This window comes from Miscanthus floridulus, unplaced genomic scaffold (genome assembly GCF_019320115.1).
Source record: "Miscanthus floridulus cultivar M001 unplaced genomic scaffold, ASM1932011v1 fs_518_1_2, whole genome shotgun sequence".
Lineage (NCBI taxonomy): Eukaryota > Viridiplantae > Streptophyta > Magnoliopsida > Poales > Poaceae > Miscanthus > Miscanthus floridulus.
Genome location: NW_027096866.1, coordinates 1 through 60,000, shown reverse-complemented (window position 1 = coordinate 60,000; position 60,000 = coordinate 1). Strand labels below are relative to the sequence as shown.

General features: G+C 45.6%; 1 protein-coding gene and 1 pseudogene across 1 annotated transcript; both read right to left on the bottom strand.

Moving 5' to 3' along the window:
* Positions 1-24,988: 24,988 nt before the first annotated feature.
* On the bottom strand, positions 24,989-26,275 carry LOC136532061 (uncharacterized). The gene is made up of 6 exons (XM_066524687.1): positions 26,203-26,275; positions 25,861-26,124; positions 25,662-25,772; positions 25,473-25,557; positions 25,298-25,390; positions 24,989-25,216 (listed from the first exon to the last, which is right to left on the bottom strand). The coding sequence occupies exons 1-6, from the start codon at positions 26,259-26,261 to the stop codon at positions 25,019-25,021; spliced, it is 810 nt and encodes a 269-aa protein (XP_066380784.1). The 5' UTR covers positions 26,262-26,275; the 3' UTR covers positions 24,989-25,018.
* Positions 26,276-45,848: 19,573 nt separating this feature from the next.
* On the bottom strand, positions 45,849-58,299 carry LOC136532060 (protein FAR1-RELATED SEQUENCE 5-like; annotated as a pseudogene).
* Between the last annotated feature and the right edge of the window lie 1,701 nt (positions 58,300-60,000).

The following is a 60,000-nucleotide window of genomic DNA, read 5'->3' as shown; positions in this document are numbered from 1 at the left end:
CTTCATAGTCATCGAAGCAGATCCAGGTAACCACCTATAGCTCGCAGGTGACAGGAAATCACCCGACTTCTACCGGTCTAAGCCAGCTAAGCATTGACTCGACTGCGGATACTAGGGTAACAAGGATATAGTATAACAAAGGTAAACAAGGTATAATGCAGCAACGGTTGCAAACAACTCCTGAACGTAATGCATCAATTAAAGTAAAGCATTGAATTAATAATTGCAAACCAGGAGAAAATGCTCCGGGGCTTGCCTCTCTCGAAGGAGCTCGGACGGTGATCTGGGCACTCCGGAAGTTCCTCAACGTCCTCCTCGTCGGCTTCTGGCACTTCCTGTGGCTACACCTCGAACTGCTCCTCGGGCTCCTCGGGTATGACAACTGGGTTCTCGGTTTGTGATCCTGTATGATGCAATGTGCGTAAGTGCTTATGCAATCGGTGCATCAGATGAGATGAATACAATGGATATGTTTGAATGCAAGGTAGTCAACATCATCCAAGAAAATATACTATAAACACATGTCATCTACTGCATTCTCTTCTACCACTAATATGTTAATTCAACACATTTTATTAAATGCTTCAAAGATACACCAAAGCTTTACTAATTTCTTAAATCCCACAAAAAGCAACACTTAATTAAAACCTAATTAATAATAGGTTTGAATAGCAACCTCTATTTTTCTTGCTTAGAAAAATCTTAGAAAATTACTACAGCATAGTACTACCCTAAGTAGTTTACTAACAGATTTTTATGATATTTGAATGAGTGGATTAGCCTACACAAAAATCACAAGCTATGGTAGGATTATGAACATAAAAATACTTTGAACTGTGAAAAGTGTCAAACAACAGAGTTAGTATTTTTCCTATGTTCTTCATAGCATACAATGACTGTACAAAATTTATCACATGCATGTTTTATACAAAGTTTGCTCTCTAGCTAAATTAACAAAATTCAGCCATTAAAGGTACTTGAACTACACCTCAAAATTTTCCCACAACACATGCATGAAACATATTTTTCCTAGGAAATACATGACATGAGAAGATTAACAAACTTGGAATCATATTTTTCTGAAGCCTATAGATTTTTCTACATATTTTCAAGTTATCAGCAATATACATGATTAAATAAAATTCTACAGAAAAATATTTCAAAAATGACATGCAATAATTTTCCCTAGTGGATCTGATGATAAGGAACCTAGACAAATTTATTTCAATAGATTTGGAGCAACTTTGAGTACCCAAACATTTTGCAAACCATTTCTATTTTCAAATCATAAAGAATAAATTAAAAATAATTCCTTCAATCGCTACTGGGCCGGCCAGGGAGGGGAGACAGCCCGGCAGGTGTCGGCCCATGGCCTAGCTCGGCCTGGCTGGCTGAGGCAGAGGCCATGCCGGTGCTTGCGCTGGCGTGGCGGCGCGGCTCGGCCACGAGGCCGGCGGCCATCTCCGGCCACGGCAGGGTGAGCTAGCGGGTGCACGTGATGCGCGAGAAGATGGCGAATGCGGTAGGGTAGCTAGGCGGGACTGGAGAAGAGAATGGAGGGGCCTTCCATGGCGACCTAGCACGGCGGCGCCATGCTCGGCGGTGGCAAGGCTGAGACGGCTCTACCTGAGCTCGGCAGGCGGCGCAAATGCGAGCACAACTTGAAGGAGGGCGAGGCGGAGCTACGAGCGCATGCTTGCTGGCCGAGGTGGAGGAGCCGCGGCGGATTTCGCCGGCGGGTGGGCGGCGCGGCGAGAGGCAGAGCTACGGGCGCTCGGCTCTGGCGGAGAGGAGAGGCAGCGCGGGAATGAGCCAGCGAGCGCACTGGCTTCGGTAGGTGAAGGCGGGCGCATGGGCGCGGGGTCAGGCCATGGCTGCCGCGCGGCGGGCGACGCCGACGCATGGTCGCCACGCGGTGAGCGAGCTCTGCCGCGGTCGGGACGCGCGGCGTGGCACGTCAGCGGGTAGGCGCGCGGAGGCAGGCTAGGCGCGGCGCTGCGCTGGGCTGGGCTGGGCCAAGCGAGGCAAGGCACGCGCGGGAGGCTGGCTGGGCCGACTTCGGTCGTGGGCCAGAAGTGAGGCGACGGCCCGCGAAGGAGGGAAAAGCCTTTTTCATTTGTATTTTCAAGGAATTTTTAAATGCCATCTTTCAAATATTATTTTGAGCAAGAAAATGACATCTTTTGAAAATGTACCAAAAATGAAAGTTGCTTAGAATTTAATTCTCTACAACTTTGCTTTTATGACCAAAGCCAAATTCTTTCTAGATTTTGAATTGTAAATTCAAAGTCCAAGTTTAACTCAAAATCCTAATTTTTGGGAATTTATTTTTGAAGCCAAATTTCGAATTAATTTGAATACAACCTTGCTCCAAAAATTTGAACTAAACAATCCTAGATGATTTACAATAGTAGCCAACCATGTTTTACTAACCTAGCAAGCAAAATCAGGGCAAAACAAGTCTAACAAAGGTATGCAACATTCAGGTTTCACAACGTGTTTCAAATGTTTCGAAGCAGTGTTTCAATTTTTATTTACATGATTAGGCATGTGTGATTAGAATGCTTGATGATGTATGATATGCATGATTTGCAGTGACTAAATGCAGGTATAACACCGGGGTGTTACATTTGGGACCAGTTTCAGATAGCTTTCTGGGGACACTTTATCCCTCCTGGTCTCATGGCCATTAAGCATACCGAGTTTATGAAGCTAACCCAAGGCAACAAGAGTCTTAATGAATACCTCCAGGCATTCAACAACCTAGCGAGGTATGCTCCCGAGTTCGTCGATACTGACGCCAAGAGAATAGCTAGCTTCAAGAGGGGACTTTCCCCTAAACTGATGAAGTCTATGGGCAACTGCAAGTGTGTCAACTTCAATGAGTTTATCAGTGACACCCTGACTCAGGAGAACAATGATAAGATATATGCTGCTTCCAAGACCTGTAAAAGAAACTTTGAGGCTGGTGCTTCTCAGTCTAAGGCACCAGTGGTATCCAAGACCCCGTATCGTCCACCCAATGCAAATGTCCGGTACCGCCCACCTTAGAAGAAGAACCAAGCTAAAACTGGTTTCCGCAAGGGGTACACAATTTCCTTGCCAAAGAATACCTCTGGGCAGGGCAGCTACAATGCCCCACCAGCAAACAGGCCGTGCTGGAACTGTAACCAGCCTGGTCACTGGGCAAATAAGTGCCCCTATCCTTCCAAGCAGAATGCTCAGGGAAACGTCCGTCAGGGGCGTGTTCACTACACTACTGTGGAGGAAATTCCTGCTAGTGAAGTGGTCATTGCTGGTAAGTTTCTTGTTAATGATCACCCTGCAGTTGTGCTCTTTGATTCGGGTGCTTCACATTCCTTTGTGAGTTCTACTTTTGCATCTAAGCATAAGATGAATGTGATTACAATTGTCAAGGGTGGTTATTGTATTAGTGCTGCTGGAAATAATATCATGACTAACCAAGTAGTTAAAGATGTAAAGATTGAGATTGGGGATCGAGAGTTCCTTATGGATCTTGTAGTTCTACCGGGGGTAGGAATCGATGTAATCCTAGGAATGAAGTGGATGAGCGGGAATGGAGTGTTGATCGATACATCAACCCATGTGGTAATGTTGAGGGATCCTGTGGATAAGAAGGGTTTTCTAGTGCAGTTACCTCGTGATATCTCTATCCACAATACAGCCAATGCTACCCTAGCCAAAGCCATTGAGGATCTATCGGTTGTCTGTGAGTTTCTAGATGTCTTCCCTGATGACTTGCCTGGATTACCTTCGGACCGTGATGTAGAATTCAAGATAGAACTCATTCCGGGTACGGCTCCTATTTCTCGAAGGCCCTATAGAATGCCGCCCAATAAGTTGGCTGAGCTGAAGAGTCAGTTGAATGAGCTATTGAAGAAAGGTTTGATTTGGCCTAGTTCTTCTCCTTGGGGTTGTCCGGCTATATTTGTGAAGAAGAAGGACGAGTCTCTGCGCATGTGCGTGGATTATCGCCCCCTTAATGCTGTTACTATCAAGAACAAATACCCTCTTCCTCGCATCGATATTCTGTTTGATCAGCTCTCCAAAGCTAAGGTATTCTCCAAGATCGATTTGAAGTCTGGCTACCATCAGATCAAAATTCGTCCTGAAGATATACCCAAGACAGCTTTCTCTACTCGTTACGGCTTGTTCGAATACCTCGTCATGTCCTTTGGGTTGACAAATGCTCCGGTACACTTTATGTACCTGATGAATTCTGTATTCATGCCGGAATTGGACAAGTTTGTCGTCGTGTTCATTGATGATATCCTTGTATATTCTCAGAATGAAGAAGAGCATGCTGAACATCTGAGAATTGTTCTAACTCGGTTACGCGACAACCAGCTTTATGCTAAGTTCATCAAGTGCGAATTCTGGTTGAACAAGATACCTTTTCTAGGTCATGTGTTATCTAGTGATGGGATTTTGGTTGACCCTACTAAGGTGCAAGAAGTCCTTGAGTGGAAGGCACCTACTATGGTCATGGAAGTCTGAAGTTTCCTGGGATTGGCTGGCTATTATCGTCGCTTTATCCCGAATTTCTCAAAAATCGCCAAGCCCATGACTCGACTACTTCAAAAAGATGAGAAGCTTGTGTGGACTCTGAAGTGTGATGAGGCTTTCCACACTTTACGGACCTTACTAACCTCTGCTCCTGTATTGGCACAACCTGACATCAAAAAGCCTTTTGATGTCTACTGTGATGCATGTGGCACCGGTTTGGGGTGTGTTCTTATGTAGGAGGGCCGGGTCATTGCATATGCTTCACGCCAGCTTTGAAAGCATGAAGTCAACTATCCTACCCATGACTTAGAGCTAGCCGTAGTTGTTCATGCCCTAAAGATTTGGAGACATTACTTGCTAGGTAATGTGTGCAACATCTATACGGACCATAAAAGTCTCAAGTACATCTTTACTCAACCTGAGTTGAACATACGTCAACATCGATGGTTAGAATTAATCAAAGACTACAACCTTCAAGTTCACTACCATCCTGGTAAGGCAAATGTGGTTGCTGATGCCTTAAGCAGAAAGGCCCATTGCAATTCCTTAGTTAGTGAAGACTTTCATCTGACACACCTCCTTCATCCTGTAGTACTCCACAATATCACTGTGGATTGCTCTCTTAGAAGTCGAATTATCAAACTCTAGAAGACGGATGTGGGTGTGTTTCACATCAAGCGGAAGATGAAAGAGAAAGAGACCAAGCACTTTAGGGTCGATGACAAAGGAATTCTCTAGTTTAATGATAGGCTTGTGGTACCCAAAGACAAAGAACTTAGAAATCAAATTATGGCTGAAGCCCATTCTTCTAAATTGTCCATCCATCCTGGTAGCAGTAAAATGTATCAAGATCTCAAGCTATACTATTGGTGGACCAAGATGAAGAAAGAAATCGTAGCCTACGTGGCAAGGTGCGATAACTGTTGCAGAGTCAAGGCTATTCACATAAGGCCCGGATTATTGCAGCCACTCTCTATTCCTGGCTGGAAGTGGGAAGAAATTAGCATGGATTTTATTGTTGGATTACCCACTACCAAAAAGGGTTGTGATTCCATCTGGGTTATCGTAGATCGTCTAACTAAATCCGCTCACTTTATTCCGGTCAAGTCTACCTATCACCCTCACAATTATGCTGAGATTTATTTTCAACAAGTGGTATGTCTCCATGGGGTACCCAAATCCATTGTTTCTGATAGAGGACCGCAATTCACGGCTCGCTTTTGGGAGTGCTTACATCAGAACCTTGGCACTCATCTAATCCGCAGTTCTACCTATCATCCGCAAACATCAGGACAGATGGAACGTGTTAATCAAATTCTTGAAGACATGCTTAGAGCTTGTCTTATCTCTTGCAAAGGCTCTTGGGAAGACTGGTTACCTCTCGCTGAATTCTCTTATAACAACAGTTATCAAGAGAGTATCAAAATGGCTCCTTTTGAAGCTCTTTATGGCCGCAAGTGTAGAACTCCTTTGAACTGGGTGGAACCCGGAGAAAGAAGATTCTATGGTATTGATTTTGTAAAAGAAGCCGAAGAGCAAGTCCGAACTATACAGAAAAATATGACTGCCGCTCAGGCTAGACAAAAGAGCTATGCTGACAAAAGAAGAAAATCTATTGAGTTTGAAGTAGGTGATCATGTTTATCTGAAGGTATCCCCTATGAAAGGAGTAAAACATTTTGGAATCAAAAGGAAGCTTGAGCCTCGATATGTTGGACCTTACCGCATTATCGAGAAAAGTGGAAGAGTAGCCTATAAACTTGATCTACCCTATGAAATGGGAGCTATATTCCTGGTATTCCATGTGTCCCAGCTGAAGAAGTGTCTTCGTATTCCCGAGGAAAGAATAGCAACAAGGAAAGTCAACTTAAAATCTGATCTTTCTTATGAGGAGAAGCCCGTGCAAGTTTTGGATACTCAAGAAAGAGTGACTCGTACATGAGTAGTTAAATTATACAAGGTAGTTTGGAGTAATCATAGTGAACGGGATGCAACCTGGGAGCGGGAAGATTATTTAAAGGAAAATCATCCAACTTTCTATACTAAATGGTATGCTTTCCAAATCTCGGGACGGAATTTTTCTAAGGGGGCAAGGCTATAACACCCTAGGTGTTTGGCTTCCACTAATTGCATTTCATGTCATAAACATGTGCATCATCTATCTCAGCATGTCATTGTTACTGAAACATGCATATGCAACATTTTCAATTGTGTGTGTTTCATGCTTGATTGCTTAGAATGGTAGTAGTGCAACATGTGAATGTAACATGAAATTCTCATACTTTGAAACATGGCAACATGGTAGTAATGTGACAAGTATAGGATAACAACAAAGTCATGCAACATGTGAAACGTTGCATTGCAACATATGAGTGAATTGCTTGTTTTAGTTGCTTTATCACATGTGATCATTAAAAGTTGGTATAACAATTTTGTAAAGTGGTTGATTATGGTCTATTACACCTTAACTACACTTAGGTTACTTGTTGGGACATTGTTCATGTAGATCAAAATGACCAAAATGCCCTCAAGTGAAGGTTTGACTTTTAATAACCCTTGGAGTGTCACTGTTTGACTGGTTCAAAAGACTAGCTTAGAGGCTTTGCATGGCTGTGCACTCTTTATCAAAGTTGTAGCTAATTTATTAAGGAACAAAAGTTGTTCTATGATCATTTCATGAAAATGGCTAGAACATGCTCAAACATGGCCCACAAGTCATATTTCCATGCTGAATTCACACTTAGAATTTTTTCTAAGTCTTTTTGGCGATTTTTAGTTTCAAGTATCCCTGTTTGGAGGCTTGTATCTCCCAATCCTAACTGAATTAGTCCAAGCTCCAATTAATAAAGTTGTTGTACTCACTTGGACCTTTAATTTTGTTAACTACACCATGAACCAGATCGCCACCGTTTGGGAGTTATAGGTCATCAAAAGTACGCTGTCAGTCGTGTCGTCGGGCGTCGATTTAGCCGTTTCAGAAATCGGACAGAACTCGCCGTGGCCGACCGGCGCAGGAGTGTCTCGCCGTGTGGCGCGCAGGCTCTGCCGAAGGCTCCACGTCGCGCGCCCGAGCTCCAGAAGAAGGCCAACTCCTCGCCACTCTCTCTACGTCTCGCCATTTCCCCTCACTGCCGTCCCCTTCCTCCGCGAGCACGGTGATCGGGACACCATGACACCGCCGAGCCAAATCCACCAACACCGAGCGCCATTAATCGATTCATCCAAGCCACAGCCCCGCCGTGAACTTCTCTACGTCTGCGACACCACCGCCATTCCATTTTCGCCTCAGGTAGACCTCCCCGTGAGCGCGGCTCCACCGGGTTGCCATGATCGCCGCCGGCCGAGCTCGCACGTGGCCGTGCTGCTCGAGCCCCTTATCGCCCCTTCTCTCCCTTGCGCTAGCTTCTGTGTGTGACGCTGAAGCTCGTTGAGTGAGCCACTAGGGCCATGACGCCGTAGCCTCACCGGAGCCGGCCATGCCGTGGCCGCGCGCCGCCGTGGCCATCACCACCCCCTCTAGCTGAGTCATTAGCTGCAATAAATGGTTTCCCTAGGTGCGCTTGGGTGAGGCGAACACGTTGGCACCGTTGCCTTCGCCGGAGAAGCCACCGGCGACGAACTACACCACCGTCCGTTCCTCCTCCCCTGTTTCTCTCACTGACGCGTGGGTCCCCATCGTCAGCCGCTGAAGCGCAGAGGCTGGAGCCTGATCTGGGCTGCGCTGCTTCTGGGCCGCGCTGGCATATGCGGGCGTGGGCTTCGCGGGCCGCCGGATCTGTTCGGGCCGGCCCAGTTGCGAAGTTGATTTTCTTGTTTTTGGTTTTGTTTATTTTGTTTTTCACAGAATTGTGTGCATGATTAAAAAATATGTATCTCCTAATTGGTAGCTCCAAATGCTATGGTTCCAATTTTGTTGAGTTCCTAGTAATGTCTAGTATTTAATAAAAATATTATATGAGCACATGTTTTAGAAATTTTGGATGAATGAAATAGGACTTTGAAATGTGTTTTTAGATGCATGCAAACTTGTTTGAATTTTATCTTGAGTTTCTGTGGTTCAAAAATTATGAAATTTTGTGGTTAATCTATTATTGCTTAGTAGAAGCTCTGGTTAAAATTTCAGAGCTAGTGCATGTATAGTTTTTGAGTTATAGAATTTCTTTTTATCAATGGATGGATCTTGTGTGAATTTTCATAATTTTTCTATAGATCCAGTATAGGTAAAATTTGGTGAGTAAGGTTCTTATGCTAGAATGATGCTAGTAAAAATGTGAAATCTATTTCTTGACACTTTTCATTAGGGTTTCCTAATTATGCTAAAAATAGGCATGCCACCTATTATTTTGGATACAGCAAGTTCTGCTTGCTCAATGGCTTTGAAATTTTTATGGTAGTCTATGTGAAGCATGAGATAGCTACTGTAAATTTTGTAGATTTTTATGAACAGTTTTACTATATATTGCTTTAATCACCTAATTAACTAAATAAATTGGAAAAGGATATTAAATAATTTATTTAGAAGTTGGCACTATACTTTCTGATGTTTCTTGGGTATGAAAAACATGTTGGTAAACTTGGGTTGGTCCAATTATGCTTTTGCATCATCATTAAATAATTAATTTAGTAACCCTGTCATTTCTGGACAGATTCTAGGTTTACTGGAATTCGATTTGGTTAACTTAAGAATCATGCTTTGATGTTTACAAATGATTTGTAGAGAATTTCATAAGCTTTCCAGAATGTCCTCATGCAAGTCATTTGGATTTGTATAACTCATGTTGTGATTGAATTAAGGGACTACTTGTGTGCATATGAAACTTTAAATGTTGATTTATGTATACCTTTACTATTTCTAAGTTTGTGGTAATGTTCCTAGGTGTTAGGCCTTTAACTGAAGATGAGCATCTTTATCTTAGGTTATGCAAGTTTGGTAAGTTGATCTTGTTCTTCAAGTTAAATTAGATACCTGTTTTAAAGTGATTTGAATAGGGCTAGTCTTACTCGGTAAACGAGTGTCCAGTGATGTTTTTGGTAAACACTTACTGTGATTCATTCATCATTGAGCATCATGTCATTCCTTATGCATCCATGATATTTATCTTGTGCATCGGCATGCAATAGGTGTACCAGAAGGAGTGACCCTACTGGAATTCGAGGAACCAAGCGAGCAGCAGCAGCCGACACCGGAGATTCAAGAGGAGCAGCCTTCAGGAGAAGTGCCAGACGAGGTCACCGTTGAGTGCCCGGATCACCGTCCTTGCAACTTTGTGAAAGGCAAGCCCCAGAGCATATTAAGCCTCCTAATTTCCGAAATGCAGTTACAGTATTATTGTTACATAGATATATTGTTGCATTAAGTTTAGGTGTTGGATGCAAACACTTGCTGCATTGGTTACCCAATCCTTGTCCAGATATTGTTACCCTGAATCCTATATAGCTCAGGCTCATGTAGTGCTTAGCCCTGCTTAAACACGGTAGAAGTCAGGTGATTTCCTGTCACCTGCGAGATATAGGAAGATACATGTGGCACGGTTGGCTATATTTGCTATCGTGGAAAAGAACCAGTCTTAATTTGAAATGAAGACCGGATGGAGGCTTGCTGGTTTGCAGTGACTCCGTCTGTGTCGATTAAGGACTGAATCTTGGAGCCTTTCCTGTTCATGTTGAACGCATGCCTCTCTCTTAGTTGGTCAGGTCTGGAGATCGACCATGAAGCTGAGTAGCTCACCTCAGGCCAGGCGTCGATAAGTATAAAGTGCGCCTCGGAAGGGAGCCGTAGGCATGAGTCCAAGCGTAGGTGATTTAAAAGTCCTGATCGTCCTAGCAGAAGGGTAATCCCTGAGAGTGCTAGCGCTGATCGAACCCACGAATTTGGTTCCTGAGATGTTCCAAAGGTAACCCACGGCTACCCTTGCTAAGTATGCCAGGGTGAGAGTTAGGAATACCCCCTCAGCTAAGTTGTAATTCGATTCGAGTCGCCGTCTCTCCCGATTAGTGAGAACTTGACGGGCTTATCTCCAAAGTAGATACACTTAATAACATAATGGTTCGGAAATGATGATATGATGATGACAGCCTTATTATACCTGCTATGGTTCATATTGTTTGCTCCTAATAAGTGAGTGCTCTAGTACAGGTGCAAATCTAGTGGACAGGTAAATGATGATAAGCTTGATGCTAAGTTTAAATTGATTACTATAATCATAAGCTCTTTTATGCAACTGTGTCAAGCTAGCCCACCTCAAAAGCCTTGCATGACCCTTGGTGTCTTTTATTTCTAGTTTTGATGGGTAAGTCTAGCTAAGTACCTTCTCGTACTCAGGGTTTATCTCCCACCTATTGTAGATGACCAGTTCTACTGTGGTTGCTGCAAGTACTGCCTTCTCCCAGCTGGGGATGAAGACTAGACCGTTGGGCACGGTCTCTACTAGTTCTCGTACCTGATAATGCTTTTGTGGGACATGACTCGGACTTGGCAATGTATTTGAAACTATGAAGTTATGTACCAAACTATGTTGCTTCTGTAAATTTGAACCTGGTTTGTAACATTTTATTCGCACTCTGATGGATGTAATCCGAATGCTACTTATGAAATGTTGTAACGGATGATGTGTTGTGTTGAATCACTACGATCTTGGTTTGTATGTCGAGAGTTGGTTGAAATCCTTCGTGATTTGTGGACTACCGGGATTATTGGAGCTTAAGTACAGGAATTTGATCGCTTCGGTGATTGTTTTTGTACTTACGTTCTTATGATTTGGTTGGTTCTGTTACAAGCGGCATGGGAGAACTTCAAGTGCTTCAACCACAACGCCACTGTCTCTATCATGACACATGCCCTAGCAGTCATTTGGTCTTACACCCTGCCATCAATCTTTGAGCGATAGGGATGGATTTGCCAGAGGGACGGGTGTGACAAAGCAGGAGCAGCTGAAGGATGAGGTGGAGGACACAGCGAAGAGTCTGGACAGTGATGTCAATCTGTTCGATGAGGCAGATAGTGAGGGCCAAACCTGAGTGGAGAGGAACCAGTATGGGACATATGGAGAGGAGAGTTAGATGCGCGAGGGCATAAGCAAACATTTATGTATTTGTATAAATGTTGTATGTAGATGACATGTGCATGTTTATGCGGCTTGCTAGCACTTTTGGTGAAAAAGAAACTTGTTGTTAACCCTAACGCGTTTATACGTGGTATAAGTAGCATCCAAGCAGTTAGTTCTTTATTGGGCTCTTGGCCTTGGCTAGCCCGTATTCCATAACATCGAGCGCTGGAGCCCGTGCACGTGTAGGAGGAACAGATGTGACCAAGGAACCATAGCCGACCACCCTTAACGCAGAGCGCGGAGCCCGTAGCACATGTAGGGAGAGATCGGAGACTGGGTTTTCTCCAAAGAACATAGAGCGGAACGTGTTCTGCTCGATGGTTGGTGAAATATCTTAAAGATATTTTATTATGGAGAAGCATGGCGGAGCATTTATGGAGATCACGTATAATTATCAAAGTTTGTTAAGGAGTAGCTTAGAGCTGGCGACTGCAAATGGAGATTAAACCGAAGTGGTGAAATAGTGGAGACAAACTATGGCAACAAAAACTTTATTCATCATGGAGTGGAGAGTACATATCTAGAGCGTTTCAAGGATAGAAACGTATAAGGTGCTCAATGTGCCACGAATTGGGGATATCGGTTCTGTCCATGTCACTTAGCCGGTAAGACCCTTGTCGGGTAACCTATTTGACCAAGTAAGGCCCTTCCTAGGGGGAGGAGAGCTTGTGCATCCCTTCGGTTTTCTGCTTTCTATAGAGAACGAGGTCGCCGACTGCAAATGAATGACCTTTGATATTGTGATTGTAGTATCTTTGTAGGCCTTCTAGGTATTTGGCCATGCTGATGCAAGTGATCAGGCATTCTTCTTCAGCCCTATCGACATCATCTGTCCAAACAGCTATGGCTTTCTCTTCATTATAATGCTCTACTCTAGGTGCTCGGAAGACAATGTCCACGGGAAGTACGACCTCTGAGCCGTAGACCAAAAAAATATGGAGACACACTAGTGTTGTGACTAGCTTGAGTGCATAGTCCCCAGACCACAACTGGGAGCTCTTTGAACCATCTGCCTGGATGCTTTTCCTCTTTCTGGTATAGTCTCTTTTTGAGGGCATCGAGGATCATGCCATTCGCCCGTTTGACCTGGCCGTTGGCTCTAGGATGAGCAATAGAGACGTATTTGATGGAGATGCATCGGTCTTCGCAGAAGTCCCAAAAATGGTGGCTAGTGAATGTAGTTTTGAGGTCGGTGATAATGCTGTTCGGGAGACTAAATCTATAGATGATGTCTTCAAAGAGCTCGACTGCTTTCTTTGCAGTAGCCGAAACAAGCGGCTTGTACTCGATCCACTTGGAGAACTTGTTGATGGTGACATACATGTACCAAAAACCACCTGGCGTGGGCTTAAAAGGCCCGATCATGTCAAGTCCCTAGCATGCAAAAGGCCAGGAAGTTAGGATGGTCTGCAATTCCTGCGCTGGCATGTGTATTTGCTTGGCAAAAAATTGACATCCTTCACAATGTCGGACGAGGTCTTCTGCGTCAGTGATGGCCGTGGGCCAGTAAAAACCAGCTTGGAAAGCTTTGCCGACCAAGCTTCTCAAGGCCGCATGATTGCCACAGGAGCCAGAGTGAATTTCAAGAAGTAGTTTCACTCCCTCTTCTTGGGTGATGCATTTCTACAATATCCCTTCCTTGGCACTTTTCCTCATCAAGTTCCCATCTACCAGCACATAATGCTTACTATGATGGATGAGGCATTCAGCTTCGGTCTTATCGGCGGGTACGTCGGCGCTGGTGAGGTACTTGATGAATTGTTCCCTCCAATCCATAGCCGACGAAGGTACTGCAAGTACCAGTTGCTTGGTGGGGGGATCTCTTGAACTTCCTTCTCTTCCTTAATAGATGGCATAAAGAGGTCTTGAATGAAGGCCCTAGGCGGAATCATGGCGTGAAAAGAGCCTATCTTAGATAGGTGGTTGATAAGCTGATTTTGATCTCGTACCACGTGGTTGTACTCGATACTATAGAACTTCCCTTCGAGTTTCCTAATCTCAGCACAGTCTGCGTCCATCTTCTCACTAGAACAAGACCAATCTTTGTTGACCTGGTTGATGACCAGTGCAGAGTCTCCATATACCATGAGGCATTTGACGCCGAGCTCGACAGCTAAACGGAGTCTATGGAGACATGCTTCATACTTCACGGTGTTGTTGGAGGCTAGAAAATAAATTCAGAGAACGTAATGGAGCTTGTCCTTAGTTGGAGTGAGGAACAAAATGCCAACACCAGCACCGTTGATGTTGAGGGCGCCATCGAAATACATTATCCAGTGCTCGGGGCAAGTAGCGGGGATGGGCTCCTGGATCTTGGTCCACTCAGCGATGACGTCAACCAGCGCCTATGACTTAATGGTAGGTCTGCTTATGAATTTGATGGAGTAAGTGCTGAGCTCGACTACCCACTTGACGATGCAGCCGTTGGCCTCTTTGTTACGAAGAATGTCCCCTAGAGGGAACTCGGTGACCATGGTGATCTTGTAGTACTCGAAGTAATGGCGGAGCTTGCGCGACATGACCAAGATGGCATATAACAGCTTCTAGACCTGAGGGTAACAAGTTTTGGACTCATTAAGAACCCCACTGATGAAGTAGACTAGACGTTGCACCTTATAGGCGTGCCCAACTTCCTCGCACTCAACGACGATAGCTGTGCTAATGGCGCGAGAGGTGGCGGTGATGTAGATCAATTAGGTTTCATCTGGTTGAGGTGCCGTCATGAGCGAAGGCTTTGTTAGGAACAACTTGAGCTGCTCGAAGGCCGTATCAGTCTCCTCCAACTAGGAGAAGCGCTCGGAGGCCTTGAGTAGTTTGAAGAACGGTAGTCCCTTTTCACCGAGGCGTGATATGAAGCGACTGAGAGCAGCCATGCACCCTATGAGCTTCTGTATATCCTTTATGTAGGTTGGCCGTTTCATATTGGTAATAGTAGAGACCTTGTTGGGATTGGGTTCAATACCGCAGGCGCTGACGATGTAGCCCAGGAGTATGCCGGATGAAACTCCAAAGATACACTTTGAGGGATTCAACTTCCATCTATATCTTTTTAGGTTGGCGAATGTTTCTTTGAGGTCAGCGATGAGATCGTCGGTGGTTTTGGACTTGACGACCACATCATCGATGTAAGCTTTGATGTTGCGGCATATCTGTTGGTCAAGGCACATCTAGATGGCCCCTTGGTAGGTTGCCCCAATGTTTTTGAGTCCAAAGGACATGGTGGTGTAGCAATACGCACCGAAAGGTGTGATGAATGACGTTTTGATCTGGTCATCCTCTTTGAGAGATATCTGGTGATAGCTGGAGTCACAGTCAAGGAAGGGAGAGGAGTTCATAGCTGGTGGTGGAGTCTACAACCTCGTCTATCCATGGTAGACCAAAGGGGTCTTTAGGGCAGTGTTTGTTGAGATCAGTGTAATCAACGCATGTTCTCCATCTTTATTCTTTTTTTGAACAAGAACTAGATTTGCTAACCACTCAGGATGATACATTTCTTTAATAAATCCGGCAGCTAGGAGCCATTTTATTTCTACCCTAATAGCCTCCCTCTTGTCTAGCATGAATCATCGGAGTTTCTGCTTGATCGGTTTGGCAGTCGGTGAGACATTCAAGGAGTGCTCGATCTTCTCCCGTGGTACCCCCGGCATGTCTGCAGGTTTCCAAGAAAACACATCGGCATAGGCACGTAGGAAGGAGATGAGCGTGCTTTCCTATTTTGGGTCAAGATGAGCCCCAATCTTGATGGTCTTGGTGGGGTCATCGAGGCCAAGGCCGTCCTCCTTTGTTTCCTTGGACTTTGCAGAGGCACGTGGAGGCTCCAACGCTGGGATCTCTAGGTCATCGGTGGGCACCATCTTAGCATTGATGACCATGCTAGCCATCTGGATGGAGAGGTTGGTGGCTTCGACGAGGGTGAGACTCTCTGTTTCATAGGCGTAGGCGATGGAGATGTTGGCCCGTAGAGCCAGAACTCCAGCAGGCGAAGGCATCTTCAGTACCAGATAGGCGTAGTGCGGTATGGCCATGAACTTGGCCAGAGCTGGTCGACCAAGTATGGCATGGTAGGCGGTGTTGAAGTCGGTGATGTAGAAGTTGATGTGCTCGACATGGAAGTTGCTAGCCGTGCTGAACTGTACTGGGAGGGTGATCTCTCCCAGCAGTTTGGATGCCCTACCGGGTACCACATCCGAGAAGGAGGAGTTGGAGGGAGCGAGGTCTTCTATTCTAAGGCCTAGCTCCTTTAGGGCTCCAGCGAAGAGGAGGTTCAGAGCGCTTCTATCGTCGATGAGTACTTTCCTAAAGAGTACTTTCTTAACGATGGCATCAAGGACAAGAGGGAAACACCTTGTGTAAGGGATGTTCACCCACTAGTCGGCCCTGCTAAAAGTAATGGGGACCTCAGACCAGGGGCGATAGCTAGGGTTTGTGATGGCGTCTTATGTATTGACGGCGAGCACCCAGCGGGCGGTGAGCTTTTGATCTCTTTTGCTCTCGACGATAGTGAGGCTCCTGAAGATAGTGGCAACCACCTTGTCATGATCCTGAAAGGCGTTATTGTTGTCCCTAGGTGGTCGGCGACCTCTAGCTTCATCGTCGTTGTCATCGTCCTTCTTTTTGGCTTAGAACTCCTTAGCCAAGCCAAGACAGTCCTTCATCTTGTGCTTGCTGTTCTTGTGGTGGGGGCATAGGCCTTCGAGGATCTTCTTATACTGCTCATCGTAGTTGCACTTGGTGCAAGGTTCATCGACGGTGGTGATGATGTGGTCTGGTCGGTGGCGGTGATATTGACTAGCTTTGGACCCTTTTGGTCGATCACGACCGCTGTCCTAATGGTCATGGTCGATGTAGCGGTGGTCACTATGACATCGTTCATCGGGGTGTTCGTCTCTGTGGCGAGCTGGGCAATGAGTGCCCACATCCTTGTTGAAGTGAACTTTGGCTTCTTCGGCGACGGCGTACTGATCGACGGTCGTGATCATCTCACCAATCCCCTTTGGTGGCTTGCGATTGAATTTGGAGAGGTCATGGTGATGGAGTCCTCAGATGAAGGCGGTGATGACTTCTGCTTCCGTGATGTTGGTAATAGAATTCCTCATCTTAGAAAATCGCCTAATGTAGCTACGGAGGAGCTCAGACGGTTTCTAGTAGATGCGATTCAGATCGTGGTGCCCGGCCGAGTACATGTAGCCATGTCGTTGTCGGTGAAGACTTTCTTCAACTATTCCCAAGATCTGATGGAATCCGGGGGTAAGGGTCGCAAGCCAGTTCATCGTGGTTGGCGTGAGCATGATGGGAAGATAGTTTGCCACGACACTGGTATCTCCCCCGGCGGAGCACACAGCGGTGGCATAAGCTTGAAGCCACTATGTGGGGTTCATCCGTCCTTCATAGGGCTCGACCCCGGTGATTTTGAAACCATAGGGCCACTGGAGTGTTCAAAGTGCTCTTGTGAATGCTCGGGGCCCTTTGGGATCATCACCATCGTGATCGGCGGCATTACCGACATTAAGCGCCTAGAGGGCTATGTCCAGATTACCGAACTCTTTCTCATATTCTTGGCGCCGGCGTACTTCCTCTTTATGGTGGGAGAAACGGCGCCCATCGATATGACGTTGCGTGTCCTGGCGATTGTTGATGTGCGCTTAGACATCTTGTTCCACTTCTTGATCGTGTTCTAGGTCGCCGCCATGCATCTTGCTTGTATATGCGCATGCAAGCCTCAATAATTGATTAGCTTATATGGAGTTAGCTTGCATTGCATGGCACTATAGACGTGGCCTTTGCTTGCTCATGATCATCTCGCATAGATGTGGACATGTGAACTTGACGCAAGGGCACGTACGTCGCCTCCAATGGTGATGTGTCGTCACTAGATGGCAGTGCCACTTTGCGTGCAGTCTTATTGAGATCCATTGGACGAAGACTCTGAGATTGGCCCCTGCAATGAGAAGCAGTAACCTACGGATGTCTTGAATTCCATGGAGAGCCATGCCACCGGCTTCAGATTGTAAAACACATGTGAACCTTGTGTAAGGCGGCGGCGTAGCAAATTGCTGCCAATCCCAATTTGGTCATGATAGGGTACAGAGTCATCCTATCCAACAAGGTGTTGTTTCTAACTCCGAACACCATCACTTGTCACCAACGTGTTGCCTCGGGGTTCATCACAAGTGTTCATGAAGGTCGCCGTGGAGTTGCCACAAACGACGTAGATCTTGAGGTACGCCATGGGATCAGCACGCACACCCCCTACCTAGCGCACCAACTGTCGACAAAAGATGCTTAACAGTCCTCCGAGGGGTATCCCATGAAGGTAGATTGATCGGCAGAGGTGCGCGTAATCAAGAACAAGAAGGCAACAGAGACACAAGAGTTAGACAGCTTCGGGCCGTCAGCGCGACATAATACCCTACTCCTGTGGTTTGTTGGTTTGTATTGGCGATCGTATGATATTGCATGTGTTTTGAGGGGGTCCCTACCCACCTTATATAGTTTGGGGGAAGGGTTACAAATCGGTTAGATCTAGGAGATAACCGGAAAGTAATAACAAATTACACGAATCATGGGATCGAACGTATCCTAACAGATCTCATAGTATCTTCAAGATATCTTTCTGGTGTCTTATGGGGCACACCGAGCAGCGCCGTGCTCCGCAAGGCTTTGTCTTATGGGCTGGACCACCCCTGGGGGCGTAGCCCATGTAGTCTGTCATGGGTATCCAGGGTCGTACCCCCACACTAGCCTCGTCCCAAACATTCTCGCACTTCAGATGAGACACTAACCTAAGTGGAAACACTCTTCTCTAGCATAATCTTTGTTAAACATGAAGCACTTGGCTAACCCTAAGGATATCAACATGGGGGTGGAAGAGATAGCTACCTTGGGCTGCCACTTCTGTTATTTATAGGGCTATTACACATTTCCAAGAATGCCCCTAGGTTTAGACTTGAACCACTCAACCACTAGGGGCAAAATGGTGTGCAATTTGTCTTTCGTGCATTGGAGGGCCAAAAGCCCTTCATGAAATTGTTTCGCTCATCGCAAGCACTCCAATAACGCCACATGTCGCCTCAAGATCCTCCCATAAATTTTGAGGCCCAAATCTAGAAACCACACCACCTACAGTTTTGAGGCCAAAATCGTCAAACCCTCTGGGCCTCATAGCTGCTATGCAAAGCCTCATATGTTTGACATGTGCCCTCTATGCATGTATTAGATCGAGCTCAGGGTGCTCACATGCATGGTATGCTCACAATTCATAGACCATCAACATGCACTTCTCATTAGATGTGTGAAAATTTAAATAAATATAGTCTCGCTGGGCGACGCATTGGGTATAGATATACTACTACTCCATCTGGGTAGAGATCTGGCTTGATTAGATGATTAGATCTGAAATATCATTGTGGCTACACTCCTAATTAATCAGCTAGGACAAATACTAAATAGTGAAAAGCAGCATGCAACATGCTATCAATTATTAATTGCATCAGCTGATGAGCACTTCCTGATAGTATTGTAGTACCTCTAGGATTGTATTAGATCAGGGGATAAACTTGACTTAGATGAGAGATTTGGTGATGTACCTCACCATGCGCAGTCACAGCCATAGCACCACCACGACATGGCCACTGGAGTCATAGTAGGGGAAGCCGTGTAGGCGCCCGCTAAGTCGTCGAATGCAGCAGCAGTGCAGGTGCGGTGCTATGGTGGCGGTGAAGGCGATGGTGCTTCCCGTCGCTCACAGCGCCCCTCTCGATCGGTCTAGGGTTAGGAACTTTGGGGTGGGGTTGGCGGCTACCAGTGACCTCATGTCATGTGCCTTCAGCCCCCACCGTCCTTTTATGGCGCTGCGCGACTGGGGCCCATCAGCTAGGAGAACCGGCTGAGTGCCCCTGATCAGGGCATGGATCAAGGGCCTAATTGGTCATTGGGCCAACTGGTGTAGATCAATCTAACATTCTCCCCTTTGATCTCACCTTATAACTTAAACTTAACTTACTTTATCTTTTCCCATTCCATCACAGATCAATCCATAGAGCGTGCCTCATCGTCACAGTCAATTGCCATTAGATTTGATAGCTACAATGTACCTCTCTGTTTTGAAATATATTCTCAACTAGGCCCTCAGTATCCAGAAATCATAGGCTTTCTCGTAAACCCGTGCCAACTGTGTGTTCTCTGAACGCACTGGGTGGTTAGCCTTTGGTAAGCGGATCCACAAGTACTTGCTTGGTACTCATATGCTCAATGCTTTGAAAATGATTCTGGATTTTCTCCTTTACAACATATAACTCAATGTCAATGTGTTTGGCAGCACACTTGACCTGTTGTCTTTGGAGTTAACTACTTTAAATAGTTATTGCTATTGACTACCATTGTTAAATCCGGGTACTAATTCTCTTAACCTCCTTTTGCCTGTTCCTTAAGCCTCATGTCAAGCTATACTATGGTATGCATCACTGATGACACCACAACCGTTTCTTTGGAGATTTTCCACAATAATACTCCAACTGCGAGCATTAGCAACTACTGTGGATTTCACTACATATCTCGTCAAGACTTAACATTTGTACCCACAACTATTTGAGAGTACTTGTTCTTTCTTACTCAGCATGAGGCCTACGATACTTTGCAAAATTACAAGACATCCTTAATTCCATTCTAGTGATCTATATCTGAACTGGACTTCTTCCAAAATATCCCGGATACGTAAACTACATCAGGGTAAGTTCTTACTTGTACTTGTACACTCATCAAGCTTCCAACAGCTAAAGCATATGGAACCATGTTCATTTGATCGATCTCATATCAGTTCCTGAAACACTGAAAGTTCCCAAAACTATTACCCTTCACTATAGGAGTAGGCATAGGTTTACTCACATGCATACTTTATTTCTTTAGAATCTTTTCTAAGCATGCCTTTGTGATAGTCCTAATACCCCTTTTCATCTATCTCGGTGAATTTCAATTCCTAGAACCAATGAGGCTTCATCAAGATCATTCACATTAAAACTTGAGGACAAAGACTTCTTCTTCTCCAATGGCAGATTAACATTACTACTAGTGAGTAGGATGTCATCTATACACAGGATATGGAAAAAGAATTTTCCATTCTTAAACTTTGCATAAACGCTATTGTCCTTCTCATTTTCTTTAAAACCCAAACTTTCTCATTATTTCAACAACTTCAAACATTACTGTCTAGAGACTTGTTTTAACCCATAAATGGATTTCTACAGGCGGCATCCCATACGTTCTTTTTTTCCACAATAAAACCTTTGGGTTGTGCTATGTAAACGTTTTCATACAAATCTCTGTTGAGGAATGCCATCTTTACATCCATCTGATCTAACTCTAAATCGTAATGCGCCATGAACACCATTATGATTCTAAAAAAAATCCTTGCATAAGACTAGAGAGAAAACTCTCATTGTAATCTATTCATTCTCTTTGCGTAAAGCCTTTTCCTACAAGTTGTACTTTATATCTTTCTATATTCCCTTTGGAGTCATATTTTGTGTTGTAGACCCTTTTACAATCTACTGTTTTGGCTCCATTAGGAATTTCTTCTAAGTCCCAAACAACGTTGGTATTTATCGAATTTATTTTAACTTCCATAGCTTCTTGCCATTTAGACGAGTAAACGGTTCTCATGGCTTTTTCAAATGAGGTGGGATCACCCTCCATTTGAATTTCTTCACTAACATAGACTTCATAGTCATCAGAAAAAACTGGTTTACTAATTCTTTGAGACCTTGTGAGGCCTTAGCTACTAGCACTTTCATATGGGGCTATTGTTGCTCTTCATTGCTAAGAGGCAATTGATTCTACAGGCTTCTGTATTATAAGATCCTTGTTTGTATTATTCATCTTCTTCAAAGAGCCAACAACAGGTGTTGTATAAGTTATACAACATCAACAGGTATTGAGAAAATCATTGTTTTTTAATTACTAAAGTGGGCACGCAATTCCGCTTCTCTTCAAGTCATAGATCTCTACATACCATGCTCCCCCAGATCATCCCATCTTCTAAAAAAGATAGTGTACCTTCAAATTTCTTATTTGGGTTTAATCTATTAAAATCTCATATGGTGCTTTAAGCACCGCCTTTATATCTTTGAGGCTGACTATGCTATCTTCCTATCGAAACTTTAAAAAAGTATAGGAATTTAGCTATTTTTCTGCTGAGGGGTATCGTTATTATGATTGTTGTACTCCTCCGACGGTCATATTCATCTTAATTAATTTTTTTATCTCACTCTTAATGAAGTGTATCTTTCTTAATTGATCTTTATCTCACTCTTAACGAAGAGTATCCTTCTTAATTGATCTTACTGTTCTCCTCCTCGAAATATAGCATAAACTTTACTACCATAATTTCGAGAACTATTTAGGAAAACTGTGACCGAGGAGACACTTATTACTTACTTCATTCATATGATTACGTCATGCAAATAAAGTTATTTCTTGATTTGTATGGGAGTACAGTTTCTTTATTCCACTTCAAGAACTCATCGAGGTCTTTTATTAACTGTACTTTTGCAAGTCACGCTTGCATCTTTTTTTGTCTTTTGATTAGTATTGACCATGATGGTGTATTTCTATTGTTCCATGGTTAATACTAGGATAGTATAAGAGCTACCCAAACTTCTCTCTCTATGCGGGATACTCTCCTTTACGAAAACTTAGTCATAACGACTAAAACATTCACTTATACTTTATTTTCCAATTAAATCTTCTCGTTGGTTCCAATTTAATCAGAAAATTAGTAAGCCAACAAAAAGTTGTCCCGAACTGGCTTGACTCAAGCCTTTTTATTCACATACCCCAGCATTGCAGCCCGTTGGCATGCGCCCAAGTGATCTCGTCGGTTAAAAAATAAAACATAGAAGATGCTTCTGCATCAATTCTACATTATCGTTGGGCAGAAAATAGAATTAATACATAAAACTGATAAATTAACTTGAAAGACATATAACTACTCTTCAAAATTAAATTCTCCCATTGGTTCAAATTTAATTAGAAGATAATCAACATCATTACAGCAGAAACACGATAATAAAATACATTCTATTAGTTCAAGAGCATTTCTTGGTCTTTATCTACTCTCTGAAAAATTGACCACGTTGGTGTAAATTTTTTTCAGAGATTTAAACTTCAAACTTAAAATCATTATAATATTGTTATCATCAACGTTGGTCAGAAGATAACAATACCATAATTTAACATAAACAAATCTAACTACTCGTCTAATTTAAAAATTTTCGTTGGTTCTAATTTAATTAGAGGATAAACATAATCATAATTTACTAAAAGTAATTGCTCTTCAAATTAAATTCTTCCGTTGGTTCGAATTTAATTAGAAGATAATTAGCATTAAACTTTGCAGCGGAAACCTGAAAAAATAATGTATCTACTTTTCAGAAGCATTTTACTATGTACTTATCTACTCTCTGAGAAAATTATCCCATTGGTTTCAATTTTGACAGAGATTTAAACTAGACAGAATCATCAAAATTTGCTTCTGAAAATAATAAAACAAAAACTCAGTGTTTACTGTTCATTTGGCCCAGCCAAGTGAAATAGTCCGCTGTCGATCTCTGTTGCATGTCCGCGTGCACGGCCCAGTGGCGGCTTAACATGGCGCGCGCCCGTTCCCCCGCGCCTAGGCCACAACTTAGGCCTGGGCCAGGAATCTCCAATCCCACCTGGGCCACTCTCGGCCTGATTCGCTCTGAGCCATCCATCTTGATCCGACGGCCAGGCGTCATTTGCGCGAGATCAAAACCCTCTTGCGGTCAGCTCTCCCCTGAACCCTAACTCCATTTCCTCCTCCCCTTTCTCTCTCTACGCCATAGCGCACCAGACACAGAAGCGACGGCGACTCAAGGCTGCCGGAGAAGAGGAAGTGCGGCACCACTGTGGGCCCCCTTGCCGAAGCACGCGCTCCCCAGTGGGTGAGCGCGCCGCCGTCGAGTGGCCTCGCATCGGCGCCCTGAGCCTACGCGCCGGCAACCCAACGTCGAGCGGCTGCTCGTCCCGTTCTGCCCTCGCGACGGCAGGTTTCTTCTCGCGCGACAGCGGTGGTGATGGCAGCGAGAAAACTGAGCAGGTCCCTCCCCTCTCCATCCATCTTTCTAGGGTTAGGTTTAGGTTTAGGTTTAGGTTTAGGGTTGGGGTTCAATCTGATTCATCTCCTTCTTGATTTCTTTTCACTTTTCTACCCCAGTCTAGATCTACATACTAGAAAGCCCTTGCTCTGGTACCATTGATAGTATTGTAGTACCTCTAGGATCATATTAGATCAGGGGATAAACTTAACTTAGATGGAAGATTTGGCGATGTGCCTCGCCATGCGCAGTCACGGCCACGGCGCGCACCGCGACATGGCCACTGGAGTCGTAGTACGGGAAGCCGTGCAGGTGCCCGCTAAGTCGTCGAACGCAACAACAGTGTAGGTGCGTTGCTGTGACGGCGGCGAAGGCGATGGTGCTTCCCATCGCTCACAGTGCCCCTCTCGATTGGTCTAGGGTTAGAAACTTCGGGGTGAGATTGGCGGCTACATCTCATGTCATGTGTCTTTAGCCTCAACCATCCTTTTATGATGTTGCGCGATGAGGACCCATCAGCCAGGAGAACCAGCTGAGCGCCATCGATCAAGACGAGGATCAAGAACCTAATTGACCGTTGGACCAACTGCCAACTGATGGAGATCCATCTGACACTTCCATTTTCACAACGTGCTCGCACTACTAATAAAACCATTTTTAGGGGCGGCTGGTAACCCTTTGTAGGGGTGGTTTGGCCAGCCGCCCCTACCGAACCGTCTCTACAAATCGTGCATTTGTAGGGGCGGTTCCCAGGCCGCCCCTACAAATAGATTTGTAGGGGCGGTTGGTTATTGAGCCGCCCCTAAAAATAGATTTATAGGGGCGGCTGGTATTACGAACCGCCCCTACAAATCTATTTGTAGGGGCGGTTGGTTATTGAGCCGCCCCTAAAAATAGATTTGTAGGGGCGGCTGGTATTACGAACCGCCCCTACAAATCTATTTGTAGGGGCGGCTGTAGTGCCAGCCGCCTCTATAATACCTGTTTGTAGGGGCGGTTCAATCTAGAACCGCCCCTACAGTACATTTTCCCGCCAAAAAAAATTCAAATTTACAATTCAAATTCGACCAGAACTGTTTATTTCTGCGTATTCCATCCAGCATCCGCATTGCCGAACGGCCCGCGACCAACGTTCCAAACCGCGTTTGCGTTGCCGAACGCCACGCGACCAACGTTCCGAACGCGACTATATAAAGTACAATTACAAGTCCAATTCGTAATGATATATATATACAATCCATCATTAAATATACAAATTTCATACACATTGTTATCAACGTCCTAGAGCTAGCCTTTCAGTCTCACGAAGGTGTTGGTACTGAGGATTTGTACCTAAGTCAGACTCTCGATCATGGTAGGCGCCTCTGACGTGTACAATCTGGTCCAATATGAAGTTGCAAAGGTCGCCGACGAGCTCTAAGAGTTGGTCATCCTTGTATGGGTCTCTTTTCATTCCTTTCTCTTCTCTCCACTACAAGAAAACAAGTTTCAGTTTAGTATTTCATACCATTTATAAAGTTTTTATACTACGGGTGAAGAGGTTCAAACTTACCCTTAAGGGGTGTCTCCTGTAGGCACCGGTGTTACTCATCATAGAACATATATAGTATCCACAATGTACACTCCCAGGCCTCTGCTTGGGGCACTGTGTGTTTTGCATATGAAAATATTAGGTAATGCTTTTGATAGCCATGTAACGGAGTACTGAAGAAGTAAGTTACACTTACCGCACATAGTGTTTTTATAGCCAGCTTTTCCTTCCTCGCTGGATCATGCCTTCCGTGATGATGCGAGACATAGAACCTAAATGCCCTGTTCGAATTATTTTAGCAAATACAACTTGTTAGTATGCATAAGTGAACGTTACAAGTATGTATACAGACATATAAGCTAATGAGGATTGTCGATATGTATACGTCTTGAGAATCGATATGAAGTCTTTGTATGTCGCCGGGTCCTTATCTATTGAATCAAAGACCCATGCCATGCTCTTCCCGACATCGACGGCTATACAAATCCAGTGGTTGCTGCATGAATTTAATCATAGAACTAGATAAGCTCTTTTACATCGAATAAAATATATCGAACATAGCTTTAAGTTATAGTTGAACTTACTCGAAGTTGTATGGTAGCCATATAGTAGAGTGTTGTTGGAGATTTTTGAAAGCCAGAGCAATGTATGCCGCAACCTTAAGGGACTCTTCCCTTAGCTTCGCACTACGGATGCGCTCTTTCTCCCGAAGAGTCTTTGCAGCTGCTAGCTCTTTGGCATCCAGTGTCCACCGTTTAGGGTAATTAAAATTTGTTTGGGCTATAGCTTGAGGGTCTACATACCCGGCTTTCACACTTGGCATTTGTTTGACAATGTGCACTTGCATTCTACAAATCACGGCGTGGGTTAGTTACAACAAAATTCAAAGATTACATTCATATCATATCGGAAGGACAAGGACTTACAGGCACCACGTGCGAATTAGATTCATCTCCATTTCTCCCAGGTGAAAGCATGTGTGCATGTCATTGAAGTCAAAGACAATTTTCCCGGCTAGGCTTCCAAATGTGCCGGTGGGAAAGCATGCTTGTATGATATCTATGCTCGTTGGGAGAACACGCAAGTACCAATCATGAAACCTTCTCATTCCAAGTGGTAGGCGCTGGATGTCCCGGTTTGGTAGGAAGGGCTTGCCTCTTTCATATTTTTTTGGGCAATCCTTTGACCATTCGATGGCATCAACATTTGGATACTGCTTTGCAATTTGGTGAAGTTTGCTACTGACGGCCTCCTCAGAACCCCGTGATGGGACATTTTTAACTTGGTTTTCAGGCTTGAACTGATCATGGGAATACCACTTGGACACCGACGAGACGTCTTTGATCGGAACATAAACTGGCCTTATGTGGATTGGAATCTTCTTTCGGAGTTCCCATTCAGGCACGTCCTCATCTTCTTGTGCATCACCTTCTTCAGGAGGCACTCGTTGTTCATGTATCGGTTGTGCTTATTGACAAGACTGTGGCATCTCATGATGCACTTGCCCGATACGAGCTGGAGAAGGTTGTGGCATCTCATCAGGCACATGCTCGATAGGAGGCGGGAAGAATGTGGCATCTCAGGAATGTGGGGGTCACGAGACGGTGAAAATATCTCCCTGGCCTCAACAACTCGCTCCAAATTTGGGAGAGGGGGAGGCGGCGAAGAAGCAGTCAATATAATGTCCCGTTTGTGCCAGAGGATGAACTGCCCCATAACGTCTCCGAGTAACACCAGCCCCTCGGGAGTTGCGTAGTCTATCCTCCACTGCATGAACTCGGGCTTCACTGTATGCACCTCGACCCTAGTGTAGTCCGGCGGTATGTTATTATTGTGGTGTAAGCCACCGGGAGGATGTGCAACACCCGTTGCCACCTCCATCATAGTGTTCTGCCGGCCGCTGAGAAACACCAAGGTGCAACTAGTAGGTTCCCGTATGAGATCGACTGAGGTTGTGGCTGCAGTGGAACCTTGGCTGCTAGGAACTTTCGGAGGGCTGCCAACTAATGCCAGTTCTCCCGGTGGCGTCACTAATATACGTGGCTCCATAGACATTCCTTGCTCCTCCAGTGCCTTTGCAACTAGAGCCTTCACTTGGAGCTCAAGACTAGTCTCCAGGTCTCGGCCATGTTTCTTGTACATGTGCTTGTCCTCTTCGAATCCTTGCTTCCAAGTCATCCTTTTCCCTAGCCCCCTGGTGCGGCCTGTGTGCTCCTTGTTTCCCAAGCCAAGGCTAAGCTCGTCCCTCTCTCTGGAAGGATTGAATGAGCCCTTCTCTTTGTCTTCAGCATATTTCAGTATCCTTGATACCGCCTCTTGGGTCTCCGGCTTATCAAACTTAAGATTACTGCCGGATGGTTCTATACTCCTCGCATATATCCAGTTCCTTGAGCGTACCTTCAACTTCGTCACATCGATATTCCCAGCAGTTGCGGCCTCTTCATCCATCTTTCTAAACTGCTCTTCCTTGGCATAGTAGCCACCGGGGCCTAGATGATGGTGGTGTTTGTTCCTCTTCGCTAGCTCGGTGTTACGAGCACTGAGCTCCAATGCCTCCGCTGAAGTCTTCTGAGCCACGAGCTCCTCCCATTGACTAGGAGTTATTTTGCCGAACTCGTTGAAGGGAGTTAACCCCTTTTGGATATACTTCGTGTTAAGCTCCGACCTCCAACGTCGCAATGACTCTCCCATCATCCTGATAGCATTTTTTTTACCAATTCGTGCTTACCCTCTGGAAATCTAAAATTGACCTTCAGCTACCTATCCCATAGTGCATTCTTTATGTTCTCTGGTACCTCTTTCCAGTTAGGGATTGCTGGGTTCAATTTATCTCTTACTAGGGCCCCGATCGCATTACGGAATCGTCCTCTTAATTCCTTCGGCTCAAGGATCTCCCCTGCTGGCCCAACCTCCGTTATCACATAGCAAGCCTTATCTGGATATAGATTTCCTTTTCTATCCCCTCGTTTCCTCTTAGGCTTGGTAGTCGTGGTTGTGTCTTGAGTTTGTGGAGCAGAGGCATCGTGATCCGTCTCTGTGGTTGTTGCCTCTGCTCTCCTTTCCTCTACTCCGTCTTGTCCAGCGAGATGTCGCGGACGTCGACGTCGTCTTTTCTGAGTTTCAGGAGGGACCTGTATATAGGACAGGTCAAAGTGTTAGCAGAGGTAACACAGCCAAAGCTTTAGCAAAATTTACAAGCTAAGGCTTCTTCCCTACCTCCTCGTTCGGGTCAAAATCCTTGTCCAAATCTTCCTCCGTTGGCCTCCTTCTTGCTTCAGGTGGGAAAGGATCCTCGGGACTTTCATATCCCTCTTCTGACTCATCATCCTCTTCTTCTTCGCCTTCAGCAGCCTCTCCTTCAGGGCCTTCCTCCTCGTCACACTCCTCCTGAGTAAGCATCACTTCTAGATCTTTTTCTACCTCGTTATCGAACTGTTCCTGAGTAAGCTGGTCCTCTAGTGCTTGCTCCTCAAGGGTTGGCTGCTCATCATGCTCGGGGCATCGAGCTGCACGGTCTGTTGTCCGCGACATTATTTCGCGCTTTGTTCTAAAAGATGCAAGAAAGTGTGCTTTAGGTACGCGAGAAGGTATAAGAAATCAAAAAGGTCTATAAACCAAAGTAGTCCTATAAAACAACAATATAAAAAAAACGAGAAGTAGCAGTGGTAGAGGCCTCAGAAACATGTCAATCATCATCTGATCTTGAACTTGGAGCATCAAGGCATCATAACAGAGAAGAGAGGAGAAGGTAATGTAGGGGCGGCTGCTAATGATGCCAAGTTCCTCACAAGTTCTTGATCATCAGCTCATATTCCATATAATGTATGGACTTGGACAATTTCATCATCGGCAAAACAAAGGAGAGGAGAGGAGAGGGGAGATTTGGCAAAAAAAAAAGCAACTGCTGCTTAACAAACATAGAGAGGAAAAGGTATAAAAAAAGCAGCTGCTGCTTCCCAAACATAGAGGATAGGAAAGGTGGCAAAAATAGAGGAGAGGGGAGATTTGGCAAAAAAAAAGCAGGTGCTGCTTCCCAAAAAAAGCAACAACTGCCAGACAGAAGTAGAAGTAGTAAACAGTAGTAGTAGGGAAGTCGTAGAGTAGTAGTAGAAGTAGCAAAAGCTGCTTAGGAGAGAAGAGTAGAGTGGAGTAGAGGAGAGGAGAGGAGTAGAGTGCAGTAGAGGAGAGTAGTAGTAGAAGAGGAGTGGTAGAGTAGTAGGAGAAGAGCAGGAGTAGTAGTAGGAGTAGCAAGTAGTAGTAATAGGAGTTGTAGGAGACCAACCAGCAGCCACTAGTAGTAAGAGTTGATAGAAGACAGAAGATAATAAGTAGCAATAGTAGTAAGTAGAGAGAGGAGTAGTAGGAGTAGCAAGTAGTAGTAGGAGCAGCTGGCCAGCAGCCACCAAGTAGTAGTAATAAGAGTTGTAGGAGACCAACCAGCAGCCAGCAGCCAGCAGCCACTGGTACATGGGCAAATCAATGATTTCGCTCATGCTAACCACATTTCTAATACTCAAAATCACCAAACAGGAAACCAAGACATCATGATAAAACAAAGAAAACGTAATACTACGTTTTTGCTGAAATTGATGCCACTTGCACCTAATAATAGTAGACAAATAGGATGCAAGCTGCAGACAAATAGATTGCAGGTCGGATGAAGAATAGGATGTAGTAGCTGCAACATCCAAATATTATATGAAATAGAGATAACTGGTAAGTGCATAGGCAAAAAAGTCATGAAATATAAATAACTGGTAATATTATATGAAATAAAAAGTTTCTAGCAGATCCTAAACAAGGTCACAACAGAAATTAGCATTTTAGTTTTCACCCATATAGAGCTACAGTTAGTTTTCACCCATATAAAATTAGAGTAGAGTGGAGTAGAGGAGAGGAGAGGAGTAGAGTGCAGTAGAGGAGAGTAGTAGTAGAAGAGGAGTGGTAGAGTAGTAGGAGAAGAGCAGGAGTAGTAGTAGGAGTAGCAAGTAGTAGTAATAGGAGTTGTAGGAGACCAACCAGCAGCCACTAGTAGTAAGAGTTGATAGAAGACAGAAGATAATAAGTAGCAATAGTAGTAAGTAGAGAGAGGAGTAGTAGGAGTAGCAAGTAGTAGTAGGAGCAGCTGGCCAGCAGCCACCAAGTAGTAGTAATAAGAGTTGTAGGAGACCAACCAGCAGCCAGCAGCTAGCAGCCACTGGTACATGGGCAAATCAATGATTTCGCTCATGCTAACCACATTTCTAATACTCAAAATCACCAAACAGGAAACCAAGACATCATGATAAAACAAAGAAAACGTAATACTATGTTTTTGCTGAAATTGATGCCACTTGCACCTAATAATAGTAGACAAATAGGATGCAAGCTGCAGACAAATAGATTGCAGGTCGGATGAAGAATAGGATTTAGTAGCTGCAACATCCAAATATTATATGAAATAGAGATAACTGGTAAGTGCATAGGCAAAAAAGTCATGATGCCCTTTTCATTTTCAGGACAAAAAATGGTTGTACAAACAAGAAAAAATAATTATGGCTTCCTCACTGAGTATGAGAAGCAAAGGTTGCTGGCATTGCAAGGAATAAAAGGGTTCTGGAATCCTATGATGGCCTTGACATGAGCAGCAGCAACACCCATCCAAGAGGAAAAAAAGGTGATTTGTCTTATAAATGTGCACAACTACTAATATTCTAAATTGTTCTAATACACAAACAGAGCTAGCAGGAAAGCCTTTTCTAGCAGCTAGTGAACACAAGCAGTAGAGACGAATCCCAAAAATACCAAAATGATGTCAATATTTTCTAGTTCACTCTAAGTGTGTGTTCTAATAGCAAACCCGAATAACTTCTTAAATAGTTAAATTACGATAATAGAAACCATTGACAAAACAAACAGATAAGCAATACTACATTTAGCTCGATTCTATGTGGCAGCAATCCTTACGCCTAAAAGTAGAAAAAGGATGCCACTTGCTATTTTGATGAAAGGAAGAGTATTCCAACACCTAAACTGAGCACCTCCACCCTAAACTGAGTATTCCATCCTTGCAGCCAAATCAAATTGTTGTGAAACAAATTGAGAGCAAAGCACATGAGATAAGGTACCACCGATCAGTTCCTGCTAAAACAATTCGTATTCTAAACACATTTCTAACCCAATCACCACTATAGCAAGAGGATGCCACTTGCTATTTCACAGAAAGGAAGCGTGTTCTAACAGCTAAAATGAGAACCTCCCAATCTCAGCTCTCATATTCAAAATCATGAAATCGACTTCTAAAATTGGTTGAATCTGTTGGAATACTTTGATTTCCTACTGTTTCAAGGGAGTGATTAAATATCTAGGCTGCAGTCAGCCCCATGGGGGCAAACAGTCAAACCACACTGGAAACATATAACTTTCAGAAATAAAGCATGAAAATTGATAAATTTTGATTCCAAGTAGATATAGTTTCAGAGAGTTTACTATAGAAAAAAACATATTTCAGTTCAATTGGTTGCCTGGGTAAAAACAAAAGTAGGTGTGAAGAAAAAACAAAAGTGGTGTGAAGAAAATTGTATGTGCACCTAGAAGTAAATCAGCCAAGTCATATAAAAAGTCTATCTATCTATATGAATGGTAAAGTACCTATATGAGCATCGGTGGCTCATTTGCAGAGCTCTCGACCAACGACCAACAGCAAGATAAATAAAACCCTAGATAGAACCAACACACAATTCGTCTAAATGCATCTCCCAGCAAAGGATTCAAGCTATTCGTCTAAATGCATTTTAGTTTCTAGCAGATCCTAAAGAAGGAGCGTACCGGCACAGGTGTTCAGAAGACGATGGTGAGCCGGAGTGGCGGGTGATGAGGTCGTCGAAGGGGTCCTGACGGCCGGTGGCCTGGCGAGTTGAAGCGGTCGAAGGTCCAGAAGCCGTAGGGGCGCGGCCGCGCTCACCCACCGCCGAGGAGCTCGCCCGTCGTCGGCGTGCGGGGGCAGGACGTCGGGGGCCGGGCGCGGGGCGCCGGGAGCCTGCGTCGTCGGCGCGTGGGGGCGGGCTCCAGGGGCCGGGGGCGGGACGCCGAGCGCCGAGGGCTGGTGTGGGCGGGCGCGGGACCGGCGGCGGGGCCGGCAGCGTGGGCAGCGGTGGAAACCCTAGCAGCCTGACGGCGTCGGAGGGAGAAGACAGCGCCCAGACGATGACTCCCGTGCGCTACCCTCCAATTTATACTAGGTATCATTTGTAGGGGCGGTTCCTGATCCAGCCGCCCCTACAAATAGATTTTTAGGGGCGGTTCCGGATCCAACCGCCCCTACAAATATTTTTTTAAATTATAAATTCTATATTTTTATATCATAAAAACACAATTATAAATTCTACATTTTGTTCAAACTTTCTCAAATGAAAAAATGGACTATATAAGGATTGTAGATCTTGATGAGATGAACAACCTTGTTATTCAGAGTTTTTCCATCTGAGGTCATTTAGTGTCTCATTTGAGCAAGTTTGACCAAGTCAAATTTGGTCAAATGAAAAAACAACACTTTGACTCTAGTATTATGAACTCTGAATAACTTCAAATTGAAAAGTTTTGAATACCAAGTTTGATCATCTCAGCAAGATCTACAATTGTTGTTTTGGTCAACTTTCCATTTGAGAAAGTTTGGACGGTTCAAATTTGTGATTTTTAAATTTCGACGCCTACAAACTAGTTTTCGGAACCCTAGGTTATCTCAAATTGAAAAGTTTTGAATACCAAGTTTGTTCATCTCATCAAGATATACAATCCTTATATAGTACATTTTTTCATTTGAGAAAGTTTGAACAAAATGTAGATCAAATTTGACAAGTGTGTGACATAGTTTCAGATAGTCTATATGAGATTCAAGAATTTGTGACTAGTGTTTGATAAAACTTTCTCAAATGGGAAAATAAGCTATGTAAGGATTGTAGATCTCGATGAGATGAACAACCTTGTTATTCAGAGTTTTTCCATCTGAGGTCATTTAGTGTCTCATTTGAGCAAGTTTGACCAAGTCAAATTTGGTCAAATGAAAAAACAACACTTTGACTCTAGTATTATGAACTCTGAATAACTTCAAATTGAAAAGTTTTGAATACCAAGTTTGATCATCTCAGCAAGATCTACAATTGTTGTTTTGGTCAACTTTCCATTTGAGAAAGTTTGGACGGTTCAAATTTGTGATTTTTAAATTTCGACGCCTACAAACTAGTTTTCGGAACCCTAGGTTATCTCAAATTGAAAAGTTTTGAATACCAAGTTTGTTCATCTCATCAAGATATACAATCCTTATATAGTACATTTTTTCATTTGAGAAAGTTTGAACAAAATGTAGATTAAATTTGACAAGTGTGTGACATAGTTTCAGACAGTCTATATGAGATTCAAGAATTTGTGACTAGTGTTTGATAATACTTTCTCAAATGGGAAAATAAGCTATGTAAGGATTGTAGATCTCGATGAGATGAACAACCTTGTTATTCAGAGTTTTTCCATCTGAGGTCATTTAGTGTCTCATTTGAGCAAGTTTGACCAAGTCAAATTTGGTCAAATGAAAAAAACAACACTTTGACTCTAGTATTATGAACTCTGAATAACTTCAAATTGAAAAGTTTTGAATACCAAGTTTGATCATCTCAGCAAGATCTACAATTGTTGTTTTGGTCAACTTTCCATTTGAGAAAGTTTGGACGGTTCAAATTTGTGATTTTTAAATTTCGACGCCTACAAACTAGTTTTCGGAACCCTAGGTTATCTCAAATTGAAAAGTTTTGAATACCAAGTTTGTTCATATCATCAAGATATACAATCCTTATATAGTACATTTTTTCATTTGAGAAAGTTTGAACAAAATGTAGATCAAATTTGACAAGTGTGTGACATAGTTTCAGACAGTCTATATGAGATTCAAGAATTTGTGACTAGTGTTTGATAAAACTTTCTCAAATGGGAAAATAAGCTATGTAAGGATTGTAGATCTCGATGAGATGAAGAACCTTGTTATTCAGAGTTTTTCCATCTGAGGTCATTTAGTGTCTCATTTGAGCAAGTTTGACCAAGTCAAATTTGGTCAAATGAAAAAAACAACACTTTGACTCTAGTATTATGAACTCTGAATAACTTCAAATTGAAAAGTTTTGAATACCAAGTTTGATCATCTCAGCAAGATCTACAATTGTTGTTTTGGTCAACTTTCCATTTGAGAAAGTTTGGATGGTTCAAATTTGTGATTTTTAAATTTCGACGCCTACAAACTAGTTTTCGGAACCCTAGGTTATCTCAAATTGAAAAGTTTTGAATACCAAGTTTGTTCATCTCATCAAGATATACAATCCTTATATAGTACATTTTTTCATTTGAGAAAGTTTGAACAAAATGTAGATCAAATTTGACAAGTGTGTGACATAGTTTCAGACAGTCTATATGAGATTCAAGAATTTGTGACTAGTGTTTGATAAAACTTTCTCAAATGGGAAAATAATCTATGTAAGGATTGTAGATCTCGATGAGATGAACAACCTTGTTATTCAGAGTTTTTCCATCTGAGGTCATTTAGTGTCTCATTTGAGCAAGTTTGACCAAGTCAAATTTGGTCAAATGAAAAAACAACACTTTGACTCTAGTATTATGAACTCTGAATAACTTCAAATTGAAAAGTTTTGAATACCAAGTTTGATCATCTCAGCAAGATCTACAATTGTTGTTTTGGTCAACTTTCCATTTGAGAAAGTTTGGATGGTTCAAATTTGTGATTTTTAAATTTTGACGCCTACAAACTAGTTTTCGGAACCCTAGGTTATCTCAAATTGAAAAGTTTTGAATACCAAGTTTGTTCATCTCATCAAGATATACAATCCTTATATAGTACATTTTTTCATTTGAGAAAGTTTGAACAAAATGTAGATCAAATTTGACAAGTGTGTGACATAGTTTCAGACAGTCTATATGAGATTCAAGAATTTGTGACTAGTGTTTGATAAAACTTTCTCAAATGGGAAAATAAGCTATGTAAGGATTGTAGATCTCGATGAGATGAACAACCTTGTTATTCAGAGTTTTTCCATCTGAGGTCATTTAGTGTCTCATTTGAGCAAGTTTGACCAAGTCAAATTTGGTCAAATGAAAAAACAACACTTTGACTCTAGTATTATGAACTCTGAATAACTTCAAATTGAAAAGTTTTGAATACCAAGTTTGATCATCTCAGCAAGATCTACAATTGTTGTTTTGGTCAACTTTCCATTTGAGAAAGTTTGGACGGTTCAAATTTGTGATTTTTAAATTTCGACGCCTACAAACTAGTTTTCGGAACCCTAGGTTATCTCAAATTGAAAAGTTTTGAATACCAAGTTTGTTCATCTCATCAAGATATACAATCCTTATATAGTACATTTTTTCATTTGAGAAAGTTTGAACAAAATGTAGATCAAATTTGACAAGTGTGTGACATAGTTTCAGACAGTCTATATGAGATTCAAGAATTTGTGACTAGTGTTTGATAAAACTTTCTCAAATGGGAAAATAAGCTATGTAAGGATTGTATATCTCGATGAGATGAACAACCTTGTTATTCAGAGTTTTTCCATCTGAGGTCATTTAGTGTCTCATTTGAGCAAGTTTGACCAAGTCAAATTTGGTCAAATGAAAAAACAACACTTTGACTCTAGTATTATGAACTCTGAATAACTTCAAATTGAAAAGTTTTGAATACCAAGTTTGATCATCTCAGCAAGATCTACAATTGTTGTTTTGGTCAACTTTCCATTTGAGAAAGTTTGGACGGTTCAAATTTGTGATTTTTAAATTTCGACGCCTACAAACTAGTTTTCGGAACCCTAGGTTATCTCAAATTGAAAAGTTTTGAATACCAAGTTTGTTCATCTCATCAAGATATACAATCCTTATATAGTACATTTTTTCATTTGAGAAAGTTTGAACAAAATGTAGATCAAATTTGACAAGTGTGTGACATAGTTTCAGACAGTCTATATGAGATTCAAGAATTTGTGACTAGTGTTTGATAAAACTTTCTCAAATGGGAAAATAAGCTATGTAAGGATTGTAGATCTCGATGAGATGAACAACCTTGTTATTCAGAGTTTTTCCATTTGATCTAGTATTATGAACTCTAAATAACTAGCTAGCCCGCTGTAACGACAAATATATGTAGTCTTACACACGTACACAAATATATAGTCTCACACGCATACACAAATATGTAGTCTTACACACGTACACAAATATATAGTCTCACACGCATGCATAAATGAAGCCTTACAAACACACACAACTAGCTAGCCCGCTGTAACGACTTTCCCATTAACACCTTTTCGTTCCCATGGCATTATATCTTTGGGGATGTTCTTTTCCACAACACTGATCTTCTTAGGAAAGTCTATGAATAACGGCATCTCATCATAGTTATTGTAAGCTTCAACATCGTCCACGCCATCAACTCCAATAATGTGTTGTTTCCCGGAGGCAACCACGTGCTTTGTCTTCTTCTTCGGGGGGAGGTTACTTTGTGGGTCAGACATATAGAAAACTTGTGCGACACGTGAAGCGAGCACCCAAGGGTCATCTTGGTAGCCTAGATTCTCGAGGTCCAGGACTCTTAATCCGATCTCGTTCAGTTGGTGTTGTTTGATCCAGCGGCATCGAAACAGGGCCACCGTTATATCCCTTCCATAGTCAAGTTCCCATATCTCTTCAATGATGCCAAAGTATTGGATCTTTCGCCCTAATCCATCGAGAGCCTCTATTCGAACGCCGCTGTTTTGGTTCACATATTTACTATCCTTTACGTGGGTATAGTACGTGTACCCATTGATATCATAAGTATTCCAAGATGTAACTTGTCTCGATGGCCCCTCCGCCAACCTACTGATGGTAATAGAGTCTATGGTTTCTCCAGGCGGTATGTTTGGGTCCTTCAACCATATAGTTAGTCGTTGCTTGTGCTGTTTCATGACCCAATCATCCGAACGGCCATTTCTCTCTGCCATAATGATAGCCAAGTGTTCATCAATATACGGTTGCATCAGTTGTGTACTCTGCAAGACACTGTAATGCGCCCGACTCACCTCTTTGTAATCATGGTCGATGAACACTTTTCTACCACTAGTGCCCTTCCCAGCCAGACTACCCTTGTGACGAGAATCGGGTTTACCAATCCCTTTCTATACTTTTAGGTACTCTTGACAGCACTCGACGACTTCTTCAGTACTGTAACCCTCTATCATGGAGCCCTCTGGGTATGCTCGATTATGCACGTATCGACTTAAAACGGACATGAACCGCTCATAGGACCACATTTCATGCAAGTAGCAAGGGCCAAGCGCCTGTATCTGATGAACCATGTGAATCATGAGATGTGGCATTATATCAAAAAAAGCAGGAGGTAAACACATCTCCAGTTGGTTTTGTGTCTCCACCACAAATTCATGTAGGTCACTCAGCTCTTCCTTGCCAATCGTCTTCTGTGAGATCTTCGAAAAGAAGTAGCACATGCGGGTAATGGCCATTTTCAAGAACTCTGGCTTTATAGCCCTGATTGCAATAGGTAGAAACACTGTCAGCATCACATGGCAATCGTGAGCCTTGCAGTGTGTTATTGACAAGTCCTTCATTGACACTAGCTTCTTCACATTTGCTGAAAACCCAGTCGGGACTTTGATCCCCCTCAGGAAAGTGCATATAGCTCTCTTCTCATCTGGTGTTAGGTTGAAGCACGCCGCGGGCAAAGTGTATTTTCCATTAGCCTCAGGTACCGGGTGAAGCTGTGGCATCATGTTTAGCTGCACCATGTCTTTCCGTGCTTTCAGACCATCCTTTGACTTGCCTGTGTCCATCAAGGTAGCAATGAGACTCTCAAAGATATTCTTCTGTACGTGCATAGCATCAATGGCATGGGGGACCTCCAAGTCTGGCCAATAAGGCAGATACTGAAAGAAGATCGATTGTTTCTTGAAAGGTACGCCTTCGATAGGAGGTGTGCTTCTATCTCTGTTTGTCCCATCTGGATTCTTCTTTCCATAGACGACGCGTATATTTTTCACCATTCTGTACACATGTTCTCCGTTATGACGTCTCTCCGGAGGGGGTTCAATCTCCAGGGCGTTGTCATAAAATCTAAAGAACAATTTGCTGCGGTACTTGTGACTTGTCTTTAAGAAGCGTCGGTTCCTTAGGTAAACTATCTTCTTGGATGCATCTAGGTACACCCATGTAGTACCATCCAAGCAAACTAAGCATCCCGTCTTCCCTTTGATCTGTCCAGACAAAGCAAACAACGCGGGGTAATCATTGGTAGTAACAAATATTATTGCTCTACATATGAAGTCCTCCTTTCGGAACGCATCGTACATCTGCTCCCCATGCCTCCATAGTCTCTCCATTTCTTGCATCAAGGGCTCGAGGAACACGTCTATATCAATACCTGGTTGTTTAGGGCCAGAAATAAGAATAGTGAGGAGAAGGTACTTTCTCTTCTGACACAACCATGTTGGGATGTTGTACATGGTCAAGATCACTGGCCATGTGCTGTGGTTGCTCATCCTCTCATTGAAGGGATTCATTCCATCGGTGCTCAGGCCAAACCGTACATTCCTTGGGTCATCGCTGAATTCTTTGTGCTTCTCATCAAACCTTTGCCACTGACTACAATCAGCCGGGTGTGCAATCTTATCATCATCTACCTTGCGCTCATCATCCCACCATGTCATGAGTGCGGCTTCTTTAGGGTTTAGGAACATACGTCTCAAGCGGTCGGTCACTGGCAGGTACCACATTACCAGGGCAGGAATTCTTCTCTGCTTTGCATCGTTGCCTAATGGAGTGTCCTCTGGGGGCTGAGATTCTTGTACCACCTTTTTTGTACCCTTCTTATTCCTTTTTTTCCCCGTGGATGGTTCGTCCCCACCGTAAAGGTCATTGTTCTTGTACCGGCTGGCCCCACACCGGGGACATTTATCCAATGATTTGAACGTTTCACCACGAAAAAGTATACAGTGGTTGGGGCATGCATGTATTTTTTCAACCCCCATTGTCAATGGACTTATGATCTTCTTCGCTTGGTATGTGTTGGCGGAAACTGAGTTTGGTTGTGGCAGCACCCATGACAGGAGATGCAATAGATCATTGAAACTACAGTCTGACTAGCCGTACTTAGCCTTCAGGATGAGCAGCTCAAGCACGAAACGTAGCAATGTCCAATGTGTCGGACAACCCTTTTCAACACCATACACAGTCTCCTTCGATGCTTTTGTCACTCTTTCCAAATTTTCTAGACCTTTTGGGCTATTTAGTAAAATCTCTGGTCCAAGGGTTCGAATCATGTCATCTAAATCATCTTCAACTCCGACACGTGCTCCACCATTATTATTGGCACCACCTTCGTCGTTACCATCCCAACCACCAGCATCACCACCTTGTTCATTGCCAAACTTGAAATCCATTTGTGCATCAAGCTCGGCTGAATATTGGGACATGGATTCTATGGTTTCATCGTCGTATTCCTCCTCATCCTCGTCGTTAACAATAACCATTTCACCATGATGAATCCACACTGTGTAGTCCTCAACAAATCCTCGTATAATCAAATGTGATCTGATGATAGTCACATCTGTCCATGCCATACGGTTCTTGCAATCTTTACAGGGGCAAATAATTGTATCCTTATTCTCTTTCAATGTCGTTGCATGCTTCGTTGCGGCTTCAATAAATTTATCCACCTCTTCACGGAAACCTGCCTTGAACCTTAACGAACCATACATCCAAGAGTTCCTGTACTCCATCTTTTACAACAACAATAAAATAAACATTAAAGGACTACTTATTCAGATATATATAAAAATTAATCAAAGTAATAATTATTTGAGAATAATTGTATATACCTCAGATATATATGAATATAAATCTAATATAATTACACGAAGCATACAAACACACCATGGTAGAGGAAAATTAATTAATGGCCCATTTATCCATAAATAATTAAAATACATATTTATTGATTACAATAAACAATTTCAAAGACAACAATTAGCAATAATTATACTTTACACAATATCTTTCGTATAAACCCTAGTCCAATTTTATCAAACATAAATTTACAAAAACGAAATTAATAAAAAAACCAAACCCTAGATCTAGATCACATGCACATGAAACATCCATAAAACTAACTAATGGTTCACTAAAATCAAGAAACATGGACCAAATAAGGGTATGATCTTGTTCCCCTCCCTAATTTACCCTAGTACATTTAAAAGTTGGGTCTAATTTGCTCATAAATAGCTCAAGCACCATAGAAGAGAGAGAAAAACAAAACTCTAATTATTCACTAATCAACCATTAAAACTTCAAAAAAAAGTGTGGAATAGTATTTTCTTACCTTCTACAACCTCTCCACCAAAGGATTTGAGACCAAAACCTTCCCCCCTTAGTAGAGCAATTTTTGGGAGGTGCCCAAGCCCTCCCCAACTTTCTTTCACGGGTTGGAGTGAATGACCCGAGGAGGAAGAAGGTGCTGCTTCACTTTTATATGGGGTCATTTGTAGGGGCGGCTGGTGATTGAGCCGCCCCTACAAATAGAAGCTATAAATACGGGCCATTTTTAGGGGCGGCTCAATCACCAGCCGCCCCTAAAAATACCATTTCTAGAGGCGGCTGGTGATTGAGCCGCCCCTAAAAATCATACTCCATTTGTAGGGGCGGCTCGTATCACCAGCCGCCCCTGCTGTTCCATTTGTAGGGGCGGCTGGTGTCTGGGCACCCGAGCACGCCACTGTAGGGGCGGCTCCATCTCAAGCCGTCCCTACAAAAAAAATTGAACCGTTGCTAAAAATCGTTTTCTACGTAGTGCACTAGCAGCAGTAACACCGACGACGACGACGACCTTGTTATCCCCGTCCCCGTCCAAGCAGCCGCGTCCATGGCTGACTATTGCTCGATGGCCGGCGGCCGGCAACACTGGCGCGCCCGGCCGGGGCTCGCGGGCACACGGCAATACTGCACTAGCTAGCTCGTTTGCTTGCTAGCTTTGTTTGAGGGAGCTGTGGCCGCGCCTGAGCTGACTATATATACGCACGAGCTGACGAACACGAAGCCGGCAGCCACGATCGAACCGATCGGATCGGCCGGCCGGTGGCCAAGCAAGGTGTGTACTACGGCGGTTCGTTAGGCGCGCGGCGGCGGCGCAAGTTGCTGAGCGAGCAGAGAGGTCGAGAGAAGGAAGGATGGAGAGCTGGTTTGTTCAGGGCCTGTATGGGCAGCTGCTAGCGATGGCCGCAATGCCTTTTTATAAAGGCCGGCGCGCGGCGCACGGCACGGCTCATCACTCTATCAGATGAGCCGGCCGGTAGTTACCTCGCCGTTGCAACAAGCTAGCTGAAGCTGCTTTGCATGCCGGCGGCGCTGCCTCGATCAATGCTCCCGTACCCGATCCGGTTGCAACCGTATCTTTCTCTCTGCTTCTGCCAGCGCTATAGGATGTGAGAATGCAACTATATATGCAAAGCAGTCATACGTCACCTTCTTTAACTCCCAAAACGGACTCTACTGCTACATAGGGATGAAAACGGATCGGATACGGACGGATATTACCAATATTACATTTGTTTTCATATTTTTGTCCGGATTCGGATTCGAATACGGATAGTGTCAACTATGTCGGATATGATACGATTGGATATCGACATCATAAATATGTGATTTGAGTATTCGGATACGGATACGGATACGGTATCGGATGTTGGATATCCGGACTCGGATACGGACAGATCTCAACCCCTCTAAACGGATTCGGTTTCGAATACGGTCGGAAAATATCCGTACCATTTTCATCCCTACTGCTACAGCAGTTCAATGGTTTGCATGCTCATCCAGTCATCCTCAGAAGGGGGGACATGCACATGCCGGTGGGCTAGTTGTGTACATATTACAAAATCATCCTTCCGCGTTTTTTTACCAATTTCTCCAAATAAATAAAAATCTTGAGATGGACTCAAGTACCCAACCCCAGGTTAAACTCAGTGGTTGAACCCATCCTCAACAATAGGGTTAGGTTTATTGCATCCCTTCTTATCTCCAAAATAAACACATTACCGGAATCCTGCTCTTTGCCAAGTGTTTTTATCTTTGCCGAGTGTATTCCCTCGGGCACTCGGCGAATAAGTGATTTGCCGAGTGCTGCGCTAAAAACATTCGGCAAAAAAATAAACACTCGGCAAAATAGGAGGTTTGCCGAGTGTAAACAGAAAAACACTCGGCAAAGAGCAGGTTTGCCGAGTGTCAAAAAAACACTCGACAAAGAAATAAAATATTTTTTCTGAAAAAGAAGGAGAAGAAAAAAAATAAAAAAAATCGTTGCCGAGTGCTAAATCTACGACACTCGGCAAAGAAATATAAAATATTTTTTCTAGAAAAGGAGAAGAAAAAAAATAAAAAAAATCTTTGCCGAGTGCTAGATCTGCAACACTCGGCAAAGAAATATAAAATCTTTTTTCTGAAAAAAGGAGAAAAAAATAAAAAAAACCCTTTGCCGAGTGCCGCACTCGGCAAACAACCAAAATATCTACTTCTAACCGCGTCCAACGCTCCTCTCCCACCCCTTCTCTCTCCTCCCGCCCCCAACGCTCCTCTCCCACACCAAACGGCGCCTCCCTCTCTCTCTCACACACCGGCAGCTCCTCTCCCTCTCCCCTTCCCCTCCCGGCGACGCCCCCTCCCCATCGTGCTGCACTCTCCCTTTCCCCTCCCGGCGGCGCCCCCTCCCCTCTAGATCCGGCGCGAACCTGAGGCGGGGATCCGGTGGAAGCGGCGGCCCTCTTCCCTCTAGATCCGGTGGAACCCGAGGTGGCTCGTGGTGGCGGCGGCGGCGCGCCCTCCTCCCTCCGAATTCGGTGGCTCATGGCGGCGCCCCCCTCCTCCCTCCGGATTCGGTGGCGGCGCGGCCCTCTTTCCCGGAGCAACAATGGCGGAGGATCCGACGAGCCCGAGGCAGAGCGGATTCGGCGAGCTCGAGGCGCAGTGAGCTCCTCTGGCGGTGGATCGAGGTCGGCTGCGTCCCCCCAGCGGCGGATCCAGTGCGGACTCTTCCTCTGGCGGCAGATCCAGGCGGTGGCGTCCCCCGGCGGTGGATCGAGGTCGAGCGTGACCGGATCTAGCGACGGCGACGGTCGCGGATGACGACGTCGCTGTGGCGAGCGGCTTGTGGAGGCGGCTTTGCTGGTGGCGCGGTGGTGGTGCGGCGTGGTGGGGCCCTTCCCTTCTTCCCCGGCGTGGTGGCGGCGGCGTGGATGGTGGTGCGGCGTGGTGGGGCCCTCCCTTCTTCCCCGACATTCTTTTTTTTATTTTTATTTTTTGAAAAAAATAGTTTGCCGAGTGTTTTTTGGGCACTCGGCAACGTCTTTGCCGAGTGCCCGATAGAAAACACTCGGCAAACTGCGTTTGCCGATACAAGGTTTGCCGAGTGTTATTTGCCGAGTATAACACTCGGCAAACCCTTTGCCGAGTGTTTTTTGGGCTTCGCCGAGTGCTCCTGGCACTCGACAAAGCTCCTGAATCCGGTAGTGATGCTTAGAGAATCCTAGCTATGACTTGATTTTTTTTTTTGTGTTCAATTTTTTTATAAAGATCTATGTTTTTTTGAATGCGTGGTGGATAGAATAAATGGGAGAAGGAAAAATTCTATGCTTTATTTATTGACTTCTAAGATACTCCATCTATCCAGTTAGTTATGTTTTCCAATTGCACAACTTCCTTCTAATCCAGCACTTTGAAACCTATAGTATCCTAAATAAACCATTGTTGAATGCTATCTTCCCGTTTATCTCCATCTACAGGGGTATGACTAGTTCCTTATAACTAGTAGTGTGGGAAAAATGACCCAAGCTTTCGGGTAAGAAGCAAAAGTGTAACGGCTTTCGGGTAATAATGAACCCACTTTGCCAGCCTTGAGAAAGGGGAACAGTGACTCTAAAGCCCAGGCAAACCATCTACACAAGAGTGATAAAAAAAAACCGCCAATCAAACCACTAAAGTAATCACAAATAAGTGACATTTTAGAATTGTTCAAGTCAATCATTCTAAACCTTACCTAGGAAATACTTTTCATGTGCTGAGTTTTAATGTTTGGAAATGGTACACGTAGATCTTCCTTGAAATATACTTCAACAAAAGTATATATTTGCTATATTTACTAGCTAGCAAATAAGTAGTGGTCAAAACTTGAGAACAACTAAGTACATACAATCATCAAACGTTCTTATTTGTGACAAGAGTGAGTGTATATATTTTTATGCCTAGTTACAATTAGGGCACATTTGGTTGTTCAACTACCACTCGCCTCTCCTTAGTAAGTGAGAAATCACATGAGAAGGGGTGTTTGGTTCACTGGCGAGGTTTAGTAGGAGAGTCATTTTAATTCGCCTAGCCTGGCAAGGAAAGGCTCACTCGCACGGGCGAGGCGAGGCGACCTAGCCCCTGGAACTAAATTCTACCCTTAGTTTATCTTAGAACACAAGTAGTCATGTTGTACACTAGATTGTACCACATGAGCAGGTCAAACCAAAATTTGGTAACAATAAATGCTTGCCAAACATACCAGGTTATTAGTCTTGCCACACTTTAATGGCAACAAAATCCATCCCCTATAACCTTAGAGATTAGAAAAAGTTAGGTAAACAAAAGTTGAGTGTGGACCAAGTGACTAAGAAGTTAGGCAGACTAAGTTGTGGCAGCAATCAAAAAATGGCTAAAACAGTTGTGTCTACCTAAGGTTAAATGTGGCAACCATAGATTGCAATCCAAACATACCAAGAAATGCCAAAATGTGGCAAAAAAGAAGATGGCTGGATCATAGCCGAACCAATCTTGGTAATGACAGAATCTAGGCGATTAGTAAACGGTGTTTGGATTACTCCCAAACTTTACCAAAAATAATGAATGACATAGATCCATGTGTCACTATTTTTTTTAAAAAATCTAGATATATCTAACATGGATCTTCCGGGCCAATAAAATATAAAACATGCATGACGGAGGAAGTATAAATAATCATTTGAAATTGCACTATGTGCAGCCATTAGCAATCTGCCACGTCACCCTCATCTTATTTGGCCAGCCAAACCAAAGCCAGGCCACCAAAACGTTCACTCATGAGTTGCCCTTCCTCTGGTCACTGGCCAGGGCCAATTTTTAGAACGAGACAAAACTTGCAGAGAACTAAATGGTGGCCAAATTTTGTAGACACCTCAAAATTTGGTCAGGCCTTCACCGGCACCAAACCAAACAGCCCGTTTGCGATGAAGATGACAAAGCCCAAATGAATGTCTCACTGTCCCGAGGAGCCCGAAGTGGAAGAGCATCACACAAGTGGTAGACGGTGCTCAATTTGGGACCACAATATACAGACAGCCGAATCTGAGACAATGTACAGAATTCAGTATTTAGTGTTCCAGCATTCCAGATGAAGAAAAGACGTGTTTTTTACTTTCTATAAGCTCTGTTATATGTTGTTGTCACGCCACGCACACAGATAAAGAAATTGGGATGCATGTATTTGTGATCTTTTCAGCAGACTTCTTCCACGCAAACGCAGTGGAGAAACTATGTGATGTTATTTTTTTTTCCTCATCGGCAACTGTCGGGGAATATTTCTACAGTTTCTTGTTTGCTTACAAACACCACCAGATGTCACCATGCCGTTCTCAAAGACTGCAAAGAAATCTCCACAATCTCATTTCGCCAGTAACATCCACACATGCATTTTGCCTGGGTTTGCTTGCTGCTGCAATGGTATGGGCTGCTATCACCATAGCTGTCGGCTGCTGGCCTCCACTAAAACTCGGTTTCCATAGCCATGCCATCTAAGGTCCTGGACGGCTGGACGTGTCAATTCAAGTAGCACAGAAACCTAATCAAAACTCAGTTTCTATACGTCCTGGAGTTCATTCAAGTTGCACTGAACTCATCAGACCCAGCAATTCTTCATCGAGTGGAGGTCTGGGGGAAGAAAGTTTGGGATTCGGATGCTTTTCTGCTATCAACTTTACCAAACCCCAGTTGCTTGCGAGTTGCGATGTTCTGACACCACATTGTTGCCATGTCAGAGTTTATCCTGTAAAACATATATACAAGATACTTAATTGACTTTAATTTAATGGAACAGGCATTCAGGCTCCAACATAGACCCAGCAAAACTGATGCAAATTTTTAGAAACCATTCACCAGAAAAATAAATATCCAGCAACTCTTACTTTGCTGAAAAATAGTTTTGACAACATGATTAGAGTAGAAAGGTAACAAACATTCATTAAGACTGACTAAGCGAGTGCCAAGTGGTACAAGTGTTTAAAGCCTTGAGTGGACCGCTAAATACTTATACTACATGAATGCTTCTTAGTTACAGTTTCTTTCCGTTCTCCATATATTCAAGCACAAAGGCAACATCGTTGTGCCTTCATATGTTGGACAAATAGACAGTCTGATTATCATTCAGATTGCAGGCGGGGCGGGTTCTTCTACGAGCCCGCATAGCCACCCCTCGAGAATGCTTTTTGTGGCCCATGTGGCTCAGCTGCAAAGTATTAATATTGTCCACTGCGCAAAGCCCACTGGGCGAGAGGACAAACCCGCGATAACCCGCATTCTCTCTGTCTCTGCGATGGTCTAGCGCGGTAGCGTCGCCGCCGCCGCCCCCTTCTTCTGCCGAGCTCCGCCTCGCGCTTGTACTGCCCGTCGACCACCCCGTCGTCCTGGGGTAGTCGCCTCGCTCGTTGCCGTCGCGCTCGCGGTCGTCCTCCTGTACCCCGCGGCTGCTTTGGCATCTGTCGTCTGTCGATGCGTCCACTGCTCCCCGCCGGTTCTTGATGTGGAGGGAGCGGCGGCGGCCGCTGCTCCGGATGCACTACCACGACTGCTTCGTGCAGGTAAGCGCTCGCACGCATCGCATCCATGGATTAGGCCGTGGTACGACGTGGAGACCGGGGCCGGACTCCAACATCGTGGACGTGAAGACCTTCTTCAGCGTCAAGTCGCTCAACTCCAAGGACATCGCCGTCCTCTTCGGTAGCTGCCGCCGTCCTACTTCGCGGGGCAGGCGGGCAGATGGTTCCTGCCGGACCAGCGGGCCGGGACCGAGGCGTGGACGGTGGAGGAGAACAAGATGTTCGAGTGCGTGCTGGCGCGGGTCAACGGGGACGCGCCGGATCGGTGGGAGCGGGTCTGAAGAAGGAAGACGCCATCCTACCTGTGGACGCTTGCGGATGTTAGTGGGCTTACCCGCTAGTCCCACTGGCCGTTCGCGGCGATTGCCTTGCGGCTGGCGGACTCTCGCATAGCCCGCTTAATAGCTTGGTGGCCAGCTTAGTGGCTGGTGGACGGTCCACGACCTGCCCCGCCTGCAAGGTTAATTATCATTATTAACCTTTTTCTTGTGTGCTTAGAATTTAGAAAGTGTACTGACATGTGGTTTCAACTAAATGTTATGGTTAATGAAGTGGTTGACAGATTACCCAAAACCACCCATAAATACCTTATTATGAAGTTCTGTACTGATTTTCACATTTTGGGGACATATGATCAACAGGTTGCACATTAAGGGGGTGTTTGGTTGAGCTTTTGGCTTTAGCTTTTGGCCCCAAAAGCCAAAAGCTCAACCAAAAGGGCTGCTTTTTCAGAAGCAGCTGCTTTTCCGTAGTTCATTTTTGAAAGCTGGTTTGACCCTGCTTTTGCCTTTTGGCTTTCTGCTTTTCGAAATTGGTGGAATAAAAAGCTCTTCCATAGTTGTTTTAAGAGAGATAAAGATAGAAGATATATTTTATACTTGTTTAACCAAACAACTTTCAGCTTTTCTACAGCTCACAGCCCACAGCAGCTTTCTCACAGCTCACAGCCCATAGCAGCTTTTTCCCACAGCCACAGCTCAACCAAACACCCCCTAAGTAACTAAACCACAGGAAGAGTTGAGGGACCACCACGGATGTACTTTCCTAAATAAAAAAAAATCTAAAACCTAAGGAGCAAATAATGACATTCACATGCTCACATTTAGTATCTTCAGCCATACAGGGCTACAGGCAGCACCATAAAGGCTGTCAGTTGAAGTGACTGACTTCATCACAGAAATGATCAAGCATCTTCAAACTAAATTGTCCTTGTCTCCTAAAGTCAGGTGGAGGACATTCTGATTTCTGAAAATTAGAATATTATCATTGCTCAGGAAACTTTAATGTGGCACAGTAATATTGGATACTGCTAATAGCCTAATAATACTGTAATAATTAACATTTACCTTCTCATGGGAATCATTTCATGTTGAAATGTCCAAATGTAGTTGGGCTGTTCTCTGCTACCCAATCCAAAATAGGTATTGCATGCCAATCATGGCAGCTAATAATGCTGCTAAATCACATTTCCATCCCCAAAGAGATCACAAAAACATGATTAGATCGGAGACCAAGTGGAGTCAAGAAACTGGCCTAGTAGATTAGTCACCTGAAAGGGAAACCATTATGTCTCATTCTTCCTGTGTAGCTTTTGATCAAAGAAATTATATAAAAGACTATATGTAGATCAGAATGGATGCTCTATTATTCCATTTAGTTGGCACTAGGAGTAAAAAATAGGAAAATATATGGTAATTTTTAATGAGACACTCTTCTCATCTCAACAGGTTAAATACACAATACAACTTCTGTCATAAGTACCATCTACTGTCCTTGCACTCATAGCACAGAATAATGCTGAGAAGAAATGATTCTCCTGAAGAATTTACAGTTTAACATTAGGCGTACCTTTCATCCAGAATCTGGCATAGATTGATCATTCATCGCATCATCTATCGTGACATCCTCGTTGATGTTTATAGCATCCCTTTGAGATCCCCGGCCAGGATTTCTTTCATAAGCAATAATCTCTTCATATGCCTTCTGTAAGATATCTTTTGCTGCTTTATATACTGCCTCTGATCCTCCTTTCTCAGCACATCTGATGGCATCAGCACATAGGGCATTGTAGCGGCTTGTGGTGGACTGAGAAGCATCCTCATCATGAGTATTGTTGTTACTATCTTCTAACAAAACATCATCATCTCTTGCCTTCCTTGTCCAGCGTTTCATAAAATATTCAGTTGGAAGTGTTCGCTGATCAACTATTATGTATACTCCAAGAATATGACGGCACAATATACCTGAGAATTCAAAGTACTTGCAACTACAGTTTGCCATCTTATTGGAAGCATCGTAAGTCACATAGAAAGTGTCCGATGAATCTTCATCTTTTGTGATGCTGTATTTACTTATGCAGCCATCTGCAGTCTTCTGAATGATAAACCCCAGAGACTCTGTAAATTCCTCCTGAAACTTACTGAAGACTGCTTTGGTATAGGTGCTTGCTGCCAGTTTTTCTATTAGTGATGCAGTTTTTGTAGTTGCCTTATTTAAGTAGGCATCCATATCTGCTTTTGCTTCATCCTCGTACCGGCTTGCCAAGCTCAAATCAAACTGATTAAGAAAAACTTCAAGCATTGTTTTTTAATTGAAATATTTCTTATAGAAATCATTCATGGTTTCCAATTTCCATGTGGGAGATGTTTCTACAAAGAATGTATCCATCAGGTACAAAGGAACCCACTTTTGGCGGATATTGTATATTGCTTGAAACCATGTGTTATGTGGTTGCTAGGATTGAGAGGGAGAGAGATCCAAGGGAGAGGCGGCCACTACAGTACCCGTGGGTACTGTTCATGCAAGGGAGGCTGGAGGCCGGAATGGCTGGCTCCCATAGGAAGCCAGCAACTTAATTGTTGCTTCTTGCTTAACCCTAACTGATACATGATGGTCTCTTTTATAGAGACAACTTACTTGACCCCTAAGTAATATCCTAACCGAATCAATCTAATTTATCTCTTTCCTAACAAACCAAACCAATCTAATCTAATCCGGTACTATTCATGTGCTACAGTCACGCGCTGCAGTACCATGTGGGCCCCTGGGGCGGCTCCACTTGCCATAACACTACTCCACCCCTCGAAGACAGCTCATCCTCGAGCTGTGGCGATTACTAGAGCGGAAGACCTTGTGGTCCAAAGAAGATCGCCATGGCAGACCTGCTTCCTCCGCGAGGTGCCAAACTTGGCTGCTCCATCTGATCTGCGTGGAATCGAATATGCCCGGATCGAATCCATGGAGCGCCTGCACGTGGAGTCGATGGTGCCCTCCACGAGCAGCCACCCCCGCTATGGGTGCAGCCGAGCGGGGTTGTGCTGGAGGCATACTCCAAGCGACCGATGGAGCTTTGAAGGCCTGCTGCTGATCCGGCGGAGAATAAGCGCATGCAAACAACCACGGCCCTGCTCGAGGGATCGGTGCTGTGGCTCGTAGAGGCAGCGACAAAGGCACCATGTCCGCCAATGTTGGTGCATGGATGATCGCCTGCGTTAGTGACACTAGTGCTGGCGGGGTTGTTGGCGAAGCTGGTGATGAGACTACCGGAGTTATGGCAGCCGGAGCCTTCATTGGTGATGTGGCAAACTCCAACGGGGCCTGTGTGGCGGCCGAGGGTGCCGCACCCGTGCTGTCCATCGAGGGCGACGCGGCGGAGAGCGTCGGCATCAGGTTGCCGCCGTGGAACAGGGGGCGTCCACCCTGCTGTAGAAGACGCCCGGAGCCGGGGCGCCGCTAGGAGCCAAGACAGCCCTGGTGGCCGGAAGCGGCGGTAGGAGCGGCTGGGTACTGGGCACCGTGTAGATGGGTTTCGACGAACCGGTGATCCAAGCCGGAAGCGGTGAAGGCGACGGCGGGAACTTGATCTGCTGGATGGGAACGCCCTGGGACCGCAGCAAGTGGAGGGACACCCCCGTCCCGCTGGTCTGGGGCATGCCATAGGGGAAGATCGCTTGCAGCTGCCACGACTGTGGAGGTGGTGGTGGTGCCGGCTGTTGTGGAGGGAGAGGTGGTGGGATGAGGGCGGCCAGGGTCGCCTGCATGGCCGCCATGCCGCGGGCAATCGCAGCCACGTCGGCGGCCAAAGATTCCAACGTCAGGGGCGCTCCCGAGGATGCAGACGACAACCCCAACGCGGCCAACGGAGCTGGCGCTGATGGCAGGGGGTGGACATGATCGAACTAGAGATCTCTGATACCAGATGTTATGTGGTTGCTAGGATTGAGAGGGAGAGAGATCTGAGGGAGAGATGGCCACTACAGTACTCGCGGGTACTGTTCACACGAGGGAGGCTGGAGGCCGGAACGGCTGGTTCACAGGGGAAGCCAGCAACTTAATTGTTGCTTCTTGCTTGACCCTAACTGATACATGATGGTCTCTTTTATAGAGACAACTTACTTGACCCCTAAGTAATATCCTAACCGAATCAATCTAATTTATCTCTTTCCTAACAAACCAAACCAATCTAATCTAACCTGGTACTATTCATGCGCTACAGTCACGCGCTACAGTACCACATGGGCCCCTGGGGTGGCTCCACTTGCCATAACACCATGAATTCTTCCTCAAGTCATATCTATCAATGATTGACATCCAAGTTGTTTCGAATGTCGAGATAGTTTTAGACTCAAGAACACAGCTCTCAAGTTCGTCTCTTAGGGTTGCATGCTCTGAGTATGTATGGGTCAGCTTTTGCTTGGTTCTACTCAAAATATTCCACTTACAGAAACGGTGACAGGAATTTGAAAAAACCTTCCCAATGGCAGCCTTCATGGCCCTGTTTTGGTCAGTGACCAATGAGCATGGCAACACCTCCCATTGTCGCTAACCATGTTTCAAATAGCCATATATGTTGGCCCACTGGATCATCGGCTCAGGCGAGTGAACCACTCCGCCGATCTTGTCGAGCACCCGCTAGTGTTGCCGAGCACCCACTAGCCGTGCCGACCACGAACAGGATGTTGTCCGTACCCACATGCTATGGCTAGAGCTAGAAGAAGAAGGGAGAACAGAGCAAGCACGCACAATACAAGACACCAGAAGCCCTGTCTGTGAGATGGCAAATCTGAACTCTCTTTATTGAGTTGCCGTGTATGTCTATTTATACAACTCTTATCTAGTCCTAGTGCATCGCACATGCTGCCACAGTAACTAGATAACCTGACAGGGCTGACTCTGCGCCAGCCACTGCCTGTTCCTACAGTGCTATAGGTGAGCGGTGCGGCGCCTGCACCTGCAGCGCTACAGTGTCACAGCAGGGGGCCAGTGCGGCGCCGCCTTCCCTTACTGTGTTCATACAAGGAAAGTAGTGGATTAGCTAACAATCTTCCCCTAATCCTACTGCTAAACCTTGTACCCCCTCAATGTCGATCATCTCCTTCAGCTCCGTGAGTCGAAGTCATCCGAGCGGCTTGGTGAGGACGTCCGTGAGCTGCAGATCAGTTTTGACGAACTCGATGACGATCTGCCGTCCATCGACACAATCCCTGAGGAAGTGGAACTTCACGTCGATGTGTTTACTCCGGTCGTGTAGAACCGGATTCTTCACGAGGGCGATGGCGGGCTGGTTGTCCACCATCAGTGCTGGTGGGTGAGCTTCCACGCCGGTAAGCTCGCCCAGCAGCCGGCGTAGCCACACAAATTAGCACGTCGCTGTGGCCGCTGCTACGTACTCTGCCTCTGCACGTAGATAGCGCTACCACCTTCTATTTCAGCGACAGCCATGAAATTGGGGCCGACCTGAGGAAGACGAGCACGCCAGAGGTGCTCCGTCGTCCGTCGATGTCCCCCGCCATGTCTGCATCGCTGAACACCATGAGCTGCAGCCTACTCCTGCCGGTCTTTGGGAAGATGATCCCATGATTCACCATCCCCTTTACGTAGCATAGTAGCCGCTTCACCACCGCCCAGTGATCCTCTCTAGGATCTTCCATGAAGCGACTGACGTAGCCCACGGCGAACGCAATGTTCGGCCTCGTGTGGACTAGGTAGCGTAGACCACCGACGATGCTCCGGTAGAGTGTTGCATCCACTTTCGCCGCAGTGCTGGCCTTCGTCAGCTTCAGTCGCTCCTCCATTGGAGTCACGCATGGCTTGCACTCCACCATGCCGCTCCTCTCCAATAGCTTGGAGGCATATGCACTCTGACCGAGCGTGAGTTCCTCCTTCCCCTGTCTCACCTCGATACCGAGGTAGTAGGAGAGTGCGCCGAGATCGCTCATTCGAAAACGAGCTGCCATCTCGCGCTTGAAGCTGTTGATGTCCTCCGTGTGCGCGCCGGTGACGATTAAGTCATCCACATACACGCCGACCACGAGCTCCTCCTCCGCCCGTCGTCGCGTGTAGAGCGTGTGCTCAGTTGCACGCCGTTGAAACCCAAGCTCGCCCAGCGTGGCATCAAGCTTGGCATTCCATGCTCGAGGGGCTTGCCGCAGCCCATAGAGCGCCTTGCGTAGTCGGAGCACCCTGTGGTCCTCTCCCTTGATGGCGAACCCTGGAGGTTGCCTGACGAAGACCGTTTCTGCTAGCTCACCGTTGAGGAAGGCCGATTTAACGTCCAAGTGATGGATGCGCCAGTCCTTTGCTGCTGCCAAGGCAAGTAGCAAATGGACCGACTCTATGCGTGCTACTGGTGCAAAGACCTCCTCAAAGTCGATGCCTTTGCGCTGTACAAAGCCTCGGGTGACGAGGCGCGCCTTGTGCTTGACAATGGCGCCGAGCTCGTCCCTTTTGACCTTGTACACCCACTTCAGGCTGATCGGACAGCATCCTGGAGGTGGATCGATGAGCTGTCAAGTCTCGTTTTCCTTGATCGCCTTCATCTCCTCCAGCATCGCCCGTCGCCAGTTTCCATCGCGCTCGGCTAGCGCGAACGTGGGTGGTTCCTCTGCACTAACGAGTAGCAGCTCTGCGTCGTTGAGTAGCCTACCCACCAGACCCGAGGGACCTATGCTGCCGATGATGTCGTCCAGCCTATGGAACCTCAACTCCTCACCTTCGTGGTAGGCATCCATGAACTCAGTGATGTCACTTGGAGGTGAGGCGAACTCGATCGGCGTCGATGGAGTTCCCTGTTCCGCCGGAGTGCCCTGCATAGCACCTGAAGTGCTCGGCACCACTTCTGGACGGCTCGTCATTACTCCTGCAGTGTTTGGCTACACTGTAGGAGTGTCCAGCCTCAGTCTTGGAGTGGTCGGCACCACTGCAAGACGTCTTGGCTTCACCATGGGAGTGCTTGGCACCTGTTCCGAAGTGGTCGCCACCTCTTCAGACCCTCCTGGCTCCACTCCTGGCGTGCTCGGCATCTCTCTAGAAGTGCACGACACTCCTCCTGGAGTGCTCAGCATCCCTCCCGAAGTGCTCGGCACTGCCCCAGAAGTGCTCGACTCTACCACCAGAGTGCTCAGCTCTCCTCCTAGAGTGCTTGGCACCTGTTCCGCAGCGTCTCCACCGCCGTGGATGACCAAGTGCTCGACAATGAAGGTGCTGGTGAAGCCGCCAGCTTCCCTCGTGCTCGGACTGCTCTAGTCCCAAGCCGCCTTCTCGTCGAACACGACGTCGTGCGAGACAAGCACTTTGTCTCCGCATGGGTCGTAGAGTCGGTATGCCTTGGTACCCTCCGTGTAGCCCAGGAACACCATCGGTGTGCTCCTGTCCTCTAGCTTGGTGAGGTTCGGCTTCGTCTTCTTGACGTGGCCGATGCAACCGAATGTCTAGAGGAATGACACGTTTGGCTTGTACCCGTACCAAGCTTCGAACAACGTCTTACCCATCAAGGCCTTGGTCGGAGTGCGGTTGAGGATGAACATCGCCGTGGTCACCGCCTCTCCCCAGAACTTTGTCGGCATCCCTTTGGCCTTCATCATGGATCGGGCCATGCCGACCACCGTCTGGTTCCGCCTCTCCACCATGCCATTCTGTTGTGGTGAGTACGGCGCGGTGTGGTGTTGCCCCACACCCTGGTCTGCGCAGTACGCATCGAGCTCCATCGAAGTGAATTCACCACCGTGATCTATCCTCAGCACGCGGAGCTTCTTGCCGCTCTCGGCCTCCGCGCGTGTCTTGAACTTCTTGATCGCCGCCGCCGCTTCATCCTTGCTCGTCAGGAGTTGCAGCCATATGTAGCGACTGCAATCGTCCATGAGTAGGAGAAAGTACCACTGACCACCGCATGTAGCAGGCGTGATCGGCCCACAGAGGTCGCCATGAACGAGCTCGAGAGCTTCCTTCGCGCGATACTTGGCCGCCTTTGGGAAAGGTAGCCTCCTCTGCTTCCCGGCCAGGCAGCTGTCGCACAGCTCGCCTCCGTGCTTGATGTGGGGTAGCCCTCGGACCATCTGCCCTAGCCGACCAAGCACGTCGAAGCTGAGATGTCCGAACCGGGCATGCCACATCCACGGTTCCTCAGAGTGCCTTGCCGCCAGGCACACCGGCTGCTCTACCTTCAGGTCGAGCAGGTACAACCGGTTCAGGGACCTCTTCACCTTAGCAAGAAGTCGCTGCTCCCGGTCGCTGATCCTCAGGACGCCGTCCTTGATCAGAACCTCGCTGCCGCACTCATCCAGCTGACCAATGCTGATGATGCTGGAACACAGCTGCGAGATGTAGTATATATCCGTTAGCGCACGGTGCTCCCCGTTCTAGCATCTGAAGATGATGGTGCCGCGCCCTTGGATAGCCACCCTTGAGCCATCACCAAACTTCACCGTACTAGTAACATCGTCGTCGAGCTCGAAGAAGGATTCCTTGGAGCCCGTCATGTGGTTGTTGGCACCAGAGTCCAGATACCACCGCTGCTCCTAGCCGGCGCCCACATGCCCAAGGTGAACTTGGGCGCATGGTTTGTCGAGGTTGACGGTCTTCAGGGCCTTCCCAGGTCCTTCCACCATCGTCGTCTCTTCCCTCTCCTTGGCCTTGACGTCGTGCAGTGCACAGAATGTCGCCATCAGGATAGTGGCCTCATCCTCATCATCGGCTTTTGCTAGGTGAGCCTGAGCCTTTTTCTCCTGCTTGCGATTTGGGCACTCTCGTGTCCAATGGCCCATCTTCCCACAACACCGACAGGCGTTGGGGTTGACTTGTTTCTTCTCCAAAGAAGCCTTGCCGCGGTGCTTGCCCTTGCCACCGCGACTAGAGGAGGCTGCCTTCCCGGAGTTCCTCCGAGCAGCCCACTCCTCTTCCATCAGCAGGAGTTTCCCGCTGTCCTTCGTTACTGTCGCCTGCTCCAGCCGCTCGTCCACCGCCCGCAGACTGCCTGTCACATCCTCATTGGCGAGGGTGGACAAGTCCAACATCGTCTCTATGGACAGAGCGATCTGGATGTACTTTGCCGGAACAGAGTGGAGGTACTTGGAGACCGCCTCCTCTTCGTCGATGGTGACGTTGTGGCTCTTTAGCTTGCTGATGAGCGTCTATAGGCGGAGGGAGAAGTCCTCCACCATTTCACCGTCCTTAAACTTGAGGAGGACGTACTCCTGCTTCAGAAGCTGGGCCGTCGCCTTCTTTGCGTAGTCGGAACCGACGCACATCATCGCAATAGCATCCCATGCCTCCTTAGCCGAGCCCTTCGTCCCCAATGGCTCCCTGTACTCCACCAGTACAGCAGCGAGGATAGCCTCGAACGCTAACATGCCATCCTCCTCATTGTCGGTGCCCTTGTCAATAGCATTCTAGAGTCGTCGGGCTCTGAGCTTGACCTTCATGGTCACCGACCACTCTCCAGAGTTGGTGCGAGTCAGCGTCGACCAACTGGTCTCGCTGACCTCCCGCACCGTGCGAACAACCACCTCCTCTCATGGCTGGGCAGCCACAATAGTGCCACTGCTGTCGCCCAACTCAGAACCGCCTGTTGTCGCCATCGGTTAGACTGGCGACGACACTCAAGAGCTCTAATACCACTTGTTGGCCTACTGGATCACCGGCTTAGGCGAGTGGACCACTCCACCGATCTTGTCGAGCACCCGCTAGTGTTGCCGAGCACCCACTAGCCGTGCCGACCATGAACAAGATATTGTCCGTACCCACACGCTATGGCTAGAGCTAGAAGAAGAAGGGAGAACAGAGCAAGCACGCACAATACAAGACACCAGAAGCCCTGTCTGTGAGATGGTAAATCTGAAGTCTCTTTACTGAGTTGCCGTGTATGTCTATTTATACAACTCTTATCTAGTCCTAGTGTAGCGCACATGCTGCCACAATAACTAGATAACCTGACAAGGTTGACTCTGTGCCGACCACTGCCTGTTCCTACAGTGCTGTAGGTGAGCGGTGCAGCGCCTGCACCTGCAGCGCTACAGTGTCATAGCAGGGGGCCAGTGCGGCGCCGCCTTCCCTTGCTGTGTTCACACAAGGAAAGCAGTGGATTAGCTAACAATATAAACGAGAACTCAGTCTCTTCCATAAGCAACAAACATCCAAAAACAACAGGCTGCAGATGATGGTTGACTCCTGAGAAAGTAACAAAGGGCATCATATACTTGTTCTTCTTGTACGTCGTGTCGAACGTTGTAGCATCCCCGAAATGCTGATAAGCTGCTTTGGCCCTAGCATCAGCCTAGAAAACACTCACCACACAGCCATTCTTGTCAACCTGTATAGCATGGCAGAACGCAGGGTCGTTGGCTTGCATCTTCTTGAGATAATCAAGAAGGCCCTGCGCATCTCCTCCTTCCCCAAGGACATTCTGCCTGAGAAATGCCATCTCGTCAGGCCCCACCATCGCGGCCTTATCAGAGCCACCAAGCAAACCTCTCACACGCAGGTACCTAACCTTGGCACTACAAGTTCCCAGGTCATGGTTGTGAGCCTTCTCAAGCTTGGAGACAACCCAGTGGTCCGCCTCCCGAACCACCTCCATCATGGCGTTGCAACCTTCCCGCATAGACATCCTCTCATGCTTCCTTGTCGCCTCGTCCGGCGAGGTCTGTTTCTTCTTGTACATCCCTTCCTTGGAGCAAACGAACCTCTTCATAACGACAACCTCCTCCGTGCCCTTGGACCGCCGAGGCCTGCCGACACGGAAGGGGAAGCTGAGCCGCCTGGCGTACTCGTTGTAGAACGCCTTTGCAGCTGAAGGATCAAAACGGGCGACCAGAGGGGGGGGGGGGGTGAATGGTCACGGAAGCCAAAAATTTATAACCCTTCCCCTAAACACAAAACCTGACTAAATCACGTTTTTTAAATCTAGACAGAACTCTATATACCTAGTAAACCTGATGTGGACGAAAATCCGTAACTCCAATCGACCTAAAAATTTGTCAGATTAAACTAGATGAAATTACGAAACTAACCTAACTGGAATCACGTCAATCTGACTTACGGATCTTGAGATAAAAATAAAACAAGTAGACTATGTCAGATGCTAACGAGAATTGTAAAGAACAAATCGAGATGCACAAGATCAATTATTATAGATGAAAGATTAAATTGAGTAATTGAACTTACAAAAGTGCATCTAGCCTCCGCCCGAACATCCTCCCTCTCTTAATCGGAGAGATCAACAAAACCTCTCACTAGAATTCAAACCCTAGGCTAGATCGGAGAGAGGAATACTGAACCGTGGAACCCCGGGGCATGAGTACTGTTCACAGGTACTGTTCACGTGTGAATAGTAACTCGCCGGGAGTCCAAAACGTCCCACCCTTCTCAACCCTAGGTGCCACATATTTATATCTCCAAAGGATGGCACGACCTTTTGTCACATAACCCCCTACGCTAAATAAATCCAACGTAGGGGCGTAAATTCCAATTATGTCCTCCATGGCAAATTCCGCGATGTCCGCGATCCCTCCATCTCCACGATGTGATCCTCGCGATGTCGCCGCACGACCATACGAAATCGTATCGCGATCGCCAGAATTTCCATCTTCGGCCAACGCACGCCGCACGAGCGTCCCGGTACGATGCATGGCTTTGTGGCTCAACCAGCGAACCCCGGATTTTGTGGCGTAATCTGGAAACCTCCCTCGACGTCCTCCCACCATGTAGCCAGGTACAGTAGACGTACACCACACGATCGACTGTCCCTCGAACGCAAGCCTCGATCCGCCCTTCTCCGCCCCCACGGTTCTTCGGCACGGTATCCTATCCTCGTTCTTCACTCGTCGCCGCATGTACCTTGTCTCCACCTGTCACCTACAACCACAACCTGCCGAGAGATACATCACACGCACACCGTGTTGTCAATCGCTCATCACCAAGGTGCTAGCACACCGGCATCTCAATCTCCCCCTTGATGAGTGCATTGACAACACCACACCGCACAAATTTATTGGAACAAAAAAAAAATAAAAAGAAAGAAAGAGAAACAATCTTGATCCCCAAAGACATGGGAGCAGCAAAACTCAACAATTTCAGCAACACTCCCCCTCAACCCCTCAAAACAAGCATGCTAAGTCTCAGCAAAAACGAAATCAAACTCCCCCTGCAAAAATGAATTTGTGCGCTACTCACTCTCCCCCTTGTTGACAAAGCACTCCATCAAGATAAAATGGAAGGAACCAATTTAGAGAAAAGCATGTGAGAAAGCACAAGTCGAAGCTTCTGAGACATATACAAAATACTTATAAAAGCTAACCAGCAACACGAGCTACTCAGAGAAGGAGCAACACAATGCCATGACCAATAGAATTTTAGAACTGAAATCTCTTTGAAAAACCAATTAGCCAGGCAAAAACATGCATATTCCAAAATTAGTGCCAAGCTGAAGACAAAACATATAGCAAGCTGACACGATGGATACACAGCTTCAGTCAAAGTTCACTGCAACGC

Excerpts from the sequence above, each read along its gene's own strand:
- LOC136532061 (XM_066524687.1), bottom strand. The coding sequence starts at position 26,261 with ATGCACACATGCTTTCACCTGGGAGAAATGGAGATGAATCTAATTCGC. Across the intron at positions 25,773-25,860 it reads TGGCTACCATACAACTTCGA|CAACCACTGGATTTGTATAG; the intron begins GTAAGTTCAACT and ends AAATTCATGCAG. Across the intron at positions 25,558-25,661 it reads TTCATATCGATTCTCAAGAC|GGCATTTAGGTTCTATGTCT; the intron begins GTATACATATCG and ends TAATTCGAACAG.